This window comes from Anomaloglossus baeobatrachus, chromosome 2 (assembly GCF_048569485.1).
Source record: "Anomaloglossus baeobatrachus isolate aAnoBae1 chromosome 2, aAnoBae1.hap1, whole genome shotgun sequence".
NCBI lineage: Eukaryota > Metazoa > Chordata > Amphibia > Anura > Aromobatidae > Anomaloglossus > Anomaloglossus baeobatrachus.
The window spans coordinates 231761032-231833120 of NC_134354.1; the positions used below are offsets into that span (position 1 = coordinate 231761032).

Sequence of the window (72089 nt, forward strand, 5' to 3'; positions counted from 1 at the left end):
TCGCAGCTGCGATATGTGGTGATAGCTGGCGTAGCGAAAATTATCGTTACGCCAGCTTCACATGCACTCACCGTGCCCTGCGACGTCGCTCTGGCCGGTGACACGCCTCCTTATTTAGGGGGCGGGCCATGCGGCGTCATAGCGACATCACACGGCAGGCGGCCAATAGAAGTGGAGGGGCGAAGATGAGCGGGCCGTAAACATCCCACCCACCTCCTTCTTTCCGCATAGCCGACAGGAGCCGCGGTGAAGGAGGTAGGAGATGTTCCTCGCTCCTGCGACTTCACACACAGCGATGTGTGCTTCCGCAGGAACGAGGAACAACATCGGACCGTCGCAGCAAGGTAATTATGGTTTTCGCCGACGCTGCACCGATGATATGATTACGACGCTTTTGCGCTCGTTAATCGTATCATCTAGGCTTTACACACTACGATGTCGAGAGCGACGCCGGAAGTGCTTTCGACATGACCCCCACCGACATCGCACCTGCGATGTCGTAGTGTGCAAAGTACCCCTTGGTACTTTGCACACTACGACATCGCAGGTGCGATGTCGGTGGGGCCATGTCGAAAGTGACGCACTTCCGGCGTCGCTCTCGACATCGTGGGCTTTGCACGTTGCGACATCGCAAGCAGATGCTGCGATGTCGCACGCGATAGTCCCCGCCCCAGCAGCGATATCTTGTGATTCCTGGCATAGCGAACATTATCGCTACGCCAGCTTCACATGCACTCCCCTGTCCTGCAACGTCGCTCTGGCCGGCGACCCGCCGCCTTCCTAAGGGGGCGGGTCGTACAACGTCAGAGCGACGTTACACAGTAGGCGGCCAATCAAAGCGGAGGGGCGGAGATGAGCAGGATGTAAACATCCCGCCCACCTTCTTCCTTCCGTATAGCCGGCGGCGGCAGGTAAGATGATGTTCCTCGCTCCTGCAGCTTCATACACAGCGATGTGTGCTGCCGCAGGAACAAGGAACAACATCGTACCTGTCACGGCAGCGTAATTTTGAAAAAGTCGGAGCCTACTTCGATGATACGATAACGACGCTTTTGCACTCGTTAATCATATCATCTAGGATTTACACACTACGATGTCGAAAGTGACGCCGGATGTGCGTCACTTTAGATTTGACCCCACCGACTTCGCACGTGCGATGTTGCAACGTGCAAAGCCGCCCTTATTCTGATTAGCCGGTCTGGCATTACATCATTGTTGCAGCGAGACACATGTGACATCATGCCAGGCCGGCTAATCAAACATAAGAAGAGTTATGGATGCCACCAGGTAAGAGGTGGTACTCCCTCTCCAGTTCAGCAGCCACAAACCACTGCCAAGGCCACTGGAATGGGATGTGCAAATATTTTTGAACCAACTCTACTCTTAAAATCTCACAAATAAGAAGTAGGCAAGAAATTCTATTATTTTTGCCATAAAGGCTCAAATTTACTCGGCTACCTCTACAGGTCTACTAGTCCAAAGATATCATAGACATATACCACGCATGAAGGCAGTAGTCAATTACTGTCCACAGAGATGATGCAGTCCAACTGACAGATCAGAAATATATAATAATAATAATAATAATAATAATAATAATCTTTATTTCTATAGCGCCAACATATTCCTTAGCGCTTTACAATTCAGGAGGATCATATACAAACAAGTAACAGTTATAGAAATACAATATTTAGAGGGGAAAAAAAAAATACAACCCTGCTCGTGAGAGCTTACAATCTACAATGAGATGGGGGGAGAGGCAAGGTTCAAGTGCTACTTATAAAGGAATCTGTCTCCAGGATTTTACACATCTGTCTGAGAACAGCATGATGTACAGGTAGAGATCCTGATTCCAGCATTGTATAACTTACTGGGCAGCTTGCTGCACTTTTGATAAAACCACCGTTTTATCTGCTGCAGAGCTATCAGTTGTCTGAATGCTGAGCTGTGTTTAACCTCACCTATGCCACTGATTGCCCGTTTGATCAATGTGTATAGGCAGTAAGCTGCAAATCACTGACGAGGGTAGGGTTATACAGAGCCCATGAATATGAAGTACAGCAGTTTTGCTAGTGCTCAGTCACAGAATTTTACACAAAACTTGCCCACTATCATAGCGGCATGAGACGCTGTTCACATTGCAGATTCTGACACTCCACCCAATGGTGTTACGGGTGTTTCTGATCTACACAGGCAGACTAGGGCATCAACCAGCTGAGTGCTCATTCATAGACAAGCCAGCAAGAGTTAACCTCTGCTAGCCTGCTTTTTAGGCTTCTGAGATCACATGTAAGGAAGCATATCACATCTGCTCCTCTCATACTTTGGTTGGAGGAGATCTTCCACCCATGCCAACTATAGTTTCTGCTGTGTTGGTCTGTGTGCTGTGGTGTACCACATTTGCTGGAGAGAAAGTAGTCTGTGCTTGGTGTTGTTGTGGAGTTTAACTATCATCTTGTTGTTTCCACCCTGTTCTTGTTTTCCTCCTGGTCTCCTATTTTCTTACACCTCTGTTTGTGTGTGCTGTGTGTTACAGAGCTTTGGTTTCCTCTGTTTGTCTTTTTCTGTGGGTTATCCCTAGAATGCATACCTGGGGCCTTGCAGACCTGCTAGGTTACTTGTTTTCTTTTTTCTGCAAGATTACTTGATAACTTAATGTTTTGAAATATTCATATCTCAAATAAACTTTGAAAAGTATTTCTATTTGAGTTACTCCATGTTATTTGCACAGAGGCCTAAAAGGCCCCAGGTATGTGGAAGTGTAGATTTCTATGGTTGCGCATTCTATGGTTAAATCACACTACTGTCCCAGCCCCCCCGAGGGAGGGGGTATAAGATCAGGGCTGCTCAGGAGCAGGGCCAGGAAGGAGGCTCAGACATCCCTACCATTAGGGTTATCTCTGAGAATAGGGATAGCACAGGACCCTCTAGTGTGAGGGTCAGCTTAGGGGCCCCAGTTTCCCACTACCCCCATAGTCCCTTATGACATGCTCTAATCTTCTGCTGATAGATAAAACAGTAATTTTATCAAAGCTATAACAAGAAACCCAGTAAGGCTGGGGCCACACGGGGCACAAGTGCGATCCTCGCATGACACTCGGCTCACGCTGGCAGCACAGCAGAGTCGAGTGTCATGCTAGTATCCCTGTGACTGAGGTCCGACTGTGTGAGCGGACTTCAGCTGCGGAGGGGCGGGCCAGTGCTGCGGATGGGAGGAATTTCTCTCCCTTCCCTCTGTAGCCAGCTATTGCGATTCTCGCTCTGCACTCGCGGAACACCGGTGTACCGTGAGTGCAGTGCGATTTTTCTCTCGCCCCATACACTTGAATGGGTGTGAGAGAAAGAGTCTCGCATTACAATCGCAGCATGCTGCGATTGTTTTCTCAGTACGATTAGGGCTCAGCAAATAATCAGTCATGTGCGCTGACACACAGGCTAAAATTGGTCCGAGTGGAATGCGATGTTTTATCACACTCCACTCGCATCGTTTTTCACGCCGTGTGTCTTAGGCCTAAGTGACACATCACTGGAACTGGGTCTCTGCAGTAGGATTATGCTGCTGTCCAGTCAGAAACTTGGTAATGGATTCCTTTTAAAGCAGAGTGTAAAGAATTGGAAAGCACAAATGAGTCGAGGGGACATACACCAAAGTCAAGTAAAGCCTATAAACATTCCCAGCCAATAAAGAAGTGACTCTGAAATGGCGTAATTGGTGAAACAAATTGACATTACAAAATACAGTGGTTTATTTTATCAAATAAATAATTTACCTGTTATAAAACATTACAATTGCGTGACCCTACAGAGGGGTCATCTTCACCATATCACTTTTATCAAAGACAACTTTGTTGGAGAAATATATAGCTACCAAACCAAAAGCCGCAGAGAATGCTACATAGGCTGTGACGGTTTGTGTCATCTGCACAATGAAGCCCATCACAAGGGAGGGGACTACCTGAGACAACAGACAGGCACTGTCCAGTATGGCCATGTCCAAACATATGCCATTGTTTGGGTTAGTAGTTTCTCCAATCAGGACTGAGTTGTCACATGAAGAACGATCATTGCACATAGATTGGGAGTGTGAGGAGAACACTGGAACCCCGTTATTATTTGATGCCTCTTTGATAAATCCAGTCTTCCGCTCTTTTTCAGGTATCTCGTGCTCAGCCATGTCCTTATACTTTGGGAGAAAAACCTGTTAAAGAAATAAATCAATTCAGTTTCTAGAAAGATTATATTAAAATAATTTTTCGTGGTCAGGAACAGTATGAAATTGGAAATGAGCTTATTGAGTTAATATTCTCTTACAATCTCTCCCTTCAGTCTGTCAATTACGATGGGACAGGTTGAAGAGATGGGAGAACTCTAAACATGTGTACACTTGACTCGTAAACTATGGCGCCCATGAGGGGACGTGTTGCTCCAGATTCATTAAGGGGCTTATGCCTCTTAATGAATCTTGATACTCTGACGAGTGTTATGCACCTTCTTTCTTACTCTAGTCCCTGAGTGCGATTTTTGGCATACAGAACATCACAGCTCACCATGAATCAGATGAGATGTAACATCAAGTACCCGCTGTGCCTCAGCTTTGCCCATTTTGGTGGAGATGGGAGAAACTGGCATAAAACCACTAAAAGACGCAAAATGTTTGTCCAACCCCGAAACATGCCAAAATTTTGCAACTTTATAAAGCAATTTACGGCAAATTTGGTCAAAATTGCTTTGATGACAGCATTGGTGTCTGGTGTAGTGAAATGGGATAAATATACAATCTATGTAACATGACTGAGCTTTGTGTGCAAGAGGTGAAAAACTTACAGAAAAGAAACCATCTCTGTAGTCCATGAGCAGATGGTCATCCAAGGTAAGCAGGACAGGAGAAAAGAAGAACAACCATTCAGAAGGCAGGAAAATAGACTCAGACATAAGAGAATAAAGAAATACAGCCAACAAGAGAGTGAGTGGAAACAACATTGTTAGAAGGAGAGGATTTCTACAACAGTCGCCATTTATAATTCTAGCTGAATAGATTTACAATACTCAAAAAATACTTCCAGAATGTAATTTCATGAATATCTAATAACTAACTAAATAAAGTACCCCATCCCTCAATGTAAGGCTAGGTGCAGATGACCGTATTTTCAGTGGTCAGAGTCGGAGCCATTGACTTGGTGCAGTTTCCCTCGATGAATGGGAAACCACAGGACACCACCAGGGTTGTGGGCCCTATGTCCTGAAATAGTGGGGCTTCTAGATATCATAATATTATGGCTTATCCTAGGAATATACCATCAATTTATGTGTTGGGAAAACACTTTTACATTAGAGGGGAGACCCCATTTCTCAATGTAAGGCTAGGTGCAGATGATCGTATTTTCAGTGAAGTCGACGCCATTGACTTGCTGCAGTTTCCCTCTGTGGATGGGACACCATAGGGCACCACCAGCATTGTGGGCCCTTCGGTCACTGAATTGGTGGGGCTTCCAGATATCATAATGTGATGGCTTATCCTAGCAATATACCATCAATTTTGGTGATGGGAATATACTTTTACATTAGAGGGGAGACAACAGGGATCCTCTTATTCAAGAAGGACACACTCACTGGAGATTGAGCTTGGAAAGATTTTTCTGCTCATTTAACTCAGTAAATGTGTCCATATGTCGAAACTCTCAGTTATGAACCATTCATTTTATTGTGTGTGCATGACGCCACTCTAAACGGAAAAGGTCCAAAGGTTTAAATCGTCAGGAGCTGGAATTCTCCATAGATAAAAATGTCTTGCTTTTCACCCTCTCTTTATCACAGACACTTAGAGACATTCCTACCAGTTGCTGTTGATAGAAATGAATCTGATTGCACTGAAAATACTTATACTTATAGACCAGTTTTTTATGTAACTGATAAATAGCAAAACTGATATCTACTCACTTGAACTATTGTAATAAAATAGCTTTGTTGGGTTCCCTGATTTTCTTTGCTTCCTAACAAAATAGCAAATGTTTCTTACAACTTGTAGACAAATTAAAGAAGTTAGTCCCTAATTTAACATTGATGGCCTATCCTTAGCATAGGTCATCAATGTCTTATCGGCCTTGGTCCGACATGCGCACCTCTGCCGGTCAGCTGTTCTCGGTGCTGACAGCAGCAGGCGGCTGGAAATGCTCAGTTCTGGAACTGCCCCGTCTTCTGATAGTAGGGTACTGCTCTTCCACTTCCTATTGATTTGAATGGGAGGTGGATGTGCAGTACCCATCCATGGCCACTATCAGAAGATCTAGCAGTTCCAAGACTGAGCACTGAAACCAGTCGATCAGCAGGGGTGCCAGGTGTTGGACCCTGGCTGATCAGACATTGATGACCTATCCTAGGTATACTCCATCAAGTAGTGGCCAACTTCTTTAAATCTAATTAAAAAAACTGCATTCTAGCTTGCTATGTCATTTATGGCCTAACCTTGTATGCAAAGGTACAATGTGTTTATATGGATTCCAAAAAAGCAATTGTTGATATAAGAAACCTGGCCCAATCATACTACAGCAATAGGTTGATGTAACACAAGTGTATAATCAGTCCATGTGCTGGTCCTATGCAAAAAGGGTATTATACGGACAGCACACAGACTATTGCAAATCAACACATGAACATTTTTACACGCAGACCAATGGGCCACGTGTAGAAAAATGCAGCATGTACTACTTTGATCTGTATTCTGGATCAGTCTCATCCATTATAAGTACATGGGCGCACTAAAAACGGATCACATACGAATGCCATCCATAATGCATACAGTACACTGATTAGGCCCCTTTCACACTGCGCTTTGCCTTATGTTCACACGTCCCGTCGGGGCATCCATCCAAACCGCCCCTCCCACACCCTGCAAAACGTGTTTCGGACGCATACGCCAACAGGGCCATTGACTGTAATGGAGCAGACTCTGTTAACGTGTGCTCTGTTTTGTACTATTTTTGCACATATATGTTTTCTGCAGTCAGACACCTGAACGTAGTCGACTACGTTGGGGTGTCTGCCTGCAGAAAACGTATATGCACGAAAATGGTTGAAAACAGAGCACACGCTAACGTAGTGTGCTCCATTACACTCAAGGGCCCTGTCGGTGCATGCGTCCGAAACATGTTTTGCAGTGTGGGGGAGGGGTGGTTCGAACGGATGCCCCGACGGGACCACTGAACGTAAGGAAAAACGCAGTGTGAAAGTAGCCTTATGGATCCATTGCAATTACTAACACATAAAACTGTATTTGGCCTATTACTAATACTTATTAAATTGGTGATGTAAAAACCAGGTGCCCTGTAGATGCTATAGGGATGTAAACAACAGACATATGGATGGCATATGATTGCTTACTGATGAAAAATTGTCTATATTTCCAGGATGAAAAATAGACCGTTTTGCATACACTCGAATCTAGTCATTATGAGTATAAAATACTACAGTGACTTCACCGGTGTAATAACTTACCTGTCGGCTCTGATGATAAAGTGAGGTAAGAGTGTATGGCAAGATTTGCAGTACAGAAAATGGGATGCCGGTCATAGCAGCGGATGCTGTCACCATTGCTATATTATGGGAAAAGCAAGTAATTAGTGCAGCGATTGGGAGACAAGTAACTGCAACCATGTAAACAAATCGCGTTCCAAACTTCTTCACCAGGTAATCCATGGAGAAAGAAAACACTATTGATGTCACAGACTGGAGGAACAGGCCCAAACTGCCCATCCTGACTCCTAGGAAAGAAGGTAAAATGAAAAATTAAGCATTTTATGGAAAACAGATACTATCAAAGTCTAAACACACATATACACTGTCACTGACCTTCATCATATCGAAGTCTAGCCTCAGTCCCTGGCTCTGCTATTGGCACGCCATGATAAAGTCCTTCCCCAACGAAGTCCGTATAAAAGAGAGTGAAAGTCATGAGACCCATCCACGAGCATAGCTGGGCTACGAACAAGCGCCACAAAGTAATAGGAACTCTGCAACAAAACGTCCTGAATCGTGATACCAATGCACATGTGGTTCGCAGTGCTAAGGCCATACGCCAGACCCTGTGTGGTAGAGACCACAGTTGACATGTCCTCGCACAGGTCCATCTCTTGCCGGCTGGTTCTAAACATACATCTGACTGTGCAGTATTGATCCTGACCTCTTCTGATACAAAGAATGTGGCACAGATACATCCAGCTAAAATAATAAATAGGAGTGTGAAAAGGCATTGTTCTTGGCCTCCTAACTGTTGTGCCAGCCAGCTGCCACTCCAGTCCACAGAAGGCAATAAGTATCCAACGCATGCTCCGATTCCAACCGTTAAGGCAAACACAGAAAAAGCTTTTCTGCAAGCTTCTCCTTCAGGGAACAGATCAGAGAGCAACGCTTCTAGAGGAGTGAAACAAACCTGTCCGCAGGAGTCTAGCAGCCCAATACCTAATATAAGGAAGAACACCTCCAAGCCGGCTTGGTGATGACCTGCCAAACTGGCTAAATGTTTGGCATAAGGAATTATAAAGAGGCTCAGCATTACTCCAAAACTTAAAAGCCAGATGAAGGGCCGCCGACGGCCAAACCTACTGCTCCAACGGTCACTGGCAGAACCTATTAGGTGTACAACGAGGAGACCAAGAATTGGACCAATACCTATAAATAGAGGAAAAATGTTGTTAATGCAGACGTTAAGAAAACATGCCTGAATCTAAAAGACATAACTACTTCAAAACTAGAAACATCTTATTATTAGAAAATATATTATTTAAGGCAGACGTGTCACTGTTTCCGTAATTGCTCTGAAGGCAGTCCCCAAAGATTACAAGCTCCACAACACTTTTCCTCTGCTCCCAAGAGATGACCGTAGCATAGGAGAACCAATGATGGTGTGTGCAAACTGCCTAGGAATCACTGAAGCCTTACCTGGTTCACTACCGAAAAATCGTTTTATGTTCTATTTACTAATGACATAACAAATGTTTGGGTTTTTTTTAACCCAAGAAATTGCTTCTTTAGCATGGTTCCGGAATAAACATTAAGAAAAATATCACTTGAGGTATAACTTGTGACTGCTGGAGTGCTGTTTTACAAACCAATGTGTGTTGTTGAGCAGTGGCCCAAATTATCGTCGACTTTACGCCAATTTTCTGGCATGGAAAATGTAAGCCGCATTTAGGCAAAGAATTTGCAACTTTTTACCCTTTTGCCACAGCTCTATCAAGAGAGGCCTTAGTAGGGGGAGAAGTGGTTAACAAAGAACCACCTGATTTACTCAAATTTATGGCAGAAATTAGAGTTCAGATTGTATCATATGGACACGACAAAAATATGCATCTTAATAAATTTGGTGCATCTTAAAGGGAACCATTAAGGTTTTGTTGGACACGCAATCCAACATGGTAAAGAAAAGGAGAAGCTGAGCAGAATAATATATAGTTTTTTTGGAAAAGATTCAGTATAACTTTTATTGATTGAAATCCTTGGTATTTGTATGTATATGAGTCCAGTGGGTAGTGCTACAATTACATAGTGACATAGGTTGAAAAAAGACCTAGGCCCAACAAGTTCAACCTACCTCCACCAATTATACTTTTCGTCACTAAATCATTTATAACCGACAATGTTTTGTGTACTGAGGAAATCATCCAGCCCTTTTTTAAAAGCTGTTATAGTATCAGCCATTACTACCTCCTATGGTAGGGCATTCCACAGTCTGACTGCTCTAACTGGAAAGAACCCTTTGCTATTTAACTGTCGGAATCGCTTTTCTTCCACTTGCTATCCACAGCTATGTGAGCAAGCACTGTGATAAAATGTAAAACTTTTATTTTTGTCCAGTTAAACACATGTGACAAGAAGTGGTAAAATCATCAGCAAAACAGTCCCAAAAAAAAGTGCAATCAAGGTTGATGAGTTGACATTTTTTTTTATAACTTGGCGAAAATAAACATTTTACATGTTATTGAAGTGCTGGATCAACTACTATTCTTCGGATTGCTTCTGTGGTAGAATTTGGATCCTTTGTCCTCCCTAGATAGGTAAGCTGATCATACCTATTGCCTTTGTTATCTCTGCAAGCACCGTCATAAATAGCAAACTGTCAATCACGGAGTAGGACTGCCCACTGGACTCCTGCAGATACTAACAGCAGTAATTTTAGTGAAAAATATCCAAGTATTACTGACATTTTCCCAACGAACCTACTGTATATATCAATCTGATCGGTTCCTCCTTCTCTATAACATCCTTCGTGCAGATCAGATACCATTATCAACATGACAGGTTCCCTATAAAGAAGAACATGGTGTTTAGGGACCATCGGGACCATCCATATTGAAGGTACATCTTCGATTTGTGCTCTGAACAAAGAGATTCTCTACGAGTATGTCACTTATTTTTTTAATTAAAATCAGACTAGAAAATGTGGGCTTGATAAATACCCCCCAATATGTTATTATAGTACTATGGCTGGGCATAATTCACTATTAGCAAATGATGCAGATTTCTCTCTTTGCTTCAGATGCCTGCACTACCATGGCCTGAAAAATAGAGTTTTCGGTTATAAATATCCAGGTATGATTTCATTTACTTTCACCAGTTTGCATAGTTACCTACCTAGCACCATCGTCATGAACTTTTCCTCCACTCCAGCCTCAAGAAGAAGTGGTGGTACAAAGGTAACCCCCGCTGCCAGACATATTTCAAGGCCACATGTTAAAGAATTGACCAGTAGGAGTTGGCCACGAGGAGTGTAGAGGTACTCAGTGATCCTTGCCTTCTGCATCATGAAAGGTGTAGGTTTGTAACACTTGATTATTCTACGACCCACTGATAAACATGAGGTGTAATCTAAGATTGCCACTCCGCTTAGGCTGACACAAGCCCATTTGTACTACAAGAGTCTGAGTAATAACGGCTGGTCCGAACTATGCAGCTTCCACAGTCTACAGACGTTAGCGGTAGTGAGGTAAAGCACTGGAGTTGTGATCGAACATTGAGAGTCCGTGAGGTTGGATCCATCATGGTGATATCATCCCCTGCGGAGATAGAGAGATAAAATAGGTAAGTCAAGTACAAACCACACAAAACAGTGCATCACTAATGTAAAAAATAGTTCAGTCTTTACAAAAGTTGCTTAGCATGACATAGTGCTAAAATATTCTTTGCATATAGTATGACAGCATAATTAAAATGACAAGGTACACTGCACTGTGCGAGGCCATGCACCAAAGCCCCCTCATTGGTATGCAAATTGAAAGTTTTTTTTTTCATGAACTGTACCACTAACAACTCCAGTGCTAGTATAATTTTTATAGGAGCTAATTTCCCTATATGACTGTATAGATTGTGTAATATTGATTTTGGAGGTAACAGACTCCTTTAAAGGGAATCTGTCAGCAGGTTTTAGCTATCTCATCTAAGAGCAGCATGATGTAGGTGTAGAGATTCTGAATCCAACAATGTATCACTTAGATTACTGGCTGCAGCTGTTCTGACACAATCTGCATTGTTAGATTTAGTCATGTAGCTATGCCTAGGGAACTGTGCCTTCCCATACCAGGCTCCTGTGCTGTAATGTCTGTATACTCTCTCTTGCGTCCTCCCCTGCCTGGAAGCTGTGGTATGATCAGACCATGTTCCAGTACAGAACTAAAATAATAACTAATAACAATTAAACCTTAATAAGGGTTTGTGCACACAAGCACAAAGCAAGCAGTTTTTTCATAAGGAAGACACTGCAGGAAACGGTGGTGTTCTTCTTCAGCGCTTATTGTCACTTTCCCAAGCGCTTTTTTAACATTATGAATGCCGGTGGTTTTTACAAGCTTTTTTTCCAGCATTTTTTACTTCAATTTTCTGGATCTTTATTAAATAATATAGAATTTTCAAAAGTGCTCGCCAATCGCTCTGTTACCTGGACGTATTTCAGGCGTCCTTGAGCCTTCCCATTGTATTGTAAGTATGCAGTATGTTTCATGCAGAAAATACCTGAATAATGGTCGTCTCACTTCTTTTAAGGCCCCTTTCAAACATCAGCTTTTTGCCATCAGTCACAATCCGTCGAATTTTGAGAAAAATGGATCCAGCGACTGATGCCACTGGATCCGTTTTTTTCTCATTGACTTTTATTAGCTACGGATGGCCTCATGTTTCATCGTTTGATGGATCCGTCGAAAAATGTTTGTCCGTCAGACGGAGACGACGTCCACAGTAACGCTTTATGTGTACGACGAAAAAACGGACAGCAACGGATCCATCGCCGTCCATCGCTTGGTAGAATGGAAGCCTATGGGCGCAGGATCCGTCGTCATCCGTCAAATGCTCCAATTATTATTTAGCCCCCAACCTAGTCAGATCCGTCGCATCAGTTTAGCTCAATCTGCGAAGGATCCGTCGAGAAAACGTATTGTGACTGATGGCAAAAAAAACCTGATGTGTGAAAGGGGCCTAACCACTTTGGCAAAAAAGTTGCCCAAAAGACTGAGTTAATCAACAGAAAGTCATTTTTCTATTGAAATGCTTAGGATCCTTCATTTGAGCATTTAGTTACGACCTTTTCAGGCTGGTATCGTAGTGGACTTGCCTATAAAAATGTTGTGTGCGCATACCCTAAGGAGGAAGATACTGAAGGCGTTTTTTTAAGTGTCAGTAAACATATGAGAATTAGTTATATGGCAAATTAGTTGAATCACTGTCTTCTACATGTAATAGCAATCACGTATCAGTAAGGGATCTTCATCCTTTGCCAAAGACGATGACTAATATAGTCATGAAAATTCCTACATCATAAAGGCGCATCTACTTTCTATTATAGGAGATTGGGAGCAGCGTTGCCATCAAGGAAGTAAAATCTAGATAAACCGGATGGACCAGAAACTCCTGCCTGGGCAATGGAACTTCGTAATATATAGTAGATACTTCTTAAGAAACAGCTTTGCAGAAAGATATTTTTGTTACAATTTCTCATAACCAAAATACATTATTGATCCTGCCGATTTCCCCTAGATTTTCTGTTCCGTCTACTTTATAAAGAACTTACCAAAACTTTTACATTGAAGTGAATCTGTCAGAAACATCTACTCCCCCAAACCATGTATATGAATGACCTTTTGGCGCTTTAAAAGGTAAGTCAGACATTGCTCTTATGACCCCAAAATGATTCTCAGGGAGGGAGAAATTGTGTTTTGAAGTTTAGTATACAAATATCTAGAAAAGCATTGGGGTGCCTCGTCCTTATGCTGAATCACCTTTCTGATGTCACCAACCTTCGGGCAATTACGGTAACAGGTTGTTTGCTCTGGAACGCGATCAACGACCTGTCAATCAACTAGTAGCGGGTGGTGCTAGGCAGGGAATAAAGCGTGATGCTGAGTAAACTTTAGATTTTTCTAATAACAAATGTTATTTTGGCATATTTCCAATGCCACCAGTGGGCGCAGAATAGTGCCACATTCTTTGCATTTATACCCACACACACACAAAAAAAAAAACAGGAATAGTATAGATCTGCATGTACCATTTCACCCTAATTCACACTATTGACAAGATCATTGACACATAGGTATCTTGATGAATTTTACAATGATTCATAAAGGAGTCTCCATTGACCTAATGGCCTGGAAAAATGTGTGAAAAATGTGTGAGAAAATACCATTGCCAAATTGCCAATGAGTGACTCATTTTAATGTGTCAACAGCACAGTGTAAAAGATTTAGTTTACACTTATGTGATAGTCTAAGTTTTAAAGGGAACTAACCATCAGGATTTTCATATATAAAGTAAAGCCAGTGCCATACTGGTGCTAGGATGCTGAATCTAAGCATACCTTTTGTTCAAAGATTGGATGTTTTATTTCAGAAATATGTGCAAGTAAAGTTCCAGGAACGAGCTGCTATTTGATTGACAGGTGCAACAGGAAGGGAATATGTGGGTTGGTTCTTGCTATCTATTCCCGTTTCTGTCTGCCTGCCTGGCCTTTATCTCCCTGTCGCCATCATAGACGTTAATGCTAGCATAGGCAGGCAGACAGACAGGGGTGGGAATAGATAGCAAGACCAGACACCACATATTCTTTTCCTGTTGAACCTGTCAATCAAATAGCAGTGCATTGCTGGAACTTTACTTGCACATATTTCTGACATAAAATACAGTCTGGTGGGTACACACTAAGCAAAAAAAAATAAATCTGAAATATTTATGGCCATGAATAAAAGTTTTACAGAAGTTAATTGATTATTGGAAACCACAACATCTTACTTTCACACTACGTTTTTTTAACATGCTTTTGACGGACGTAAAAAAAATAGAAACCGAATATGACTGGATCCTGTTGAACGCATGCAAACGCAAGTGTTATTTTACTTTCACTTGCAGTTTATGGGCGGGCATTGGAGTCATGTGATTGGGAGTCATTGGAACTGGACCTGACAGCCTGCAAATGCACACGTCGCTGTTGAAGGGTGAGGGGAGAGGGAGCGGAGAGTGAGAGAGGAGAGTGAGAGAGGGGAGGGAGGAGACAGAGAGGAGAGGGAGAGAGGAGATAGAGAGGAGAGGGAGAGAGAAGAGAGGGAGAGAGGGGAGAGAGGAGACAGAGAGGAGAGGGAGAGAGGAGATAGAGAGAGGAGAGGGAGAGAGAAGAGAGGGAGAGAGGGGAGGGGGAAGAGAGGGAGGGAGAAGAGAGTGTAGAGAGAAGAGAGGGAGAGAGAGAGAGACTCTCTATGATCACGCCAGGCTGGTTTCTGGGCATGCTCAGTAGAGCAAACAGGATCCTTTCTATCAGCATACCACCATTTACATGCGGTTGCGTGCGGTATAGTCAGGATCCAGTGACATGCAGTATTTGGACGCAGGTCAAAAACGCTACAAGTAGCATTTTTGAAAAAAGTTAAAATACTGCAAGTCACTGGATCCTGACTATACCGCACGCAACCACATATGAACATACGTTGACGCGAGCCCATTGCAAATGCATTGAAATGAAAACTCATTTGTATTGGATCCGTTTTTGCGTTAAAAATCAGGACGCATGTTAAAAAAAAGTAACTTATTGAAGAGTCAAAAAATATTCAGCTATAAAGACGAGGTACACAGTGACTTGTGACCGTGCATTAATAAGGTGGTAAATGTCGCCCTGCCAGTCACAATTAAATGTAACCACATCAAAACTTTGCAGGGTTGAATTTTTGCCAAGAGTCAGGTCCAGTAACTTGCAGTTCACAACACACTCACATTCAGCACCCCTGGTTCTAACGAAGCATTGTGACCTTACACTGTAAGTCCCCTTATAGTTCTCACATTGTCGTTAACATCAGCTGACTGTTGGTTTTCCATTTCTACATAGTCTCAAAGATAACAGAGATACTGATCAGTGGTTGTTGCCACACATTTACTCTATCAATCAGGAAATATGCGCACACATCTGCTGATTGCTGATATCTGTGCATTCATAGCTTGTAACCGTATAGAAGTAGAACAAGCCCCAATATGGGTACATTTCCTATGTATCAAAACAATAAGAGATGATATAAATAAATTCTAATAATAAACCCAAATCCAATATCCTAACTATCAGGACATATTTTTAGGGTATGCCTCTGTATGAAAACCTATCCTAATATATGAAGGAGAAGTATCATAACCAGTATGAAAAAAGAGTAGAACGGCTGCCCTTTTGATTTCCCAAGGCCCTTTTTCTGAGTTGAAAGCTTCGAAAATGACACTTTTCAATAAATATCCCCAATGTCTTCATACTTTTGACAGAATTATGATCAATTTTAGACTAATTGACCAGAGGCAAGAGAGGAAATCCTAAACATCTTGGAGAAAGAGAAGACTCATTCAACAGATTCGGAATTGCTTAATTTTTGCCTTGGATAAAACATACCTTCTTCAAGTAAGAAGATATTGGTATGTACCATAACTAGGTGGCGTAAAGGAAATCTATCACCAGGTTTTGCTATCTAATCTGAGAGCAGCATGATGGAGGGGGGAAAGAAAGTGATGTATCACTTGTTGGGCCGCTTGCTGTAGTTTAGATAAAATCACTGTTTTAGCAGCAGGAGATTATCACTATAGGGCCAGTAAACCTACTACCACATTCATGAGCTCTATATAACCCTATGTCCACCACTGATTGGCAGCTTTATGTCTATGCACCGTAAACACAGAAAAATCAGTGTCGTGGGCGGGGTTATACAAAGCTCAGCATTCAGAGAACTGCTAGTTCTACAACAGATCAAAGTGATTTAATCAAAACTGCAGTAAGCAGTCCAATAAGTGATAGATTGCTGGGATCAGGAACTCTACCCATATATCATGCTGCTCTCAGATGAGGTAGGTAAAACTTGCTGACAGATTCCTTTTAAATGGTAGGTGAGCCACAAAAGAGCAGGATCTTCGTAAGGCATGTAGAAGATAAGATGGAGGAACCTAGGTTAGAGGCATGAGGAGCTCAAAGAAAATATATGGCAGCAGTTAATCGGCTATTAAAGTACAGAGCTAAGGAAGCAGTAAGCAATAGATTTGTAGGAACACGGTAAACTGGGAAATGTGTAATGAGAATATATACTGGATAAGGCCTGTTTCACATGTCAGTGAAAAACACAGACGTTTTTCACTGACGTGTAAAAAATGCGTATGTCCCTCCATGTGCCGTGATTCACGGTACACGTGGGTTATCCATGTGCTATCCGTAGTACAAGTCCGTCATCCGTGTTAGCACATGGACGTATACTCACCTGTCCATAGCGTTGCTCTCCGTGGTGCTGAATCCCTAATTCTGCTGTGTATCCGACCGCTGCTGACCCCCGCTGCAGAAAATTCCGGGTCGGCTGCTCCGTGCATAAGTGAATATGCATGAGAATAAGCAGCTGGCTTGGAAACAGCAGAGAGCAGCGACTGAACACAGCAGCTCTGGAGATGGTAAGTATAAAAAGCTTTTTATTTTCAATCTACGTGTTTTTCTGGTACATGTTTCACACATCACACCATAGTGTGGTCCGTGGGACATCAGTGATGCCAGAAAAAAATGGACATGTATACATGCGGGCCACACTAACATGCGTGTACGTGGCAGGTAGCAAAAAAAGACTTGCTATAGAAAAACAAGAGCAGCAAAGGAACACAATAGAGAGAATCTGCTAAATGCCATCAGAAGATTGCTGTCAGCGGTCACCTTCACTTAAAGGGACTCTGTCAGTACAGAATAGCTATTCAAACCAAGTACAGGCGCTTGGTGCTCTAAGGCGAGGCCAAACATTTAAGCGCACCTTCCTACCTGCTTGTTTTCCCTTAATTGTCACCGCCCCTCTTCTTTGATTGACAGTTCTGGTTTCATAGAACCAGAGAAGGGCGGATATAGAGGAAAAACAAGCAGGTGGGAAGGTGCACTTAAATTTTTGGCCACCTCATGTTATGTACTTGTACTTCATAGGTTGTGTTCCCTGCTTTGATGCAGGCTCACGCACTGAGCCTGTATCTATCCTTGCACATGTTGGCTACTCTGCTCAGCTGACATGTGCCTCTAACACGCGAGTGTAGATCAGAGGTCCGTCTGCAATTATTATCTAGTTGAATCCCGCTGTCAGTCTCTGCCAATGGGACTGAACACACGCCAGCAAGGAGCGTGTCATTCCCCACTCCCATCGACGACCCTGTGACGTGAGGCGCTAATGTGTTTTTAACAGCCGAGGATCAGCTGATGACCTCTGTGTCTGTCATGGCAAGTTTCCTGTGAACGCCAGATGAGCGCCAGTGTTCATAAGAAGTCAGCAATGGTGCTGTACAGAGCAATGCTACCGCTCTGAACACAAGTGATCAGTAGATCGCAGCTTCAAGTCCCTTGTGGGAATTAGTAAAAACAATAAAAAGTGAAAAAAGTTTTTAAAAATAAGAAAAAATTTAAAAACCACAAAAGTTCAAATTATATGATAGTTTTTATACATGTTGGCTCTCAAGCCAGCTTGGAGTAGGACAATTACCTATTAAGTAAATCAGGTGATGTGCATCTCTGTAATGAGGAGGGGTGAACAAGAAACATAAGATAAAACGTCAAGACTGGAGCAAGAAATATCTGAAGACTGATTTTTCAAAGGTTTTATGGACTGATGAATTAGAGTGACTCTTGATGGGCCAGATGGAGGGGTCAGAGGCTCGATCAGTAAAGGGCAGAGAGCTCCACTCCGACTCAGATGCCAGCAAGGTAGAGGTGGTGTACTGGTATGGGCTGGTATCATCAATGATGAACTTGTGGGACCTTTTCGGGTTGAGGATGGAGTGAAGCTCAACTCCCAGACCTACTGCCAGTTTCTGGAAGTAAACTTCTTCAAGCAGTGGTACAGGAAGAAGTCGGTATCAATCAAGAAAAACATGATTTTCATGCATGGCAATGCTCCATCACATGCAGCCAACTACTCCACAGCGTGGCTGGCCAGTAAAGGTCTAAAAGATGAAAAAATAATGACATGGCCCCATTGTTCACCTGATCTGAACCCAATAGAGAACCTGTGGTCCCTCATAAAATGTGAGACCTACAGAAGAGGGAAAGCAGTACACCTCCCGGAACAGTGTCTGGGAGGCTGTGGTGGCTGCTGCACGCAATGTTGATCCTAAACAGATCAAGCAACTGACAGAATCTATGGATGGTAGGCTGTTGAGTGTCATCATAAAGAAAGGTGGCTATATTGGTCACTAATTTTTGGGGGTTTTGTTTTTGCATGTCAGAAATGTTTATTTCAAAATTTTGTGCAGTTATAGTGGTTTACCTGGTAAAAATAAACAAGTGAGATGGGCATATATTTGGTTTTTATTAAGTTGCCTAATAATTCTGAACAGTAATAGTTACCTGCACAAACAGATCTCCTCCTAAGATAGCCAAATCTAAAAAAAAACCCACTCCAACTTCCAAAAATATTAAGCTTTGATATTTATGAGTCTTTTGGGTTGATTGAGAACATAGTTGTTCATCAATAATAAAAAAAATCCTTTAAAATACAACTTGCCTAATAATTTTGCACATGTGACGCCCTGACAAAAACAAGGTTGTCACAGGAGACTGCATCCATCCTACAGATGCAGGACTCTCTCCTCCTTGCCGTACCAACACATCCCCACACAGGTACAAACACCAGCCACAAAGCCTAGTAACCCCCCCCAGGACAATAGTGACACACCAGTGGGCGAGGCCAGGCAGATGGTGACGCCCACCTAGGGGTTCTGAGGTGTAAGGGGAGGGAACACAGGGACACAACAGTTAGTCGAGTTTGGACAGTGGAAGTGAGAGGAGTGAAGTGGTAGTCGGGGGTTGTAGCTCCAGGACTACCGGACTACCTGAGCTGACTAGGTGGCAGACGGCAGAGCAGGGCCACAGGCGACGAAGATCCGGTCGCGGGAGACCCTAAGTGGACCAGGGCAGGGTTGTAGCCCGTCGGTGCCGACAGCAGGAATCCGGTCCGGAGGCCGTGCACAGTCGGGGTGCCTAAACCCTAGGGCGAGGACAGCTTCAAGCCCCTTGTCAATTAACCAGCAGGGGACAAGATTCCACGTCTTGTCCCACCAGTAAGCCCAGATAGAGCGAGACGGAAGCCCAACGCGGGGGATAGGGCGTCTGCAAGTGCCTGAAAAAATCCCAAGGGTCAGTTCTCGTGGACATCAGCTCCCACAGCAAAGACACCAGGAGCGGACTTTTCTCGTTTCATGCAGACTAGTCAACACACAAGACAAAATACTGAAGTGCAGGAGGAAGGGCCCCTGTCCTGTCAACCAGTGTGTGGGACCCGAGCACACCCCTCCGGAGGCTACTGGTATCCGGCACTTGGTTTACTACTTGGACTTTGTGTGGTTTATTCAACAACAGTGAGTACACCGGTGTCATCCGGTCTGCAGACGGCGCCCAAGCACTCTACTCCACCTACACTTGGGCCCCGGGACAACACCTCCCCTACCCGTGGAGGAGATACCATCTTGCTGCCCCGCTCCATCAGCCCTGGGCGTCCCATACAAAGGCAGCGGCGGTGTCACCAACAAATCATCACAACCCACGGGTGGCGTCACTGACAAACTCTCCCCTGTAAATACCTCCCTTTATTACGTTGTGGGCGACAGGCTGCTGCACAAGCCCTGGATCCGGCTGCCACTCGAGCCACAGCCACGAACCCGGATCCGAGCGTCTCGAGTAGGTCCCCCACTGGCCGTGGCCTGCGCCACACATGGTGTAGTACAATATGCGGCAGAATGAATGGTGTCATTCAAAAGTGCAACTTGTCCAGCAAAAACAAGAGCTCGTATGAATATATTGAAGGAAAAATAAAAAAATTATGGCTTCTGGAATAAAGGGAGGAAAAAAAAGGAAAATCGCCGGGTGGAGAAGTCAGTTGGAACTTGGGTGGTTGTTTTGAGTAATGTCAGATGTCATATCCTCATCATTATGTATCTTTCATGCAGTACACCTAGTGCAAACATTTGGTTGTGCCTTCGTTGGTGGATTTAGTCAATACAACAACTGCACATAACTAAGCGCACTAGTATCTAGGTAGAAAATCAACCATATTCAGAAGACCATCATCAGAGGACTAGAAGCAAATTAGATACCCTAGAGTGAAATGCTGTTGTCTGCCCGTTTCATGGTTTTATTGGGAATTTTCCGCTTGATTACTTGATTGAGGCTATTTTTACTGCGCACAGTCTTACTGATCTCTATGTGTGTGCTTGTTCCCTGTAAACAGATCTATAATCCACTATTTTCAAAGGTACAAAGGACATTTCCGTGTATATTACAGCATACGTAGTTCAGAGGCCATGTAAAATCATTCCACGCTTTGCAAATCTGCTTTCTTCCATTTTTTAGCATAAAGAAACCTACAAAGAAGTGACAAAATTGAATTTCTTAGATAAAATGCAGATAGGCGCCATATTCACATTCATTAGGTGAAATTTAGCAATAAGAGATCATTTTAGCCGATGACAAACTGTCATCTCGAAAGCAGAGAGCCCTGTTTAAAATGATCATAGCTGAAAACCCGCAAAAGATTTTCCCTGAAAGAATATATAAAGTATGTTCTTGTCCCTTCTTACGACCTCTATAAGGCTATGTTCACACACTGCGTTTTTTACCCGTGTTTTTGGTGCGTTTTTTAACTCGGGTGCGCTAATCCTTCACTCTCACGAAATTTCTTAAGAAAAATCATTTTTCTAGTGTGAACATAGCCTAAGGGGTACTTTGCACACTAAGACATCGCAAGCTGATGCTTGCGATGCTGAGCACGATAGTCCCCACCCCTGTCGCAGCAGATATATCTTGTGTTCGCTGCCGTAGCGAACATTATTGCTACGGCAGCTTCACATGCACTCACCTGCCCTGCGACGTCGCTCTGGCCGGCGAACCGCCTTCTTCCTAAGGGGGCGGGTCGTGCGGTGTCACAGCGACGTCACACGGCAGGCGGCCAATAGAAGCGGAGGGGCGGAGATGAGCGGGACATAACCATCCCGCCCACCTCCGTCCTTCCGCATAGCCGGTGTGAGCCGCGGTGACGCAGGTAGGAGATGTTCCTCGCTCCTGCGGCTTCTGACACAGCGATGTGTGCTGCCGCAGGAACGAGGAACAACATCGTACTGCAGCGAAATTATAGAAATGTCGTACACTACACCGATGATACAATTACGACATTTTTGCGCTCGTTAATCGTATCATAAAGGATTTACACACTACGATATCGACAGCGACGCCGGATGTGCGTCACTTTCGATTTGACCCCACCGACATCGCACCTGCGATATCGTAGTGTGCAAAGTGCGCCTAACTGTTAGACTAATATTGTCCGAGCCTCCCGATATCAGCATGATCAGCCAACAATCTTAAGTATATGGGGCCCTCCAGCCTGTCCACGTAACAGATGATGTTAAAGATAAAAGTATCCGGCATGCCTGAATTTGGAGTGCTAGAAAAAGCCACCACCAGAGAAGATTGGCAGTGGCTCCGTCAAAGAGAAAGCAGGGGTCGAGCGCTCCCACGTGCGAGATAGTTATTGGGTGAACCATCCACCGAATCATTCTGCAGCCAACTGCTGTCTATTGTTTATGGGGCTTTAGACATGGCCAGCTTTAACTCCATTAGTAGCCAAAATGGACTTACATGTTCATGGCTGTGTGTGTAAAACAAATATTACCAAATGACTGATTGTTTAGCCATAGCTCTACATAAAAACTCTTTTATCTATTGTTTATGGCCACCGTTAGTTCAGAGAAGACTAGTGCAACTTGAGACCCTATTACATTAGAAATTAAAGGGTATCTGACACCGAGATTTTTGCTACCCCATCTGAGAGCAGCATGATGTGTGGGGCACAGACCCTGATTCCAGAGATGTGTCACTTACTCAGCTGCTTGCTGTCACTTTGATAAAATCACTGTTTTATCTGCTACAGATCTAGCAGTTTTAATGCCGGCATACCCACATTGTCCCTCTTCGCCTCCCAGCGGGGATGTTTGTGCACTCACCTTACCGGCCGCTCATTGGCGGCTTCTGTCTCTGTTTCTGCTGCCGGCTCCCGGGGCCTGTAAACGCTGCATAGGTTTCAAGGGAGGGCGCTCAGGCATACACGCTCCTCCCTGGTCTTAAAGGGCCAGCGTGCACTAACCTGGAAGTGCCTCTCAGCCCATAGCTGAGAGGCACTAGATATATAGCACATCCTCCCCCTATCGGAGGTGCCTGAGCAATGTGGTCTTACTACTACAACCACGCTTGCTAGTTGGTTCCATTCCCTGTATCCTCTGTCCGTTATCTGTGCCTGTGTTCTAGTATGTGTTGTACCTGCCAGTACCTGCTGTACCTGCCAGATCCTGCCGTATCTACCAGTACCTGCTGCACCCGCCTGAACCTGTCGGTACCAGTCTATCTATCCTGTTCTAGCCACTGTGACTGGACCTGTGTCCGTGCCTGCATTTCCGACCCCTGGGGTCAGCTGCTACAGTACTGAGAGATCCCCTGGAGTGGTACCTGGTGGTTACCTTTCAGCACAAGCCTAACCTCACCATCAGAGCCTCTAATGAAGACAAGGTAGTTGCTTACTTACACCCATCCAGGGTGAGACGCTTCTGTGGAACAGTGGGTCCACCCCCACTAGAGTGACAACAGTTATCTGAATGTTGAACTTTATATAACTCCACCCACATCACTGATTGGAAGTTTTCTGCATATGCACAGTGTACACAGAAAGCTGCCAATCAACGGTAGGGTGGGGTTATACAGAGCTCATGAATATGTAGGACTACCAGGCAGCAAGATTACTAGTCATCAATTGATAATAATCTGCTGATAAAACAGTGAGTTTATCTAAACTACAGCAGGCAACCCAGTAAACACATTGCTGGAATTAGGATCTCTGCCGCTCCGCAAAACTACTCTCAGATTAGGAGGCTAAATCTTAGTGGCAGATTCCATTTAAAGAAGAGTTGTGCTCCAAAAAGCAGCTCTTGCTGGCACAGGAAGATATAGGTACAATAAGTACAGCTCTTTAATGTCGCCCAGACAGCCAATTAGACCGCCAATCAGTGCATGCTCTTCAGCGATACAATGCCCACTGGCCAGATATATGTGCCCCTAGTGCTGAATCACAGGTGATACAATTATGAATCAGGATTACTACAAACCAGGAAAGGCCATTGTAGGTGCATTCAGCATTAGTGGTCATGTATGGACACCAGTCCTAAATGCCTTTTATATTCTCCCATAGTTTGGACCCATGATGCAATGTGTTGGCTATTTGGACAAAAAAAGTGACAACTGCACAAATTTATTCAGAAGAAGAGAGCTGGAAACATTCTTCTGTATTTATTTTTAGGTTAATTTATTCTTTAAGCTCAGCACTTTCACTATGTACACATTAATGTATTAAATGTAATATCAGTTTGTTTATTATCTGGCAAATGTTGTTCCTCCCTGTGGTAATGTTCTCAAAGTATGTGTACATTAGCTCTAATGTACAAATAACACAAGGTGGCTCAGTGGGTAGCATTGTTGCCTTGAAGCGCTGGTTCCTTGGTTTAAAATCCCACCAAGGACAATATCTTCAAGGAGTTTGTATGTTCTCTCCACGTTTATGTAGGTTTCCTCTCACACTCCAAATGATAATTATTAAACGAGAGAAAATATAGGAGCATTAAAGGGCCATACATCATATCAAAAATAAATATGGAGACTCCTTGTAATAAGAGTAATTTAAATTTATTATTACTCTTATTACAAGGAGTCTCCATATTTATTTTTGATATGATGTATGGCCCTTTAATGCTCCTATATTTTCTCTCGTTTAATATGTACTTTTGGAGTGGCCTAAAAAAAATCTATATCTACCCCATCTGTTACCCTGAAATTGTGTTTTATAATTTCCAAATGATAATTAGTAGTGATGGGCGGATCCGCACATATCCATGAGCAGCAGGTTCTACTGGGTTAAAAAAAACCCGGGTCAGGCCCAAGTTGATCCCGGATATCTGGCAGGATGCCGGTCCCCATATAACTCTATGAGGACACAAAGTACATGCTTAAAAATGGTGGTGGAAGGGATAGGGGGTTTGGAGCAAGTGTGTTATACTTACCAGTATCTGCGCAGCTGTAACGCTTCTTCCGAGGCTGCTCATTATCCCTCCTACATATGCTCTTCTTTCCCCTTTCTCTCTGATTGGTTGCAGTCAGATAGCACCCCCACCCTGAGTGACAGTATGTCTGACTGCTTTCAATCAGAGACGCTGTCTGTGTGGCTATATTGGTGTAAAACTAAATTAATAAATAAAAAAATTGGTATAGTGTCACCCATTTTATGATACCCAGTACAGATAAATAATACGGCTGTAGGCTGCAGCGCCCAGCTATGTGCTTATCTTGGCTATGTATCAATATAAGAGGAACCACATGCGTTTTTTAAAAAATTATTTAAATAAATAATTTTAAAAAATGCGGCATGCAGTCCCCCCAAATTTTGGTACCCAGCCATGATAAAGCCTGACAGCTGTGGGCTGGAATTCTCAGGCTGGGCAGACCCATGCTTATTGGGCCCCCCTAGCCTAAAAATAGCAGCCTGGAGCTGCCCAGGATTGTCGCATCCATTAAATGTGACAATCCCAGAAGTTTATCTGGCTCATCCTGCCTTTTTCTTTATTTTTCCTTTTCTTTTTTTAATTACCTGAGTTACCAGACCCAGATGGGTACCCGGAGTTCCCCAAGAACTCCAGGCCCAGAGTCATTGCTCAGGTACTTTTGAACTTTTACAGACCGGGTCCACCCATCACTAATAGTGATGAGCAAGCATGCTCGTTAATTGATCGACCATCGGAGTTTAAAAATGCTCGAGTTTCCCATTGACTTACTTTTTATTCGGAACTCGATCCACGACCGAGAACCCTGATGCTCTATCAAGTAACGAGCAGTGACGAGCACACTCTCTCATCATTAATGGTAATGTATGTAAAATGCTGCGGAATATGATGGTATTATATAATCAAGAATAATAAAAAAACTGGTACAAATAAGCTAAAAGTAAGGGCTTCTTATCTACGCAGGCAACAAAGGAACTGTCTAAACATAAGACTTTCAGTGGTTTGTGTTAAAAATGTTCAGGCTCAAACAAATCAACATGCTGTATGGTCAAAATTTAGCCCGTGTGACTCGATTTTCTGATTCACACAAGTAAAATTAATGTCTGCTATGACCCAGGAGTTGTTGCTCCTTTGCACACAATGAATAGAATATCTCAATTTAATCAAATGTGCTCTAACTTACTTCAGGCAGTCATCTGCCAGGGCCACCGGGTATAGATGACAAAGCACCTGACACTATGGAGGGAGGGAGAAGTATCCTATTCTTTCTGAGAGTAGCAGGTATTTCTGCATTCCTCTGCCTTGCACACTTGTCATAGTCAGCCATGTAACCAAGCTACACACAGAAAATCAGCATCTGTATTACACAGACAGACATGGAGTGTTTTCCAATTGCTATGTCCCTGACAATAATTTCACCACTGCGCCTTGTATACCTGCACCCCATTCACCTGACACACTGCTCCTCAACAAGTCACACCAACACCATATTGTCAGGGCCAGGCGGTCGGGCAGACCCAGGAGGTGGATCCACTGGTCCGAACTCTAAGATGGTGGTAAGGAGTCCGGTAGCTGAAGCACTATGGGCAGTAGAACAGTCCGTGCCAGTGAGTGTAACGAAGAAGTCCCTGGGACCACGGAGTCACAGATGGTAGTCCGGGTGACGTAGCTCAGGTTCGGAAGCCGAGGTGATGTCAGGCGGGGTCCGGAACCTTTGGAGCGAGATGACGGGTCACCGCAGGGATCCGAGATGGTACGGACTGTCAGATGGCAGACGGACAGCGTGCGGGGTTCGGGATTCAGCAGGACCGGATGGCGAGGCAGGATCAGCTCTAGAAGAGAGATACGTGAGTATGGCACGAAGACACAAGGAGACCTGACTCCTAGCTTGGAAAACACGAAGATCAGGCCCCGCCCTCTTGGACAATACACCCCTTTATACCCTGTACCTGTTTAGCCTCATTTCCTGTTAATGGACGCTGGCCCTTTAAGAAAGGGTCAGTGACCGCGCGCGCGCCCTAATGCGCATGCGCGCAGCCCGGGTGCCAGAAGCCAGGGAAGGAGGCTGAGAAGAGGACGCAGGGGAGCCGGCCAGGGCCTGGGAAGCCGTCGGGCGGCGCGATCGGAGACCAGGGGGCCTGGGAAGGACGGGCACCGGAGCCAAGGACCCGGGGAGCGTGGCAGGTGAGCCGGGGAGCGGGGCTGAGGACCCGGGGAGCGGAGGAGAGGACCCGGGGAGGGGAGACAAGGACCCGGGGAGCGTGACAGTACCCCCCCCCCCCCCACGCCCCCCTCCCCGCAACCGGGACATGAAGGCACGGATCAGAGGAGTGCCCACGTTCTCCCTGGGCTCCCAGGACCTATCCTCAGGACCATACCCCTCCCAGTCCACCAGGAAGAACTGTCGACCTCGTACGGTCTTCATGGCCACGACATCCCTTACCGCATAGATGTCGTCATCGGCAATAGGTGGAGGAGCCGGACTGGCAGCAGCGGAGAAGGGACCAAGGACAACCGGCTTGAGCAGGGAGACGTGGAATGAGTTGGGTATCCTCATCGTGGCCGGGAGCTGTAGCTTGTAGGAGACCTCATTGATCTTGCAGAGGACCTTAAACGGCCCGATGTAGCGAGGGCCCAGCTTGTAGGAAGGTATCTTCAATCGGATGTACTGGGAAGCAAGCCAGACCAGGTCACCAGGAGAGAAACACGGAGGGTCCAGACGCCTCTTGTCAGCGTGTTTCTTCATCCGCTGGGAAGCGCGTCCAAGGGACGCCTTGACAGAGTCCCAAATGGTAGCGAAGTCACGGGCTACAGTATCAGCCGCAGGGACATCCGAAGAAGGGGATATAGGCAATGGAACGGAGGGCTGAAGTCCGTAAACGACATGGAAGGGAGATTTGGAGGACGACTCACTGATGTGGTGGTTATGTGAGAATTCAGCCCAAGGCAGAAGCGTGGACCAGTCGTCGTGATGGGCGTTGACATAGTGACGTAAGAAGGATGTCAAGATTTGATTGACCCTCTCCACTTGGCCATTAGACTGAGGATGGTATGCGGAAGAAAAGTCCAGAGTTACTCCCAGATGTTTGCAGAGCGCCCTCCAGAAGCGGGAGGTGAACTGAGTTCCTCTGTCGGACACGATGTGGGATGGAAAGCCATGCAAGCGGAAGATGTGATGTATATAGGCTTCCGCGAGTTCCTGAGCAGAGGGCAGTCCAGCCATGGGGATGAAGTGAGCCATTTTGGAGAACCGGTCCACCACGACCCATATGACTGTGTGTCCAGAGGATAATGGCAAGTCCGTAATAAAATCCATCGCTATGTGTTGCCACGGAACTGAGGGTATAGGCAGAGGCAGAAGACGGCCATAGGGCAGGTGTTTGGGCGTCTTGTTTCTGGCACAAGAGGAGCAGGCAGAGACAAAAGCAGCGACGTCCGTGCGAAGGGATGGCCACCAGTAATGGCGTACAATCGCACCCCATGTTCTCTTCTGGCCTGCATGACCGGCTGTTTTTGAGGCATGACCCCAGTGTAACACTTTTTGCCTGTCAGTCTCAGAGACATAGGTCTTTCCGGGCGGTATCTGGGCCAGGGTGACAGGGGCCACCGAAATGATCTTGCTAGGAGAGATGATGGGTTGGGTAGTCTCTTCCTCCTGCTCCATGGGCATGAAAGACCTAGACAAGGCATCAGCGCGTACATTCTTGTCCGCGGGTCGGAAATGGAGCTGGAAGTCAAACCTGGCAAAGAATAGGGACCACCTGGCTTGCCGTGGGTTCAGTCGCTGAGCGGACCGCAGGTATTCCAGGTTCTTGTGGTCCGTGTAGATAATCACGGGGTACACTGCTCCTTCCAGGAGGTAGCGCCACTCCTCCAGAGCCAGTTTGACCGCCAATAGTTCTCGGTCACCGATGGTGTAATTACGTTCAGGCGCTGAGAAGCTCTTGGAGAAGAAACCGCACGTCACCATCTTGCCGGAGGAGGACTTCTGCATGAGCACTGCTCCGGCTCCCGAGGAGGAGGCATCCACCTCCAAGGTGAACTGGCGGTTTAACTCCGGACGGTGGAGTACAGGAGCGGAGGCAAATGCTCGCTTCAGTGAGCAAAACGCGGCGTCGGCCGCAGGTGACCAGTCCTTTGGATTAGCCTCCTTTTTGGTCAAAGCTGAGAGAGGAGCAGTCAGGGCAGAGAAGTGAGGGATAAACTGGCGGTAGTAGTTGGCGAATCCCAGGAACCGTTGGATTGCCTTCAGTCCAGAAGGGGGAGGCCAGTTGAGTATGGAGGAGACCTTCTTTGGATCCATCTGCAGTCCAGTGCCCGAGATGATGTATCCCAGGAAAGGGAGAGAGGACTGCTCAAAGACACACTTCTCATATTTGGCGTAGAGACGATTCTCTCTCAGTCTTTGTAGAACCAGCTGTACGTTCTCTCTGTGGGTCTGGAGGTCCGGAGAGAAGATAAGGATGTCATCCAGATAAACTACTACACAGATGTAGAGGAGGTCCCGGAATATGTCGTTCACCAATTCTTGGAAGACTGCTGGTGCGTTACACAGGCCGAAGGGCATCACGCAGTATTCATAATGCCCATCGCGAGTATTAAACGCGGTCTTCCATTCGTCCCCAGAGCGGATACGAACTAGGTTGTAGGCACCCCGAAGATCCAGCTTGGTGAACACACGGGCTCCTCTGAGCCGGTCGAACAATTCGGGGATGAGCGGCAGAGGGTACTTGTTTTTTACGGTGATCTGATTCAGACCCCGGTAGTCGATGCATGGGCGTAGGTCACCCTCTTTCTTCTTAACGAAGAAGAAGCCTGCTCCCGCAGGCGAGGAGGATCTCCGGATGAATCCCTTTGCCAGGCTTTCTGTGATGTAGGTAGACATGGCCCTGGTTTCGGCTGGAGACAACGGATATATCCGTCCTCGAGGCGGTGTTGTTCCTGGGAGCAGGTCGATGGCACAATCGTAGGGACGGTGTGGCGGAAGTACCTCAGACTCCTTCTTGTCAAAAACGTCTGCGAAGGACCAATAGGCCGAAGGCAGTTCCGGTAGGTTCTCTGGAACCGGAGGTCGTCGGATGGGTTGTATGGACTTCAGACACTTCTCATGACAAGCAGGACCCCATCGGGTGATTTCGCCAGTACCCCAGCTGACTGATGGTTCGTGTGTCCGCAACCAGGGAAGTCCCAGCAGGATTTGATGAGACATGTGTGGAAGGACGTAGAGAGCGATGTTCTCGGTGTGCAGGGCACCGATACGCAGTTCGACCGGACTGGTGACCCAGGAGATGGTATCAGAGAGGGGTCTCCCATCCACAGAGGCAATCACTAGGGGCTTCTCGAGTGGAGTAACAGGCAGCTGGTACTTGTCCACCGTGGCCTGCTGGATGAAATTGCCTGCTGCTCCAGAGTCGAGGTATGCCTCAGCCGTGAAGCGCGTCTCTCCCGTTGACACTTGCACAGTCCACATAACCGGGTCTGAGAGAGTCCCAGCACCTAGGGTGGCCTCTCCTACCAACCCTAGGCTTTGGAGTTTCCCGGCCTTTCCGGACAGGAGCGTAGGAGGTGTGTGTCCTCTCCGCAGTAAAAGCAGAGACCCTTGGCGAGCCGCTCTGCTCGACGTTGTTCAGACTGTCGTACTCGGTCGATCTGCATGGGCTCGTGGACGGGAATCCCAGCTGTTGATGACTGAGATACGGAGGGCTTCTGTGGAGGAGAGGAATGCCGTACCGGACGTCTCTCACGAGACAGCTCTTTGGAGCGCTCCTGAAAACGAATGTCCACTCGAGTTGCTAGGGCAATCAGGGCATCTAGGGTGGAGGGCACGTCACGACCCGCCAACTCATCTTTGATGCGACTCGAGAGTCCTTCCCAGAAGGCGGCTGTTAGGGCCTCATTATTCCACCCGAGTTCTGAAGCCAAAGTGCGGAAACGGATGGCGTATTGGCCCACCGTCAGTGTTCCTTGACGTAAGCGGAGGAGGGATGAAGCAGACGCAGAGGCGCGTCCCGGCTCGTCAAAGGTGCTGCGAAAGGCCTGCAGGAACTCTTGAAGATCCTTGGTCATAGGGTCCTCCTACTCCCACAACGGGTTCATCCACGCCAGTGCCTCGCCCTCCAGGTGAGACATGATGAAGGCGACCTTGGCTTGGTCGGAGGCAAACAGATGTGGCAGCTGCGTGAAATGGAGGGAGCATTGGTTTATAAACCCCCTGCAGGACTTGGGATCTCCGGCGTACCGGGGTGGTGAGGCCAAACGCAGTCTGGAAGCATCCGAAGAAGCAGCCACGGGAGCGGGGGACGTGGCTTGACTAGTGGCGGCTTGGGATGTCGAAGACGTGACTGCCGCTTGTAGCGTGGTCAGGCGGGTGTCCACGGAAGTCATAAAGTTCAGCATGCGGGTCTGGACTTCACGCTGGCGTTGGAGTTCCTCTTGCAAGGCTGCTAGTGCTGCAGCGGGATCCATGGCCTGATCTTACTGTCAGGGCCAGGCGGTCGGGCAGACCCAGGAGGTGGATCCACTGGGCCGAACTCTAAGATGGTGGTAAGGAGTCCGGTAGCTGAAGCACTATGGGCAGTAGAACAGTCCGTGCCAGTGAGTGTAACGAAGAAGTCCCTGGGACCACGGAGTCACAGATGGTAGTCCGGGTGACGTAGCTCAGGTTCGGAAGCCGAGGTGATGTCAGGCGGGGTCCGGAACCTTTGGAGCGAGATGACGGGTCACCGCAGGGATCCGAGATGGTACGGACTGTCAGATGGCAGACGGACAGCGTGCGGGGTTCGGGATTCAGCAGGACCGGATGGCGAGGCAGGATCAGCTCTAGAAGAGAGATACGTGAGTATGGCACGAAGACACAAGGAGACCTGACTCCTAGCTTGGAAAACACGAAGATCAGGCCCCGCCCTCTTGGACAATACACCCCTTTATACCCTGTACCTGTTTAGCCTCATTTCCTGTTAATGGACGCTGGCCCTTTAAGAAAGGGTCAGTGACCGCGCGCGCGCCCTAATGCGCATGCGCGCAGCCCGGGTGCCAGAAGCCAGGGAAGGAGGCTGAGAAGAGGACGCAGGGGAGCCGGCCAGGGCCTGGGAAGCCGTCGGGCGGCGCGATCGGAGACCAGGGGGCCTGGGAAGGACGGGCACCGGAGCCAAGGACCCGGGGAGCGTGGCAGGTGAGCCGGGGAGCGGGGCTGAGGACCCGGGGAGCGGAGGAGAGGACCCGGGGAGGGGAGCCAAGGACCCGGGGAGCGTGACACATATTACAACTGGAGTAAGAGAACGTATCAGTAAAGACAAGATCACATGAACACAATACATGTAATAAATTACATGTGTGAACGTGGCCCACAAACATCATGGCGGAACTAATCAGGTACAATGAATGTGACTTTTGCTGCTGCTATCATGCATATGATTTTATGAAACGCCATAATTGTAGAAAAAAACAGTATAGATCACACATCCAAGATTTTTAAAACAAAAAAAAATGTACTAAACATGAGGTTAAAGGAGTTGTCCACTACTAGGATAACCCCTTCTCATTCCCTATGATTGGCCCTGTTAAAATTAAAAAGCTTATACTCACCTCCCGTTACGGCGTGGTTCCAGCAGAGTTAGCGCTCGCGTTCCCGAGTCTCATGTGAAGTTGTGACGTCACGAGAGCTCTGCGCCCATTTACTGCCCACTTCTCTCTCCCCAAAATTAGGGAATGAGAACGATTGTCCTAGTAATGGACAACCCCTTTAACAGTGTGATCAAAATATATGAAGCCCAATGGTAAACCTCTCAAATAATCTTTAAAGGACCACTACCGAAGTGATATCGCACCAGCAGGGGAGTGACCTAAGTGCCCTGCAGCACCCATGATTGAAAACAAAATCCCCTCAGACATAGCACAACAGCAACAATGACTGATATACAGCATTAATGCCAAATGGATAGATAAAAAACCCTAATCTGCCATATAACGTCACTCCTTCTATAAAAACTATACAATGTAATGAGAACTGCATACAGATTTATGTGTTAAAAATCCGAGAGCTTATAACACACCCACAAAGGAGCACCACAATGTACTGAGAGTCACAGACGGGGGTATGTACAAACCAGAGCACCACAATGTACTGAGAGTCACAGATGGGGGTATGTACAAACCGGAGCACCACAATGTACTGAGAGTCACAGATGGGGGTATGTACAAACCAGAGCACCACAATGTACTGAGAGTCACAGATGGGGGTATGTACAAACCAGAAAACCACAATGTACTGAGAGTCACAGACGGGGGTATGTACAAACCAGAGCAACACAATGTACTGAGAGTCACAGACGGTATGTACAAACCAGAGCACCACAATGTACTGAGAGTCACAGATGGGGGTATGTACAAACCAGAGCACCACAATGTACTGTGAGTCACAGACGGGGGTATGTACAAACCAGAGCAACACAATGTACTGAGAGTCACAGACGGTATGTACAAACCAGAGCACCACAATGTACTGAGAGTCACAGATGGGGGTATGTACAAACCAGAGCACCACAATGTACTGAGAGTCACAGATGGGGGTATGTACAAACCAGAGCACCACAATGTACTGAGAGTCACAGATGCGGGTATGTACTAACCAGAGCACCACAATGTACTGAGAGTCAGAGAGGGGAGTATGTACGAATCAGAACACCACAATGTACTGAGAATGAGAGACGGGGTATGTATGGCCTGGAGCACTACAATGTAACGAAAGTGAAAGAGAGGAGTATGTACGACCCGGAGCACCACAATGTACTGAGAGTCAGAGTGGGGGGTATGTATGGCCTGGAGCACCTCAATGTACTACTGAGAGTGAGAGAGGAGAGTATGTACGAACCAGAGCACCACAATGTACTGAGTATGAGAGAGGGGGTATGTACGGCATGGAGCACCACAATGTACTGTGAATGAGAGAGGGGGGTATGTATGGCCTGGAGCACCTCAATGTACTGAGAGCCAGAGTAGGGGGTATGTACGGCCTGGAGCACCTCAATGTACTGAGGGTGAGAGAGGGGGGTATGTACGGGCTGGAGCACCTCAATGTACTGAGAGTCAGAGTAGGGGGTATGTACGGCCTGGAGCACCTCAAGGTACTGAGGGTGAGAGAGGGTGGTATGTACGGCCTGGAGCACTACAATGTACTGAGAGTCAGAGTAGGGGGTATGTATGGCCTGGAGCACCTCAATGTACTGAGGGTGAGAGAGGGGGGTATGTACGGCCTGGAGCACCACAATGTACTGAGAGTCAGAGTAGGGGATATGGGGTATGTATGGCCTGGAGCACCTCAATGTACTGAGGGTGAGAGAGGGGGGTATGTACGGCCTGGAGCACCTCAATGTACTGAGAGTCAGAGTAGGGGGTATGTATGGCCTGGAGCACCTCAATGTACTGAGGGTGAGAGAGGGGGGTATGTACGGCCTGGGGCACCTCAATGTACTGAGAGTCAGAGTAGGGGATATGGGGTATGTATGGCCTGGAGCACCTCAATGTACTGAGGGTGAGAGAGGGGGTATGTACGGCCTGGAGCACCTCAATGTACTGAGGGTGAGAGAGGGGGGTATGTACGGCCTGGAGCACCTCAATGTACTGAGAGTCAGAGTAGGGGGTATGTATGGCCTGGAGCACCACAATGTACTGAGGGTGAGAGAGGGGGGTATGTACGGCCTGGAGCACCTCAATGTACTGAGGGTGAGAGAGGGGGGTATGTACGGCCTGGGGCACCTCAATGTACTGAGAGTCAGAGTAGGGGATATGGGGTATGTATGGCCTGGAGCACCTCAATGTACTGAGGGTGAGAGAGGGGGTATGTACGGCCTGGAGCACCTCAATGTACTGAGGGTGAGAGAGGGGGGTATGTACGGCCTGGAGCACCTCAATGTACTGAGAGTCAGAGTAGGGGGTATGTATGGCCTGGAGCACCACAATGTACTGAGGGTGAGAGAGGGGGGTATGTACGGCCTGGAGCACCTCAATGTACTGAGGGTGAGAGAGGGGGGTATGTACGGGCTGGAGCACCTCAATGTACTGAGAGTCAGAGTAGGGGGTATGTACGGCCTGGAGCACCTCAAGGTATTGAGGGTGAGAGAGGGTGGTATGTACGGCCTGGAGCACTACAATGTACTGAGAGTCAGAGTAGGGGGTATGTATGGCCTGGAGCACCTCAATGTACTGAGGGTGAGAGAGGGGGGTATGTACGGCCTGGAGCACCACAATGTACTGAGAGTCAGAGTAGGGGATATGGGGTATGTATGGCCTGGAGCACCTCAATGTACTGAGGGTGAGAGAGGGGGGTATGTACGGCCTGGAGCACCTCAATGTACTGAGAGTCAGAGTAGGGGGTATGTATGGCCTGGAGCACCTCAATGTACTGAGGGTGAGAGAGGGGGGTATGTACGGCCTGGGGCACCTCAATGTACTGAGAGTCAGAGTAGGGGATATGGGGTATGTATGGCCTGGAGCACCTCAATGTACTGAGGGTGAGAGAGGGGGGTATGTACGGCCTGGAGCACCTCAATGTACTGAGAGTCAGAGTAGGGGATATGGGGTATGTATGGCCTGGAGCACCTCAATGTACTGAGGGTGGGAGAGGGGGGTATGTACGGCCTGGAGCACCTCAATGTACTGAGAGTCAGAGTAGGGGGTATGTATGGCCTGGAGCACCACAATGTACTGAGGGTGAGAGAGGGGGGTATGTACGGCCTGGAGCACCTCAATGTACTGAGAGTCAGAGTAGGGGGTATGTATGGCCTGGAGCACCTCAATGTACTGAGAGTCAGAGAGGTGGGTATGTATGGCCCAGAGCACTACAATGTACTGAGAGTGAAAGAGCACTACAATGTATTGAGTGTGAGAGAGTGGGGTATGCATGGCTTGGAGCACTACAATGTACTGAGTGTCAGAGAGAGGGTATGCACGGCCTGAAGCACCAGAGTAAAGTTGACATGGTTAAGTTTGAACTTACTTTTTTCATCCTGAAATGTAGAAAAAAAAAAGATTCCATTGTAATTTATATTCAAGTTTCATATCCACGATATTCAAGTACATATTTGAAAATCAGCACATTTTTATGAATAGTCACTTCTACAATCAGCAGATTTCTCCACCCGTTACTATTTTGCTTATTCCTTATCACTACTTGTTTACTGAAGCAAAGTTCATAACTACTGGATGCAAAAGATTCAGAGAGGACAGCCGTGTGAAGAGAGAAAATAATAGGACGTCGTCAATAAAGCTAGCCATGCACATTACATCAATGTTAGCCAGACCCACATTTTGGTGGCACTTACTAACCAACTAATATGTATTGGGGCTCCCTACTCTACACTGATGGGAGATGTCGGGGGCAGTCGGATATCAACATGAACAATTCTTTTGTCAAGGGAGATAACCTGGTGTCTGATGTGTCTGGCAGTGGCTTACTACAAACTCCCCATTAGGAAACGCATGTTTGGCTCGGTATATGTCACCGACTGACCAAACGTTTATGGTTATCTCTAGGTTGAACTCACACATAGCAGACATAGTGCAGTTAGTATCCATTGTGTGGTTTAAAAGCAAGCCAACGTGATTATTAAAGGGGTTGTCCTATGAACACATTTCATTTTAATCAATAGATCTTGTAATAATATTGATTTCCACAACTGGAAGTTATATAAAATGTTCCTGTGCTGAGATAATCTTATATGCAGTGTGTCCAAACATATCCCGTCCACCACCATTAACTTGAGAATGGTGGCAGCTATAGGCAAAGAAGTGGTGTCTAGGTATAGTAAAGTAGCCATGCGCTACGCAATGAAACCACCTATAGCGCCACCTGGTGGAAAACAACGGCGCTAGCATTTTTATCTCGAAAACGGAACAAGATTGAGAAAAAAAGTGAACTACAAAGTTGTAGGGCATCATCAATGCAATACGAATCGACACCTTGCATACAGTAGGGGAGGAAAGTAGGGGAGGAAAAAATAACAACGAAAAATGGAAAATAGCCCGGGAGTAAATGGATTAAAAATAGGCAGGGAAATGCTTTACCCCACAGAAAGAATTAGCTATGATCCTTGACATGTAATAGACTAGGTACTAATAATGCAATAATAATGATTAACATAATAAAGACACAATTTTTCTAGAAGCCTGCATAAAAGGTGTTATAAGTAATTATAACCTCCTCTGGATCTTGAAAATTAGAGCAAATCGACAAATGTCGACATCATATTACTCTTCAGCACCACAAAATTAGTTATGTTCAACTATTTTCGTCTCTGAACTAATTTGACTGTAGAACAGTGAAATACGTTGGTGCAGTTTTTGACCATGTTGTCACTACCATTCCTGGACCTACCCTTTGGGTGTGTGCCCACGATCAGGGTTCACAGCGTTTTGGATGTCCAAAATGTTGCGTTGTACAGTGAAGCACAGTGGATGGGATATCTAGAAACCCCGTGCCCACTCTGTGTGTACGGCCTGCAGCGTCAACTGACCTCTATGAGCCGCAGAATGTCAATTCTTTGCTGCGCATGCGTTCTCCTCAGGGAGAACACAGCGAGAAATCACAGCGCCCCGAACCCTGATCATGGGCACAGGAAGCTGCACTCCTGCGGAGGAGACTCAGCGGGTCCTAATCATAGCCACGTGCCCTTAGCCCTCGACAGAAAGGTAACATGCTGCACACTTTACACAGGTCTCCCAGCATCTTCATTTACAGTGGCTGAAGAAGGTCCAAAAAAATAATAGAAAAGTTGCTCATCCTGTTACTTAAAAAGTGGTAAAAACAGTTGATGAAAACAGTATTAAAATTTTACATGACGCTCGACCATTGTTCCTGAAAAGGTGTCGGTAATGAGGGCCTTTCCTTCCATTGGGTGGCCTTAGTATTCTAATCATTTTCCGGAGGATAAAATATACTCATTACAGCCGTGTGCTCTCTCCTAGTCCCACTCCATGTACACAGGATACACACAATGCACAATTTAGTGGAGATTTATGATAAGATAAAGTAATAACACATAATACCAGATTATACACTTAGAATAAATGAGTACAGTTAGAGAAGTAATCTGTGTCCAAAGAAACAATAAGAAAGGAAATGACATCCGGGAAGGTCTATGTATTGACATAGAGGGTGTGTTACACAATAAAGACTGAGCTTTCACCTGTTCATTCTCTCGAATTCAAGTAATATTGCTCAACAGAAGGACTGCTGGAAAGAGAACTCAAGAGTTATTAAAGCTTATATTCTTATGAATCTGACATTTATTCTCCTTTGTATATTAGAATGTGTGGCACCCCAGAGGCTTCAATCGCCACAGAGTATTGCACCCAAATTTGGGTGTAATACTAAACCCTCCTGAGGAGGTCAGTCCCGGTTATCACAGCTTACTCACTGAAATACACACCAGGTTGCATTGTTCCCACTGGGGACTGGGCTAGGGTCGGGTAATAAAGGGGTCGCCGACAGAGTGGCATTTACATGATGCCCTCAAACAGGGGCACCAGTCCCACTACCTTAGGACCTGGGAGGGAGGAGGAGTGGCCAGCAGGGGGAGTCAGGAGCCAACGCAACAGCTAGAGAGTTCCCCATCAGGAGAGCAGCGGAGCAGACAAGCCTCACAGATGCTCCTGTGGGAAGGAGGAAGAGTTCACACGGTTGCCGTGGGGAGAGTGAACCTGCTCCCCTCGGAACCGACGACACACAGGGCAGCAGGACGCTAGGGAAGTTCATACTTCACGTTGGTTTTCCAGAATCTGCCTGGACGGGGAAAGTTTCAAGCTTCCCTGACCACACAGTGCCCAACAGCATAGTGCCAGAGAGGATCCGGGGCCTCACATCAAGCCGGATCCCACATCGGAATCGCAGCACCTGCATATAGGGACAAGAGTACTACTCATGTAGCTTCAAGCCAGGGGATCCACTGACAGGCGCTATAAGGAGGGAACCCACAGAACACCACACCGGACTGATCTCTAAAGGCATTCGGGTTCGATGGAGCCCATCATAGCAAGTGACCGGTATTACCTGGGTGAGCACAACACTAAAAGTGAGTAAACAACCTGGAACCGCAGCCATAGACTCTGACTCTTTATTATCGGTACTGCTGCTCCGCGCCGCTATTACTGCTCCCCTCATCATCCTCCCTGGGGCCCGCTCCACCTGTGGGGAGCGATACCATCCATAGCTTCTACTACCATTCGCCCCGGAGGACAGCGACAGCCGATTCCCTGGCCGCATACCACAGGTGGTGTCACGACATTTATCTCACTACTACTCCCAGCATCTCTCCCCTGCCATCTCCTGTACGCCTCGGGGCAACGGAGCCGGGCTAGGCCGCCCGTGACCACGACAGTCGATGGCCCGGCGATGAGTAGGTTAATGCACCTGCCCCGGGGGGCGCTACAAATGTAATCCATTTCTTAAAGCACCACTCCTGCATTTTTTTAATTGCACCACTGGAGTGATGTTTTTAATGTATGTCTCTTGCCCCCTGTCTTATACTAGCCTTCTGGTGGCTTTATCTTTTATCTCTGCCACTCCAGTCGGTATCTGGCGATTTGTAACCTACCGGCAGCTCCAGTGTTTCATGGAGAGCATCAGAAGCCACAACTCAATAAAAGTCTATGAGAACCTCATTCTTGCTCTCACAGAGATGTATTGAGAGCTTGTGTGACATAATTTCTGACTTCCGGCCAGTAAGAAGTTACAGGCACAAGATGGCTCCTCAGGACTGGAGCAGAGTCATAAAAAGATGGAGCCACCGGAGGGTGAGTATATGACTGGGGGCTTAAATTTAATGCGCCACTCAAAAGAATTGGTGCTTCACTATTAAAAGGAGTATTTCCATATGTTTATAGAAAATAGAATATCTATCCATATATTGCAAAATCAAACAATATATATTTGTAAGATTTTAGGCTTTCAAGCATGCATCTTATTATTAGCCACTTGGGCCCAAAATCTGAGTTTTGCCTAGACTACTGATGCCCCCTCTCCTTTACGGGCCATTCAGACAACCATATAAATTGGATCAAAATCGGACTGCAATGCTCAGACCTGACCAGAGCACAACAAGTGTATAGAAATAAAGGAAGCTGCCACATTTGGGTCAGGAGAGCCGCGGCCATCCGAGCATTTTGACTCAGATTTATATAGTCGTCTGAATCCACTCAGTGTAATGCTATGAGAGCCAGAATGAGGCCCTCATAGAGTTGCATTGATTTGTGACCTGAAACAGATGAAGATAACGACAGCTGATTATAAAACAGAAATAGGGGACTTACATTTAAAGCACCAGTCAAACTGAAATAAAAGAAAACAAAACAAAATGCTGGAGTAGTGCTTTACAACTGAAATGAAAGCTATAACTAAAAAAGTATAAACACCAAGCAAATTTCTCAGAATTATGTATCTATTCCAAACATCTAAATGCAATTGTCATAGAATCAGGTCAACAGATTTCAGCAGACATCTTGTTCTAGTAAGTGGGTCATTTTCAGAAATGTCTGAAACAAATTTGCCACTTGTGAATTTACCCTTAAGCGAATCTGCAAATGATACTGTCCTCAATAGGGTTAGCCATCTTATAAATAGTTTTTAAAAAAAAAAACAAGTGAGGGTGATATTAAAAAAAAAAAGAAAATGTAGTCACCAATTCTCTGCTCTGTAGATCTGGTGCTGACCCTCACCACAGATGACTGAGCGGTGATCCCAGTAGTGGCTTCAGCATTCGAGTGGTGGTTGCATTTGAAAAAAATACAGGGATTTTTTTTAAAATTGGAAACCTCTATAAATTTATTGTTAAAGATGTGAAAACCCTTATCAAAAACATGGGAAAGTTTAGTTGCAATGATCATTGTTTAAAGGGGATGTCTCAAGTTCTCATTCAGGAGAGTTCTTTTCATCAGCCTCCCGACTTTCTGCTTGCTGGAGGGTGGTGCTCTATCGATTGATTGACAGTTCTGACCTGTGGCATGATGGCAACCGGCGTCTGTGAATAGCTGTACTTTACTGCTAATCATAGTCACTGGAGTTGGGGTCCTAGATCATGGATTACATCGGAGCTTTTTTGGAACATTTTTTAATAAATTGGTGAAAGAGAGAAATTGTTGGAGAGTCTTTATTCAAATAAACTATTTTTTCCTTTGTGTTTTTTTTTTTTTTTTTAACTTTACACTTACAGGGTTAGTAATCGGGATGGCTGATAGATGCCTCTACAGTACTAACCCTTTGGGTTTGATACCAACTGACATTACACAACTGATATAACCTATTACCCCAACTACTAACACAACGGAGCAATCTGGAAGAGCCGGAGCGAATCACCAGAATTGGAGCATCTAATGTGATGCACCACTTCTGGGGTGGCTGCGGGCTATTAATTTTAGGCTGGGAAGGCCCAAATAACCCACCCTGATAATACAAGCCAGCAGCTGTCTGCTTTACCTCGGCTGGATATCAAAAATGGGGGGAACCACACTCTTATTTTTAAGTTATTTAATTTTTAAATTCCCAGCAGCAACCTGGGAGTCAGGGATGTGCTCAGGCATCTTCCTCATTGCTGTTCCTATTCCTTTTGAGCGCTTTTTCCATCCATTTAAGCTATTTTCCGCTGTCCCCTGCTCTTCTAGGGAGGTCTCCCCTAAAATGCTAAAGATCTCCATAAACATCCAATATCCTCTATTTCGATTCGAACTCATCCGAGCATCCAACATGCTTAATTCGAGTAACGAGCCCTCAAGCACTTTAGTGCTCATCCATGCCTATTGATAACTTTTCTTAAGAATACCCTGAAGAACACCATTCATTCATATAGGACAGAGCAAATATTAAATTGCTACATGTATCTTCTTCATATAATCAATAAATGTAAACTGTAAAATTTGCAGCCACTAAAAATGTATTCAACAATTGCTTACATTAGACTACCCTAAAAACAGCGAACAGACCACAGGTCTATCATAGCAATCTGTATTCTGTCACTGTATTGTGGATTATTGTCGTCAGATTACTTTGCATGTGTGAATACTATTTATTAAATTATCAACTTAGGGATTTGTTCATTTAAAGGGGTTGTCCACTACTCAGGCAACAGGAAATGAGAGCTACGGATGGCCACTGACTTCCGGTCTGAAAATGGGGAGAGAGAAGTCGGTAGTAATTGGACGTGGAATTGCGTGACGTAACAACCTTACGTGAGCCTTGAACTTGAGTGCCGGCACAGGAGGTGAGTATGAACTTTTTATTTTAATGGTGAAAAACTTGTGGTGGGATGAGAAGGAATTGTCCAAGTAGTGGACAACCCTTTAAAGACGTTTACTTGTTCCACACTAGAATGAGACCACAACTATTAGTAATTTGGATATTTAAATACTGCCACAGACACCTGTTTTCTTTGTATTCAAGACGTGTGTTGATAGTGCTTAGGGAGCTTGTCTTAAGAAAGAACACATGAAGATGGGGTGGACAGGAATGCTGTTCTTCATGTAACACTTGATCTGCCGTCATGTGGAGGTGTGCTAAAAGGCTTCTTTGTCCATATGGAAGCATTTCCGTACCATTCAATGAAGCCTTTTGTACCAGAGTAAGAAGATTCTCTCTTAAGACTTTAAGATAGAATCTTGTTACCTATGTATGATAACGTTTCATTTCACTTTAATTTGTAACTGCTATTTCCTTAGAGTCATTCTAGTTTTGCTTGAAATTTGTTGACAGAAGTAACCCCACAATTTGGTAGATTTTAGATACATTTCAACCTGTACATACATCACTGTTTTTCTTATTGCTTCCTTTTACCATTATTTGGCTTTGTGCACCTCTGCCATTCCCTGTCCCTTTTTTCCCGCCTACAGACCATCCCGGTCTAAGAACCTATGTGAATTACTTTGCAAACTACAATCTATTGTCACACAGAGTTTTGTGTAAACTACGCACTCTGTCATGGCGGCGTCAGGCTCTGTTCACATTGCAGATTTTGATACTCCATGCAATGGTTTCTCTGGTTTCTCTGATCTACACAGGCGTCGACCTGCTATGTGCTCAGTCATTGTCAGGCTGGCAAGAGTTAACATCTGCTAGCCTGCTTGCTAAGGTCATATGATCACATGTTGTGAGCAAGCCAATCATATCTGCTTCTCTCATATTTAAGCTGGATGAAATCGTCTACCTATGCCAGCTATAGGTTATACAGTGTTGGTCTGTGTGTTTTGTGTCTCAAACGTTCTGCAAAGTGTTGCTTTTTGCCTGCAGTGGTTGTGGAGTTTACCCGTTGTCTTGTTGTTGCCTCCCTGCTCTTGTTTTCCTCCTTATCATTTACTGTCTTATACCTCTGTAGGTGCATGCTGTGTGACAGAGTTTTGGACTCCCCTGCATGTCTATTTTTGTGGGTGTAATCTCACTCCTGTCCCGGTCCCCCATTGGGGAGAGGGTATCAGATCAAGGATGCTCAGGAACAGGACAAGGAAAAAAACTCAGGCATCCCCACCTTTTAGAGGTATTCTTGAGACTAGGGATAGCATAGGGTCCCCCAACCTTAGGGTCAATTTAGGAGCCCTGGTTTCTTGCCTCCCCCATAGTCATAGTGACATCTATTGCATCTACTATTAGATATACCCCTATGAGCTTATAATAATAATAATAATAATAGTTATTCAATTATATTAATTCCACAGCGCTTTACATACATTGGCAACACTGTCCCTATTGGGGCTCACAATCTAAATTCGCTATTAGTATGTTTTTGGAGTGTGGGAGGAAACCGGAGAACCCAGAGGAAACCCACGCAAACACGGGGAGAACATACAAACACCATGCAGATGTTGTCTATGATTCACTTTTTTTGAGGGGAGGGTTGCCATTTTCTTATTACAGAATACTGCACCTGGATATAGGTGATACATTGGCGCATACCTTTAGAAAAGAGTAATATATATATATATATATATATATATATATATATATATACACACTGTTGGAAAAAGGTCAGCCTTTGACCGAAATGTCCAGTGGTATGGGCCATTAAAGAAGATTTTATTTGAAAGAAAAAGGAGTGCTGCCAAAAGTTTGGACACACCTTCTCATCTCTAGAACAACTATTAAGAGGAGACTTTGTACAGCAGGCCTTCATGGTAAAATAGCTGCTAGTCAACCACTGCTAAGGACAGGCAACAAGCAGAAAAGACTTGTTTAGGCTAAAGAACACAAGGAATGGACATTAGACCAGTGGAATCTGTGCTTTGGTCTGATGAGTCCAAATTTGAGATCTTTGGATCCAACCATCGTGTCTTTGTAGAAAAGGTGAACGGATGGACTCTACATGGCTGGTTCCCACCGTGAAGCATGGAGGAGGAGGTGTGATGGTGTGGGGGTGCTTTGCTGGTGACACTGTTGGGGATTTATTCAAAATTGAAGGCATACAGAACCAACATGGCTACCACAGCATCTTGCAGCCGCGTGCTATTCCATCCGGATTGCGTTTAGTTGGACCATCATTTATTTTTCAACAGGACATTGACCCCAAACACACCTCCAGGCTGTGTAAGGGCTATTTGACTAAGAAGGAGAGTAATGGGGTGCTACGCCAGATGACCTGGCCTCCACAGTCACCAGACCTGAACCCAATCGAGATGGTTGGGGGCGAGCTTGACCGCAGAGTGAAGGCAAAAAAGCCAACAAGTGTTAAGCATCTCTGGGAACGCCTTCAAGACTGTTGGAAGACCATTTCCGGTGACTACCTCTTGAAGCTCATCAAGAGAATGCCAAGAGTGTGCAAAGTAGTAATGAAAGCAAAAGGTGGCTACTTTGAAGAACCTAGAATATAAGACATATTTTCAGTTGTTTCACACTTTTTTGTTAAGTATTTCATTCCACATGTGTTAATTCATAGTTTTGATGCCTTCAATGTGAATCTACAATTTTTAGAGTCATGAAAATAAAGAAAACTCTTTGAATGAGGAGGTGTGTCCAAACGTTTGGTCTGTACTGTACATAACAAAGCAGGGGCGGAAACACCATTGGTGCAAACTGTGCATTCACACAGGGGCCCCAAGAGGTCCCAAATCAAGTGGAATTGTGCATTATGAGGCAATACTGCACTGCAAAAGGCCTATATACTGGTCTTGCCTAGGGTCTCTTTTCTATCCGTGTCTGCCCATGCTACAAATGCAGCCCTAATGACTGTTATAGGTCCCAGGCTTAAGTAGCCACCTTCATGACAGCTACTCACGTGCACCTGTACAGGGTTAAAAGCACCAACTGTCATCTTCTTTCTTAGTAATAGTAAAATCTCTCTGCACTCAGTACAGATTTTACCCATGATTTGCAAGAGATCAATCTAGGAGGAGAAAGAATCATATTTCTAAGATAATAAATATTTTATAAACATATCTACTGTAAGATTCTGACTCACTTGGGTGCATGTTAGAGGTACACACAGGAACTATTTACACTTATGTGTCCAGCTGGTTTACTCAGTCTTCATAAGGCTGCTTTCACACCTCCGTTTTTTGCTATGCGGCACAATCCGGCACTTTGCAGGAAAAACTGAACCGTTTTTTTTTGCTGCCGGTTGCGTTTTTCCTGCATAGACTTTAATTAGTGCTGCATTGTGCCGCATGGGTTCACGTTCCGTCCGGTTTTTGCCGCATGCGGCAGATTTAGCCGATGCGGCGGCCGGATGGAACGTTGCCTGGCACGTTTTTTTGTGCGGCAAAAAAAACCCGCATTGCGCCGCATCCGGTCGATGCAGTGCATTTTCCAATGCATCCCTATGGATGCCGGATGTGGCGTGATGAGGCAAAAACCGCATCCGGCCGCCGCATGCGGTTTTTGCCACTGCGCATGCTCAGTAGCGTGCCGCAAGCGGCAAAAACCGGACGAGCCGCATTTAAAAACTTATGCAAAGGATGCAGTGGTTTCACCGCATCCGTTGCATAGGTTGCACAGCCAGATTGAGCCGCACCGCTCAAACCGGATGTGTGAAAGCAGCCTAAGTCCCATTGTAAAAACAAACCCAAAACCGCCTCCTTCCGAAACAATGATAGAAACTGAAAATGACAAGTCCATATATAGCTGTGGAGCCCCGCCTGATAAAGATAATGGCCAGGCCTTTTACAAGAGCCACACCGTTTGAGGTCTGCACACCTCCAGACCAATGGTCTCCATGTTACATCTTGTATCATGCCCTAGGGTGGGGATATGTTAGCATTCCCACCCATCTCTCTGACTGCTAGTTAACCTGACCCCTAACACGCCCTATTATCTCTTTGAGCATTAACCATGCTGGAGCCAACTGACAAGCTTAAATCACCGAGGCTATCAACCTCGATGATACATATCTTCCCTTAATGACTTTTCCTTGGACTTTCTCACTACACGGATTTTGCCGCGGATTTCTCGAGGAAAAGCCGCGGATTTTCCAGAAATCTGCAGCACAGCTACTCCCCAGCCATTTCTATGGCATTTGGGAAATGCTGTGCCCACGCTGCGGATTTTTCCACAGCAGAAATCGTGCGGATTTTCGTGCGGAAAAATCTGCAGCATGTCAATTATGGTTGCGGATTTTCGTGCAGATTTTGCCTATTCAATTGAATTAAAAAAAAAACGCAAAATCCGCAACAAAATCCACGTCAAATCCGCGTCAAATCTGCACAAAATTCTGCACCTATGAAAAGGTGCGGATTCCGGGGGAAAGCTGCGGATTTTGATGCAGAAAAATCCGCAGATACAGAGTCCTGTGGGCACATAGCCTAAGACACACCAAACCATCAGTTATCAGGTTATAGAGGAGGAAAATAGGTAAATATTTTTTGAAGGAGCCATGACGCACTGTTATGGAGGTGATGTCATCCAAATTCTAGACTAATGTTCCCCATCCTGTGCCACTTCCTGGTATATATGTCCTCCATTATGGACCCATCCTGGTGTATATACACCTCTCGTTGTGTTGCTTTTTTTTAACACATAAAAAAATAAATGATTCTACTCCCCTCCACTCCCTAGGCAAGTGGCATCCTCTTCTGATGCCAGCAACTGACTTTAGCATGTAAGCAACGGGCAGCGCAGGACGACATAGCCATGCGCCCCAGACACAAGCTGACGTGAGATGCTTAATATTCACTTCTCCCTACACCCATAATACCACCCACCTTTCGTTGCACCGGTGTCAGTGATAGTAAAAATTTTCACAGTCATTTACTATCACTGACCGCAGTGCTTAGAGGTGGTCTGTATCATGGGCTTGGGAAACAGTGAATATTAATTATATTAATTTTATTTAACGGCGGATACCCATGATCAACACACTGCAGGAACCTGCTGTCAACGGTGACCATGATCCTGTCTCCTGTGACCCCGCTTCACCGCCACCCCCCCACATTTCGTACATTTCGGACTATAAGACGCAACCTAGTTTCCCTCCCAAAATTTGGGAGGGGTGAAAAGTACGTCTTATAGTCTGAAAAGTACGGTGTGTCTGTGTGTGTGTGTGTGTGTATATATATATACAGTAAATAAATAGTATATATACATATATATATATATATATATATATATATATAATAAATATATATACAGTAAATAAAAATTAAAATGAAGGTTACTCTTTAAATTTATACTACAAAGTGGTATGAAAGTGCCTGAGGTACACATACTTATGCAAGAAATTACTGTAGGCTTTTCTTCTCAAAAAATATTTGTTGCCTCGTGTTTCTTTTTAACAGATTGCTTTTATACAATGCAAAATGTCAACTGTGTTTGATGTCGTTAACACTTTCATTTGAAGTAAGGGTGTGAAGACGTGACATCCATTATGGCATTGTTAAAGGTTGTCATTATTAGTTTGTTTTTTTTAATGTCACACTATTTCAGTTACTGTCACATCAATTGTCAAATTTTCTGTGAGAATGTATTGTCATGGCTTGCACCTGCTAGGTATTGTACTCACAGCTTGCTGTTTGGTTGCTTTTTAGATCCACATCTATAGGATGGAGCTGTGTCAGCGGAGTGACAATAGGGCGACTGATGTAGTCTGAGACACACCTCCTGTCGTGTGATTGGCTCACTCCCTCCCACTTCTGTCTGAATGACCTATTGCTGAAAAAGACTGTATGGAGAGCTGATTTATATAATAGCAAGGTTGTAAAGTGCAGTTGAATACAGCTGCATTTAGACTGCATGATTACAGAGAACAAGCATTCCCGGGAACACGTAGTCCTCAAAAATTGGGCAGTATTAATAGGCTGCCAATCATCCATCGAGCAAGCAAATCCCTCATACGTCGGGTCAAATAATCTTTTGGTTTAAGATCATTGTTCTGTTCGGTAGCATATTGTCCTATGCTGGACTGCAGCCATAGCGGAGAGACTGGACCCCGCGACGTGCCCCACATGGATCACTTGTATACATATCCCGGGCATGCTATATTTACGGAGGAAGGCTTAGACAGGTGGCCTCTACCTGGGACTATAGTAGTCCCTATCCCCTGATGAGCCCCCAAAAGAAGGGGGGAAACGCGTCGGGATGCATTAATGGAATGAATTTCTCTTGGCCTGGTAGACCAGATTCTGGACATCTATGGAGTTTCCAATGAATGGCTAAGTATCCACTAATAGGGGCCATTTTTTTCCTACCTACTGTCGCTATTGGGCTAGGTTTTGTCCTAGTCTTGTAGTTTGGTGGGAAGTATATTTTTTCATGTATACACATTGATTTTTGGTGGGTGGATTGGTATATATAATTTCATAGGAGAGAAGGAAGTAGGGACTCAGCACCGATGCCAGGGAAGGAAAATATATCCAAGGAGGTATAAAACGTAGAAATTTTTATTCAATCATTTTAAAAATTCAATGATTCCATAAAAACGTCATGGCTTGAAATGTTTCGGATAGTAAAAGGTATGAATAAAGTCCTTAATCATAACATTTATGATATCCTCCATATAATAATTATTATACACTTCCCATAGCCCTCCATATATTATAATGCACCTCAATAGTCTTCCATATATAATGCACCCCCTTAGTTCTCCATATATTATAATGCACCTCAATAGTCTTCCATATATAATGCACCCCCTTAGTTCTCCATATATTATAATGCACCTCCATATATAATAAAATAACAAAATAGAATGTGGAACGCTCACCATTACAAGGTTTGTCCAGACAGACCTCCTCATGTGCATCCAAGATCCAAGCAGGGACTCACGTCAGCCGACCGCACAGAAATGTCCAAGTAAAAATGAAAAATAGTCCAGCTGGGAATCCTCAGGATACGATAAAAAGTAACTTTTATTCCAACATTAAAAATTAAGATTTTGCACAGGCAATTCCATACTGACTACATGGGTGGCAGGTTACAAAGAGAACACGTTTTGGCGCTCTGTCGCCTTCCACAGGTCTCTGAGAAATTGCCGATAAAATTGAAAGTGCAATCCTCGGCGGGGGGCCCGCGGGTGTGGGGGGCCAAGGACCACCAGTGGCACTGGGCCCCCCCTGATTCACGGGCCTCATAGCGGTTGCGTCGCCTGCAGCCATTGGCCGTATGCCACTAGTTGAGGTCTTCGGGCCTCCTGAACCCCCGGGCCCGGTCGCGATGGCAATCCCTGCATCCGTGATTGTTCTGCCCCTGAAAGTAGCCATACTATTTTTAATTTTGGCCAACACTATCCATGAGCTCCAACAACTTCAGTATAGGGTTACTAACTGTCCATAAATTGCTGAAAGTCTGTAAAAATACGGCAGATTTTCCAATGTCCCAAGCACCAAAGAGAGGTTTAAATGACCTCTTCTGTGACTTCGCTTGTGATTAAACGTCAGACATTATGTTTCTATTCTCGTGGCACTGTTTTTAGGTGCCTTGGTAGGTTTTAATGACTTGTTTCACCTCAATAAAACAATCACCAATGCCACTGTTATCTCAATACAGTACATGTACCATATACAAGGCACATGGCACTTGCCTGTAAGAATCTCCGTTCTCTGACATATATATCTAGCACAGAGGTCTCAAATACGCTGCCCGCGGGCCACATGAAGCCCCTGAGGCTGCTTTTTGCGGTCCGCAGACCCCATGATGATCACTTTCCTATGCTGGGGGGCGGCGCCGGCAGGGCTTTATTACATTTTAATCATTTGTGGTGCCACGCAGAGGAGCTGTCTGCACTATACCATTGGCTGACTCCCGCCAATCAGATGCAAGGATGTGACGTCACTGTATTATGTCACCTCCTTGCATCTGATTGGCCGGCGTCAACCATTGGTATAGTGCAGAAAGCTCCTCCGCGCGGCACCGCAAATGATTCAACTATAGTAAAGTCCTGCCGGCGCAATACTACAGGGCACAAGGATGAGCAAAATACTACAGGGCACAAGAATGGACACAATACTACAGAATGGGTACAATACGACAGGGCACAAGGATGGGCAAAATACTACAGGGAACAAGGATGACCCAATACTACAGGGCACAAGGATGAGCCCAAAACTAGAGGGCACAAGGATGGGCATAATACTACAGGGCACAAGGATGAGCCCAATACTACAGAGCACAAGGATGGATACAATACTGCAGGGCACAAAGATGGGTACAATACTACAGGGCACATGGATGGGCACAATACCACAAGTATGAGTACATTACTACAAGGTTGAGCACCTTACTACAGGAAACAAGGATGGGCACAATACCACAAGGATGAGCACAATACTACAGGGCACAAGGATGGGCACAATACTACAAGGATGAGCACAATACTACACGGCACAAGAATGGACACAATACCACAAGGATAACACAATACTACAAGGATGAGCACAATACTACAGGGCACAAGGATGGGCACAATACCACAAGCATAACACAATACTACAAGGATGAGCACAAAACTACAGGGCACAAGGATGGGCACTATACCACAAGGATGAGCACAATACTACAGGGCACAAGGATGGGCACAATACCACAAGCATAACACAATACTACAAGGATGAGCACAAAACTACAGGGCACAAGGATAGGCACTATACCACAAGGATGAGCACAATACTACAGGGCACAAGGATGGGCACAATACCACAAGCATAACACAATACTACAAGGATGAGCACAATAATACAGGGCACAAGGATGGGCACAATACAACAAGGATGAGCACAATACTACAGGGCACAAGGATGGGCACAATACAACAAGGATGAGCACAATACTACACGGCACAAGAATGGACACAATACCACAAGGATAACACAATACTACAAGGATGAGCACAATACTACAGGGCACAAGGATGGGCACAATACAACAAGGATGAGCACAATACTACATGGCACAAGAATGGACACAATACCACAAGGATAACACAATACTATAAGGATGAGCACAATACTACAGGGCACAAGGATGGGCACAATACCACAAGGATAACACAATACTACAAGGATGAGCACAAAACTACAGGGCACAATGATGGGCACTATACCACAAGGATGAGCACCTTACTACAGGGCACAAGGATGGGGGACATTACTGCAATATGTTGGCTAAGATTACTATATGCTGCTAATATTAAAACAATACAAGAAGATGATAAAATGTAAAAACAAATTCAAAATAAAGCATGACTTTTTTTGCCATTAAAAATGCTTTTTTATATATAAACTTAACTAAACAAATAGGAGCAGGTTTGTTATAATAAACAAACAAAAAATGTTCAAAAAAGTGATTCAAAGGTGTGTAGAAAAACCCATGGAATCACTAAAAATGTCACTTTGTCCTGCAAAGAATGTGGCGCCCCTCATTTTTTTTTCTATGTGCGGCCCATACACCTAGCTGAGTTTGAGACCCCTGGTCTCGCAGATAGGGGGCGCGCAGTCGTCCACCAATAACATTACATTCTCCATTTCCAGCTCTGTCACACATTGTAATCTACGTAGATAAGAAGCAGAATTTCACATGCCACATTTTATTGCTTTCATGAACAGGAGTTTCTTCCGTCTTTCACATGACAATATTTCCTTCTTGTCTGTATATGACAGCATCGGATGGAGTATGCGCGTAATTCTTCCTGCGTCACAACTCACACAACAAGGAGTTTATTCCCTAGTTTCACATAACAGGTATTATCTAGTGCAAACAGGTGAGTGCAATATGGCCGTGACCCAGGGGCACATTGTAGCCTTGCCATAATATAATATTCTAGGAGTGAAAGATGAAAATTCAACAAAAAATTCACATTGTAGTTTATAGATATCAACATCGAGCCACTGACCTAAAGGGTATGTTCCCAATATGTAAGGTATCATCTACCTTATCGAACTATCCCACTCACTGTCTATGGGACTGTAGGAAACGGCCGGGTACATCATATGATTATCACCAGTTTTATAGACAAAGAATGAAGTGGTGGTGTCAGGTTAGGACTGGCCCACAGGAGAACCGGAGAATCCTCTGGTAGGCCCCTTTGCAGTAGTGTCTCACCCCCAAACATGATCAGTAGTTGGTACAATGCACTTGTTTCACTATGTAAAGACAAAGAAAGCATCTCATCATTTGTTTTACAAACTACCCGATATAATATTATGAACAAAAAACAAAAAAGCCAGCACTAAATGTGCACCTAAGCACTAAAAATTCAAAACTGTATTTATAATAAAAATTTGAGATTTTTGGCAAAAAATTGCAATTTCTTGAGCTACCCCGCCACGTCACGGCAAATCTCTTTGGGGCAGCCCTACACTAAAATATTTTTATAAAATGTGTAATACAGCCTCACATATGAAATAGTAGAACTCTTTATAGCAGCACTTACTTGGTGCTTTTCAATCCTGTACCCATGACTGAGTAGAGACAGGCCCAAGCAAATGCTGCATGAAGTAAATAGCCTGTGGACAGGGCTTGTTGACTGAATGTGAACAGTCACCAATTGCCAAAATCAAGACAGGTGGAATACATCCCAAATTGGGGTGCATAGCAAGGTTGGGGTCAGCCACCGACCAATTCAATGAAGAAAAAACAAAAAAGCCAGCACTAAATGTGCACTTCAGCACTAAAAATTCCAAACTGTATTTATAATAAAAATTTGAGATTTTAGGCAAAAAATTGCAATTTCTTGAGCTACCCCGCCACATCACGGCAAATCTCTTTGGGGCAGTCCTACTCTAAAATATACTAATTTACTTCATGCAGCATTTGCTTGGACCTGTCCCGCCCTCAGCCATGACTCAGTCATGGGTACGGGATTGAAAAGCTCCAAGTAAGTGCTGCTAAGAGCAGTTCTACTATTTCATAAGTGAGGCCGTATGGCACATTTTATAAAAATATTTTAGTGTAGGACTGCCCCAAAGACATTTGCCGTGACGTGCTGGGGTAGCTCAAGAAATTGCAATTTTTTGCCAAAAATCTCAAATTTTTATATGTACAGTTTGGAATTTTTAGTATTATAGTGCACATTTAGTGCTGGCTTTTTTGTTTTTTTTCCGATATAATATTATATAGAGGCATAGGTCAATTTGTATATGTAATATTTGCATGAAGTTGGTCAGTGGGCCTGATGAGTCAATGTTCCTGGTGGGCCCTTGACATTAGGTGGTGTACATGCATGAAGAGTAGACTCAACAGTGCCCGGTGTTTAGTATCAATGGTGGGACCAGCAGTCAGATCCGCACTGATAAAGAATTTATACCTTTCATACAAACCCTATGGACTGACTGCAGTATCTCGGGCAGGGTACCGTCTAACATTGTGATTGGGCTAAGTTAGCATGGGCAGCGAGTGGTCCTACTGTGTAGTAATACGGAATGCCATATAAGAAGATAAAAATTCAACATCCCGCACATGTCACCGTTATCCCCGCCATACAGTCATATATACATATGTATATGTATATATATATATATATATATATATATATAGAGTCATATTAAGGCCTTGTCTTACTGCTCCCCATGTGCTCGACCATGCCAGAAGAATGACCCAATGTGGGGAGGAATTCTTGACTTCCCACAAATCTATGGTTAGGAAAGCTGGAACATACCCACAAATCATCAACCTATATGTCACTGCTCAGACCGCCTGCCAAAAAAAGTATGAAAATGTTGTTGATTTTTTTTCAATTTCTATAATTTTGCTCAAACTCATAAACTGTGAGCGACTGAGAGCCAGGAAGTGAAACCCCTGATGAAGGCAGTTTTCTCATATTTGCATCATTGTGCTAAATATAAAATGCATATGTCTGAAGGAACAGCTGGGAGGAGATAATGGGTGACAGTAATGTCATAGACAATTCAGGAGGACTACGGAATGAAGAAATGGCAGAGGAACAGCTATAGCGGAGCTGAACATGGACCTATTCATTACCCCAACACTGATCAGTAAAGCTAATGGGTAGCGGCACTCATTGGCGCTATGTGGGCTATACCCACTTTAGTAATATGAAGGGTGTACATTGAAATACTTGGACCCCATAACAGACATTCCAATCAGCCCCCCCTCAAAGACCCTAATAGTCATGACAGCAACCCATTTGATTTCCATGTTAGTTTTGAGTAGGTCCCATTGGAGTGACAGAGGGGGCCGCTCCTATCCGTCTATCCACTTCAATACTGTGATCGCTATTTCACCACTAGATCCAATTGCAGCAGTGTAAAATAGCTGGCACTCACTAGGTATTGAGTGGGCTCAGCACATGAGCCCGAACCATACCATTCCTTGACTATCTGCCTATCTATCTATTATCTATCTACCTATCCTTCTATATATCTATCTATTATCTATCTATCCCTCTATCTATCTATTGTCTATCTATTATCTATCTATCTATCTATCTATTATCTATCTATCTATTGTCTATCTACCCCTCTATCTATCTATCTATTATCTATCTATCTATCTATTTATCTATTATCTATCTATTATCTATCCATCTATCTATTATCTATCTATCCCTCTATCTATCTATCTATTATCTATCTATCTATTATCTATCTATTATCTATCCATCTATCTATTATCTATCTATCCCTCTATCTATCTATGTATTATCTATCTATTATCTATCTATCTATCTATTATCTATCTATTATCTATCTATCTATCTATTATCTATCTATCTATTATCTATCTATTATCTATCCATCTATCTATTATCTATCTATCCCTCTATCTATCTATGTATTATCTATCTATTGTCTATCTATCTATCTATTATCTATTTATCAATTGTCTATCTATCTACCTGTTTATCTATCTATCTATTATCTATCTATCTATATATCTATCTATTCATCTATCTATCTATCCATTATCTATCTATCCTTCTATCTATCTATTATCTATCCCTCTATCTATCTATCTATTATCTATTTATCTATTGTCTATCTATCTACCTGTTTATCTATCTATCTATTATCTATCTATCCCTCTATCTATCTATATATCTATTATCTATCTATCCTTCTATCTATCCCTCTATCTATCTATCTATCCCTCTATCTATCTATCCATTATCTATCTATCTATCTATCTATCCATTATCTATCTATCCCTCTATCTATCTATTGTCTATCTATCTATCCTTTTTTATCTATCTATCTATCTATCCATTGTCTATCTATCTATGTATCTATCTATCCATTATCTATCCATTGTCTATCTATCTATGTATCTATCTATCCATTATCTATCCATTGTCTATCTATCTATGTATCTATCTATCCATTATCTATCCATTGTCTATCTATCTATTTATCTATTATCCATCTCTCTGTCCGCCTATGTCAGGAGACAGTGCGGTTCAGCATCACTGACCCTTCAACTCATCGGCCTCATAACACTTTCCTATTGGCGCTCCCCCCTTGACTAACATCTATGCATGTATAGCAGTGCCTGGTACTGCAGCTCAGCCTTTTTGAACAGACTCTACAGTACTATCAGATCCAACAATCTGCTGATAAATGTAGAATCATGAAAAAAATACCTGTACACATAAAGAATACAAAGATTTATAAAAACTAACACAACAGAAATATGTTTCGTCTATAGAAGTCACACAGCTGAAAACTGCATAACAAAACTGCGGTGATTCATGGTAAATCCTGATATTTGCTGCACGGCTGCACTACTGCTACATGTTCTGCCATGCTCCATGTACGACACATAGAACGGATACACTGCAAATTATCCGTCCAACATCTAGGAGCAGAATATCCCATACTGTATGATAATAGTAGACTTGTGGATTAAATTTCACCAAATTGACATCCAAGTATGAATTTCAAGGGAACATGTCAGCAAGTTTCTGTTATGTAATCTGAGAGCAGCATAATGTAGGGGCAGAGACCTTAATTCCAGTGATGGGCTTTAATAAAATCACAAAATGGAAAAACCAGGAAGGCAAAATCCAATGAAACAGCTCAATATTTCAGACTAAAAAAAAATGTAAAAAAAACAATTTTATTTATTAAAAATCTTTTCAAAATTCCATTCCAATAAATCTTTTGGCAGAGCAAGGCGTTAATTCTATGCTATGGCACGACTATGCGTTTCGGCATTATCCTTGCTGTGCCAAAAAATTTATTGGAATGGAATTTTTAAAAGCTTTATAATAAATATAAAAAAGAATAAAAAAAATATTTTTTTTGCGTCCCAAATATTGAGCTGTTTTTGCTGGGTTTTGCCTTGCTGGTTTCTTCATTTTGTGAATACAGAACTATCACCCCCATCTCAGTGTGGTTCTAAAGATAAACTACATCCATTCCTTTCTGGACTTAAAAAGATACAATTACCGGTAAGCTGACAATTTCTTTTTAGTTTTTCTGTTGTATTTTAATAAAATCAGTGTTTTATCAGCAGAAGATTATCACTACAGACTAGTTGTCTCGAGCCATAAAGTCCTCCTGCTCTATGCAACCTAGTCTCCGCTACTTACTTGAAACTTTCTGGCTATGCACAGTGTACACAGAAAGCTGCCAATCAGTGGTGTGGATGGGCTTATGCAGAGCTCAGCATTTAGAGATCTGGTAGCTCTGCAGGAGATAAAACAGGGATTTTATCAAAACTGCGCCAAGCCCAATAAGTGACACCTCACTGGAGTCAGGGTCTATGTCAAAGTAGGTCAAAGCTTAGTACTGAAAGCAAGTACTCTGTGAAGTGTGGATGTGGCCCTGGACTATAATATGAGCAGTGAGATAAGCAGTGGAATGCGTGTGAGCTTGGCCAAATAGGTCAGTGCATTTTCATCTGATAATTCTTGATTAGCAATACAAATCATTGTCACTTTACAGCACATATCCGTATCTGGGAACCCGTCTGGTACGTGGAGAATGTGGTTCCAGGGCACGTTAACAAGTTTCACTAAATACCAGTAAACTGTTTATAGCTGCATTGTGACGAGACATATACCGACCGACCTATCCTGTGTGTAGATGGCCCTGAGTATATTTGTTTCCATACTTCACATAGGTAAACCGCCCAGATACAAATAGAAGCATGTGCTGTTTATAGGATTGTGATTTCCTTACAGATAAGAAGTGAAAGGACTATACAGCTTGTGCAGTATTCATTAGCCCCCGGTATATAGTTAGAATTACAGGATATCTGATCTACAACTTACCATGCCAGGCCCTGCGGCTCTATGCTCCGGGTAACGTGATGGACGACCACACAACAAAGCACCTTGTTTTCTAATCCGCCAGGTAACACTTTTTTTATTTTTTTATCTTTTTTTTTTTTTTACCAAAGGCTCAGAATGGGTTAAAAACATAAAAGAGGCCTTTGTTATTATGTATAATACCAAAATAAAGCCCTTAAGAAATAAATAAAGAGGTCAACAACCCCCTGCTGCTCTTGTTCTGACACTGACATGCTGCAGCGATAATGAAGGGGAATATGACCGCTGCAGCCAATCACTGGCTGAAGTGGTTCACTGCTGCGTGCTATCATTTGCAGTAAACAAGAAGAGACCAGTGGGAGAGCAGGGAAGTGTTGGAATGGGAGCAATAGGCGATGTGTTGGGTTTTTTGGGTTTTTTTTCTTATAAAAGCCAATATCAGCCTTTAACCCTTTTAATATTTATTGTAATTGATTTCCTTCCATAGATGTGGGATCAGAATTTTGGAAAATAATAGAATATTCCCCATCACTTACTGATCCCACTAAAACTATTGGCAGGTCAACGTACGAGGTTTCTTACTGCCTTGGCAGGTCTGCAGCTGCAGGATGCCCCATAGGCCAGAGTCACACTTGCGAGAGACTCGCACAAGTCTTGCATCGCATCACCTGGCACGGCCACACAGTCTCCTGAAAGGAGCGGGTCGACTGCATGTATTTCTATGCAGCTGAGATGCTCCTGTCCGGAGGGCAGCAAGCCGTGCCGGGTGATGTGATGCAAGACTCGCACCAGTCTCACGCAAGTGTGACTCAGGCCATAGAGTAGACACGGACCAGTCATCACTTTCTACACCTTTCTGATCACTTATGGAGCACTATATACCCAGGAAGCCACCATGACACTTCCTCTTCTTGTGATCGAAGGAAGGAGCAGTCAGGAGGCTGCAATTACCCTCTCTCCCCCAGCTATAGGAGAAATCAGCAAGAAAAATGTTCAAAAATCTGCAAAAATGGCCCAAAAAGTAAGTTGTGCATAATAAAAAAAAAAAAAGTAAAATAAATGCATACATGAATGAAAGAAGGTAAAAATTGGAGTCCTCAAGCCCCATGTATATATATATATATATATATATATATATATATATATATATATATATAATGGAAGGGATCCTGTAAAGAATCGGGAAGTCCAGGCAACATAAAACTTGTGAATTTATTCGTAGAAAAAAAAACAGACAGAGCTGAGCACATTGAATAAATGCAGGACAAATGCATCACTGACTACGCGTTTCGGCGGTGAAAGCCAAAACTTGGCTTGGACCGTGAAGAAGGCTACTTTCACCGCCGAAACATGTTGTCAGTGATGCATTTGTCCTGCATTTATTCTATGTCCTCAGCTCTGTCATATTTTTATTTTTTTTTTCTACGAATAAATTTAAAAGTTTTATGCCACCTGCATTTCCCGATTCTTTGCTCAATCTCTTCCATTTTCTGCATACCTATTGCTTGCTCCTGGTCTGGATCCAGGAACAGGAATATTTATTACCTTTATTACATCTTGAGCTTGGATGGGTGAGCTTGTCAATATATATAGAGATAGATAGAGAGATGGATATATATGTGTATATATATAATTATATATATATATACACACACATACATATATATATATATATGTATGTGTGTATATATATATATATATATATATATATATATACATATATATATACATATATATACATATATAGATATATATTATACACACACATATGTAGAAATATAGAAATATATATATATATATATATATATATATATATACACACACGTTATATATATATGCATATATGGACAATGGACATAAGATATATATATATATATATATATATATATATATATATATATATATATATACACACATATATATATGGAGATATAGAAATATATAGATACAGTAAGGTAGACAGATAGATTGTCTCCATTTATATATGGAATGTGTACTATTAAAATTAGGTTAAAAAATAAAAGTGTGAAGCAAAAAATCATCTACAGTTTCTGATACAAAGCTAACATATAAAACACATGTATAAAAAGACAACAAATATTTGCCACCTGAGCCCGTTTATAGCATTTAAACCCCAAACATTCTACAGAATGGGCAGTGATGGATCAGTCCTAAAATGAGTTTAGAAAGAGGCCACAGACAAGGAAGAGTTAATTTGGGAACAGGGAAACTCAGCATTCAGGAGGTGGAAAGAAATGACAAAATAGCATCCTAAGTATTCATTTGATGTGAGTCACAACTTACTCCGGAAGATCAGAGGGAAAAGCGGAAAATAGGAATGGTGGGAATAGAAGGGAGAGGGTTGGTATTAGGGGGGCTGGCATTGGGGGGTTAATATTAGGGGGCTGGTATTGGGGAGGATGGAATTGGTGTGGTTGGTATTGATGGGGTTGGTTTTGGGGGGATTATTATTGGGGGGCTGGAATTGGTGTGGGTGGTATTGAGGGGGGTTGGTATTATGGGGGCTGGTATTAGGGGGGGCTAGTATTGGGGGTGTGGAATTTCGTATGACTTGTATTGAGGGACTGGAATTAGGGGGGCTGGAATTTGGTATGGCTGGTATTGAGGGGGCTGGTAGTAGGGGGGTTGCCAGATGAAAAAAATGACCTGATCACCCCGCTGGGTTCCCGGGCTGACACTACAAGCAATGAAGGGTTAAGTTGGGTGCATAGTCGCACACAGAGCAGTGACTGACAGGGAAGGATGGGGATGACTCGGGCACCTGCGGATCGGGGGTCTCCGGACCGTCAGCAGCTATCCCGGATGACCGGTCTCACCTCGCACACGGCCGCCCCTCGGATGTGCCGGCGCCCCCTGGACCTGGCGACAGCTCTGCACCTTCTCTGCCCAACTCTGCGGCACTTTTAAATCCCAGAGTGCGGCGCATGCGTAGTGCCCAGCAGGGAGGGCACACCAGAGACCTGTGTGGGAGGAGGTGTGACCAGGAGAGTGACAGTTCAGGGCTGTCACTTGTCACCAGTCCCGGGCACGCTGGGGACCGCCTGCATTAATACCTGCCACATAGGAGATGTGAGAAATCCAGTGCTCGCCTGTGCCCGGGGAGCAGATCACAGTGCCTTCTCCTGGAACAACCTGTAGTGATCGGTGGAATCACAGGAAAGTGTCTTAGCGCCTTCAGGAACCGATTACTTTGCCTTTCTGTTCTCTCCATGCATCATCTTCACTTTTTTTTCTCCGTATGATGGGCAGCAGCGGTCACACGCGCGTATATCACGGTCCAGAGCGATCCGATGTGTTATCGATCCCTGGGTGTCTGTTCAGTTTTTAACCCTTTTGATCTCTGCGCCTTAGTTTACTTGCGCTTTTCTTCATACTCAGTATAAAAAAGAGGCCCAGTGGGCATGGGATTTCTATTAACCCCGTGGTGACCGAGCCAGTTTTAACCTTAAAGTGTTACTCCTATCGCCAAGATCCTATCCCAATATGTAGTAGGTGTAATAATAATAATAATAATAATAATATGAAATGCCTCCAATTAGAAATGTAGTATAGTTCCCCTGATTAGCCATGTCTCTTATCTCTTGTGCAGGGCATTGCAGCCTAGGTATCCATGGTTACAACCACCAATATAGTGACAGTTAAGGCCGCTTTACACGCTGCGACATAGCTCAAGCGATCTCGTTGGGGTCACGGAATTTGTGACACACATCTGGCCGCATTAGCGATGCCGTTGCGTGTGACACCTATGAGCGATTTTGAATCAACGCAAAAATGGTCAAAATCGCTCATCAGTGACATCCCTCCTATTCTCGAATATCGCTGCTGCTCGGTGTACGAAGTAGTTTGTCGCTCCTGCGGCAGCACACATCGCTATGTGTGACACCGCAGGAACGAAGAACCTCACCTTACCTGCGGCCGCCGGCAATGCGGAAGGAAGGAGGTGGGCGGGATGTTACGTCCCTCTCATCTCCGCCCCTCCGCTTCTATTGGGCTGCAGTTTGGTGACGCTGCTGTGACGTCGCTGTGACACTGAACGAACCACCCCTTAGAAAGGAGGCGGTTCGCCGGTCACAGCAACGTCGCTAGGCAGGTAAGTAGTGTGACGGGTCCACGCGACGTTGTGTGCCACGGGCAGCGATTTGCCCGTGTCGCACAACCGATGGGGGCGGGTACCCACACTAGCGATATCGGTCACGACATTGCAGCGTGTAAAGCGGCCTTTAGTTGCTCATGGTCATAACCGTAAGCTGCAATGCGCTGCACACGAGGTAAGAGACATGGACATATCAGGAGAACTATACTACATTTCTAATTGGAGGCATTCTCTAATATTATTATTACACCTACTACATATTGGGATAGGATGTTGGAGATGGGAATAACCCTTTAATGACAAGGCCAAATTTTAGAAATCAGACCAGTGTGACTTTATTGGAAATAACTTTGGAACGCTTCAACGGGTCCCGGCCATTCTGTCATTGGTTTTTTTGTGACATTGATCTTTTTATTAGTGGTAAATCTGTGACAACATTTTTTGCGTTTAGTTGTGAAAATATTGGAATTTTGGTGAAAAGTTTGAAAATTTAGCAATTTCAAACTTTCAATTTTTATATTCTTAACCCCTTAACGACTGCTGATACGCCTTTTACAGAGGTAGTTCAGGTGCCTTATTCTCAGCTCTGCTTTTTATCGGTGCTGAGGAATAAGTGTATAGCGCTGTGTCAAACATGAAAATCCCGCGGGTGTCGACTGTACGTGACAGACCGGTTTTGCGATCGATCGTGGCCAATTAACCCCGGAAATACCGGTCAATTGCGACAGCAGTATCTAAGAGGTTAATAGGGAGTTAAAAGACCCCCTATGGCAGAATCAGCCCCCGCTGCTCGTTGTCATGGTACTCTGTGGTCATCTGATGACCCCACGGTACAGTGGCCTGTAAGATCCAGCTATTGATAACAAATGTTTGGTCAAAAACTAATGTTTGAGCACATGCAAAACTCAGGAAAGAACGCTATATAATTTTTGGATTGTCAATTTGGATACCGTGTTGCATTTGCAGAGCCCCTCCGGTGCGAAAAAAGCAGAAAACCCCCAAAAGTGGCTGCACTGTGCAAATAGCACCTCTAAAGCCCGCTACACACGCTTCAATATATCTCACAATCCGTCGTTGGGGTCAAGTTGTAAGTGACGCACATCCGGCATCGTTTGTGAGGTATCTGCTTGTGACAGCTACATGCGATCAGGATTGAACGCAAAACCGTTGATCGCAAACACATCGTATCATTCTCTAGAATTGAGCGTTTTGTTGCAAGAACCTAGTCAATTGTAACGTGTGACATCCTTCATACGATTTCGGTGTCTGATGCTATGTGCGCAGGTGTGCGCTCTGCACCGCAGCTTAAAAAAGGTCTGCTTCAGAGCGCAGCTGAAAAGCTGCGTTCTGAAGCGCCTCACAATGTCTGTCATTCACTAATCTCTGTCAGTCCGTCACTATCTCTGTCCCTCACTCTCTGTCCATGTCAGTCTATCCCCCTCTCTCATATACTCACCGATCCCCGATCCCCGGCGCTGCACGGCGTTCACACTGCTGCGGCGGCTTTTACTGTTTTGAAAAAGCCGGCCGCCCATTAAACAATTTCGTATTCCCTGCTTTCCCCGCCCACCAGCGCCTATGATTGGTTACAGTGAGACACGCCCCCACTCTGAGTGACAGGTGTCACACTGCACCCAATCACAGCAGCCGGTGGGCGTGTCTATACTGTGTAGTGAAATAAATAATTAAATAATTAAAAAAAACGGCGTGCGGTTCCCCCCATTTTTAAAACCAGCCAGATAAAGCCATACGGCTGAAGGCTGGTATTCTCAGGATGGGGAGCTCCACGTTATGGGGAGCCCCCCACCCTAACAATATCAGCCAACAGCCGCCCAGAATTGCCGCATACATTATATGCGACAGTTCTGGGACTGTACCCGGCTCTTCCCGATTTACCATGGTGCGTTGGCAAATCGGGGTAATAAGGAGTTATTGGCAGCCCAAAGCTGCCAATAAGTCCTAGATTAATCATGTCAGGCGTCTATGAGACACCCTCCATGATTAATCTGTAAGTTACAGTAAATAAACACACACACCAGAAAAAATCCTTTATTAGAAATAAAAACACACACATATACCCTGGTTCACCACTTTAATCAGCCCCAAAAAGCCCTCCTTGTCCGGCGTAATCCAGGATGATCCAGCGTCACTTCCACCGCAGCTGCATGGAGGTGACCGGAGCCGCAGCACACACAGCCGCTCCGGTCACCTCCACACAGCAACTGAAGACAGCCGCGCGATCAGCTGCTGTCACTGAGGTTACCCGCGGCCACCGGTGGATGCAGCGGTGGCCGCGGGTAACCTCAGTGACAGCAGCTGATCGCGCGGCTGTGTTCATTTGCTGTGTGGAGGTGACCGGAGCGGCTGTGTCTGCTGCGGCTCCGGTCACCTCCATGCAGCAGAGCTGGAAGCGACGCTGCATCATCCTGGATTACGCCGGACAAGGAGGGCTTTTTGGGGCTGATTAAAGTGGTGAACCAGGGTATATGTGTGTGTTTTTATTTCTAATAAAGGATTTTTTCTGGTGTGTGTGTTTATTTACTGTAACTTACAGATTAATCATGGAGGGTGTCTCATAGATGCCTGACATGATTAATCTAGGACTTATTGGCAGCTATGGGCTGCCAATAACTCCTTATTACCCCGATTTGCCAACGCACCAGGGCAAATCGGGAAGAGCCGGGTACAGTCCCAGAACTGTCGCATATAATGTATGCGGCAATTCTGGGCGGCTGCTGGCTGATATTGTTAGGGTGGGGGGCTCCCCATAACGTGGAGCTCCCCATCCTGAGAATACCAGCCTTCAGCCGTATGGCTTTATCTGGCTGGTTTTAAAAATGGGGGGAACCGCACGCCGTTTTTTTTAATTATTTCATTATTTATTTCACTACACAGTATAGACACGCCCACCGGCTGCTGTGATTGGGTGCAGTGTGACACCTGTCACTCAGAGTGGGGGCGTGTCACACTGTAACCAATCATAGGCGCTGGTGGGCGGGGAAAGCAGGGAATACGAAATTGTTTAATGGGCGGCCGGCTTTTTCAAAACAGTAAAAGCCGCCGGAGCAGTGTGAATGCCGTGCAGCGTCGGGGATCGGGGATTGGTGAGTATGAGAGAGGGCTGCTAACTTCAGTTACTCAGGAGATTAGCGGTCACCGGTGAGTCTTCACTGGTGACCGCTAATCAGGGCGCGACACAGACAGAGCCGCAGCATGACAATGAAGTCGGGTGAAGTTCACCCGAGTTCATTCTGACAGTGCGGCTCTGTCTGTGGCTGCTGTCATCTGCCATTCAGCTCTGCTACATGGCTGTCTGTGACTGCTGTCAGCGGCCATGTAGCAGAGCTGAATGGCAGATGACATAGTAAAAACGCATCCCTACACATTACACACGCTTGGCAAGTCAATAAATAAAAAAAAAAAAAGGTGCTCAATGCATACGTCACAGAACACATGATCTAAAGGATCGCACACAAAATTGACCAATTTAACATAGGCTACTAACGCACGTGTGACAGCAAATGAACGACCTACGTGAAATCTCATAAGATCCCGTATGCAACCTGGGCGTGTCACATCGCAAATGCGATTGTACAACTAATTGCAACGTGTAAAGTGGGCTTTAGTGAATTCATCTACAGCTGCAGTGACTATTTGGTAACATTCATGCCTTTTTTCCTGGGCAATTGCAAATATGCCAGCCTTCTGCCCATTTGTTGTGCTCTGCTTGTGCTTTTGGCAACATGCACCCTGTAAATTAAGTGCGCTCTCCCCCTACAATAATGCTACATACATGGCCGCTTCTGGTGAATTAAGCACAGTGGGGTTCATCTTTTTAACTTGTATATGCTATATGTATTTTTCACTTAATAAAATGTATACATCTTTTTTCAACTACTAAGCCTTTGTACAGATTTCTTTCTTTAATTGTTATAATCATTTTCTGTATATGACTTTCTCCATATGCTGATTATGGCACGAGAATTCTCGTGTGTTATGGTATTGGTTGTTTATTTTCTGGTGAATTAAGCACAGTGGGGTTCAGAAGGAGGTGGCCATTTGGATTTTGGAGCTCAGATTTGACTGGATTTTACAAGTGCATCTGAATAAATTAGAATTTATTTCAGTAATTCAATACAAAAAGTGAAATGCATATATTACATAGAGTCATTACACACAGTGGGATCTATTTCTAGTGTTTATTTCTGTTAATGTTGATGATTATGGCTTATAGTCAATGAAAACCCGAAAAGTCATTATATGAGAAAATTAGAGTATTATATAAGACCAACTGAAAAAATTATTTTAAACTCAGAAATGTTGGCGCCTACTGAGAAGTCTGTACAGTAAATGCCTCAATACTTGTCCGGGGTTCCTTTTGCATGAATTAGTGCATCAATGTGGCATGGCATGCAGGTGATCAGCCTGTGGCACTGCTGAGGTGTTATGGAAGCCAGGATTGCTTTGATAGCAGCCTTCAGCTCATCTGTATTGTTGGGTCTGGTGTCTCTCATCTTCCTCTTGACAATTCCCCATAGATTCTCTATGGGGTTTGGGTCAGGCGAGTTTGCTGGCCAATAAAGCACAGTGATACTGTGGTTATTAAACCAAGTATTGGTACTTGTGGCAGTGTGGACAGGTGTCAAGTCCTGTTGGAAAATGAAATTTCCATCTCCAAAAAGCTTGTCGGCAGAGGGAAGCATGAAGTGCTCTAAAATTTCCTGGCAGATGGCTGCACTGACTTTGGTCTTGATAAAGCACAGTGGACCTACACCAGCAGATGACATGGCTCCCCAAACCATTACTGATTGTTGAGACATCACACTAGACCTCAAGCAGCTTGGATTGTGGCCTCTCCACTCTTCCTCCAGACTCTGGGACCGCGATTTCCAAATGAAATTTACTTTCATTTGAAAACAACACCTTGGACCACTGAGCAACAGTCCAGTTCTTTTTCTCCTTGGCCCAGGTAAGATGCTTCTGGCATTTTCTATTGGTCATGAGTGGCTTGACACAAGGAATGCGACAGTTGTAGTACATGTCCTGTATACATCTGTATGTGGTGACTCTTGAAGCACTGACTCCAGCAGCAGTCTACTCCTTGTGAATCTCCTCCAAATTTTTTAATGGCCTTTACTTAATGATCCTATCAAAGCTGCAATTATCCTGGTCGCTTGTGCACCTTTTTCTACCACACTTTTTCCTTCCACTCAAGCTTCCATTAATATGCTTGGATACAGCACTCTGTGAAGAGCCAGCTTCTTTAGCAATGACCTTTTGTTTCTTACCATCCTTGTGGAGTGTGTAAATGACTGTCTTCTGGACATCTGTCAAGTCAGCAGTCTTCCTCATGATTGTGTAGCCTACTGAACCAGACTAAGGGACAATTTTAAATGCTTAGGAAGCCTTTGCAGCTGTTTTGGGGTAATTATTCTAATTTTCTGAGATAATGACTTTTGGGTTTTCATTTACTGTAAGCCATAATCATCAACATTAACAGAAATAAACACTTGAAATAGATCACTCTGTGTGTAATGACTCTATATAATATACAGTGTTCACCCATATCCTGTCCACCACCATTAACTTGAGAACGGTGGCAGCTATAGGCATAGAAGTGGTGTCTAGGTATAGTAAAATAGCCATGCGCTACGCAATGAAACCACCTATAGCGCCACCTGGTAGAAAACGACGGAGTTAGAATTTTTATCTCGAAAACGGAACGAGATAGAGGAAAAAAGTGAATTACAAATTTGTAGGGCATCATCAATTCAATACGAATCAACACCTTGCATACAGCAATGCTATGATATGAAACTCATGACCCCCCCAAAGAATTGAATGCTGGTTACGCATATGGCGCTCATTTAACTTTCATGCTCAAAGCTGGAATGCACATGTGGACTCTGGACAGCATACTGTATCTTGCTGCACATTGTGCAATATGGTAGGTGACACGTTTGCACAAGCATCTGTGAAACGTCGTCGTAGGTCCTGCAATGTTGGTGGAGGAGGTGCATACACCTGCTGTTTGATGTGACCTCACAGAAAGAAGTCCAATGGGGTCAGGTCAGGTGAGCGTGGAGGCCACTCGACGCTGCCACCATACCCAATGACTTGTAGGAAGGTCTCCATGAGGTATCACTTCACGTCCGCAGCCTTGTGAGTTGTACACATTCTACTCATAGCATTTCTGTATGCAAGGTGTCGATTCGTATTGAATTGATGATGCTCTACAACTTTGTAATTCACTTTTTTTCTCTATCTTGTTCCGTTTTCGAGATAAAAATGCTAACTCCGTTGTTATCCACAAGGTGGCGCTATAGGTGGTTTCATTGCGTAACGCATGGCTTCTTGCTATACCTAGACACCACTTCTCTGCCTATAGCTGCTGCCGTTCTCAAGTTAATGGCGGAGGACAGGATATGGGTGGACATAATGTATGTGATGCTACAGATAAAAGCACAGATAGGGTCTTACCAGGCAAAAGAAGTGAAGAAGTCAAGGCGCATACACTCACCTATTAGGGTTGTGCTAGTCACAACCCCTGAGAACGCTTCAGAAATGGTGGCTGCTGCAGCCTCGGGTATGTTGCATCCAGTACTAGAATAGAGAAGCCGGGTATATGCCGCGGTGTCACTAGAATGTCCAGATCTAAAGTTCTAAACTTTAAAATAATCAACATCTGGACATTCTGGTGACAGCGCGGAATACACCCGGTTTCTCTATTCTAGCACTGAATTCTATATAATATATGTGTTTCCCTCTTTGTATTGAATTACTGAAATAAATTGACTTTTTGATGATATTCTAATTTATTGAGATCCACTTGTACATCGGGGTTTCTGTGTAAATCCCCAAAACGTGCCGAAACCCCAAACGAGACCACTCACTATAAGAGGCAAATGGAGACACTTTGGACTCCGTTTCGAGTCTGTTCCGGTAGTATCCATCTTTTTTAGGCATACACACCTCTGTTGTTGTCCATACTTGTGCACTAAAAGGATGCCTAAAATGAATCTTTGCCTCAGGCTCCCTTCACACGTCCGTGAAAAACACGCACATGTGTTACGTTACGTTTTTCGGGTCCGTGTTCCGTTTTTATGTCCGTTTTGTTATGGTACGTGTGGCATCCGTGTGAATGGAGTATGCTAGCCGTGTGTGCGTGTGGAATGTCCGTGTGTGCGTGAGATACGTAAGTGACATGTCCGTATGTTGCCCATGTGAAATGTTCCGTGTGTGATGCACAATGTCGTTGATACATACCCGCTGACAGCAGACAGAGTCACGCAATGAGATTGAACTCGTGTAAACTTCACCCGACTTTATTGTCATACCGCGGCTCTGTCTATGTGGCGTTCTGATTAGCGGTCACCCGTGAAGGACTCACCAGTGACTGCTAATCCCCTGAGTGACTGAAGTGAGCAGCGCGATTAGCGCTGCTGTCACTCAGGTTACCCGCGGCCAGCTGGATCCTCCACCCGAGACCGCAACTCACCTGTGACTTCATCGCTGTCACTCGGGCGACTTGCTGTCACAGTTGGAGGATCCAGCGGTGGCCGCAGGTAACCTGAGTGACATCATCGCTGATCGCGCGACTCTCTTCAGTTGCTGCGTGGAACTGACAGGAGCGGGGGTGTTCTACTGCAGCTCCTGTAACCTTCATGTAGCAGAGCTGAGAGCGTCGTGGGACCTCCGTGGATTACACCGGACATGGATGGGTTTTTGGGGCTTAAAAGTGGTGAACGAGGGTATTTGTTAGTGTTTATTATTGCAAATAAAGGATTTTTATGTGTTTATTAACTTAAAATTACAGGTTAATCATTGGGGGTGTCTCATAGACGCCTGCAATGATTAATCTATGACTTAGCGGCAGCTATGGGCTGCTGCCATTAACTCCTTATTACCCCGATTGCCAACGCACCAGGGCAAATCGGGAAGAGCCGGGTAGAGTCCCAGAACTGTCGCATCTAATGGATGTGGCAATTCTGGGCGGCTGCTGGCTGATATTGTTAGGCTGGGGGGCTCCCCATAACGTGGGGCTCCCCATGCTGAGAATACCAGCCTTCAGCCGTATGGCTTTATCTTGGCTGGTATAAAAATTGTGGGGGACCGTACGCCGGCTTTTTTAATTATTTAATTATTTATTTTACTGCACAGTATAGACCCGCCCACCAGCTGCTGTGATTAGTTGCAGTGAGACAGCTGTCACTCAGCGTGGGGGCGTGTCTCACTGCAACCAATCATAGGCGCTGGTGGGCGGGGAAAGCAGGGAATACTAGATTGATTAATGAGCGGCCGGCTTTTTCAAAATAGTAAAAGCCGCCGGAGTTTTTTTAACAGCTGTGCAGCGCCGTGCCGGTGATCGGGGAACGGTGAGTATGACAGAGGGGGGAGACTGACCGACAGACTGAGAGAGGGACAGACAAGACAGAGACCGACAGACAGAGCAAGAGAGACCGACCGACGGACTGAGGGAGATTGACTGACATACACAGAAAAAAAAATGACCGACATCGCTAGAAAAGAGCACAAAACGTATGCGGAGCATACGGAGATGCATCCGTGTCACGTACGTGTGCTCACGGACCCATAGACTCATGGGTGCGTGTGTGCGTGTTCCGTGCAGAAAACGGACATGCATCTGTGCTATACGGATACACATACATATCACGCACACGGACACACGGACCTAATGAAAAAACGCACGTGTAACTCCAAACATTGAAAAATATTGGAGTACGTGTGTCCGTGTCTCCGGTACATACGGAAACGGACCAAACACGCACGTGTTTCACGGACGTGTGAAGGGGGCCTCATAGTGACTGGTTCAGTTTGTGGTTTCATTTCCCTGGTTTTGGGGATTTACACGGAAACCTTGTAGTAAGTGCTCAGTGGAAAGCGCAGGATAAATGTGAACTCAGGCTTATTTTGAGTTTTAGGAGGTAAAATCAAATAAACAGCAATAGAGGAATAGTTCTTTTTTTTATTGTTGCACTGTTCACCGTATGGTATAAGCATTAACACAACTTTATTCTTCGAGTCAGTCTGATTACAGCAATACCAGAATTTTATCTCTTTTTTATGTTTTGCTGCTATCAAACAGTAAAAATTATTTTATTTAATAGTTTTTTTTTGTCACCGTATTCTGAGAGCTGTAACTTTTTTGGGGGGAGTCAAACATAGTTATATAGGGCTTATTTTTTGTGCGACGAGTTCAAGATTTTTTTAATACCATCTTGGGGTGTCCAACATTTTTTGATCGCTTTTTCAGATTTTTCAGACGTAGAATAAAAAAATAGCAGTAATTCAGTAATTGTTTTTTTTTTTGCGCCCAGCTCACCGTGCAGTAAAAGAGATAATACAAATGTATTATTCGGGTCAGTACAGTTGCAGTGATATCATATTTCCATTGGTTGTTTTTTTATTGGCTACTTTTACACATTAAAAACAATATTTTATTTAAATTAATTTGTTTTTGTACTATATTCTGAAAGCTGTAGCTTTTTTTATATTTTTCTCTGAATGAGCTATGCTGTATTAGGGCTTGTTTTTTATATGATAGTTAAGCATTTTAATTTTTATCATTTATTTTTACATTTAATTTTTTGATCAATTTCTATTACATTTTTTTGTGTTAGTATGATGAAAAAGCGTATCTGGTGGGTGTTTTTGTTATTATTAGTTTTTACGTTGTTGGCCTTATGAAATAACATGACAGTTTTATAACTTGGGTCATTTCGGATGTGGCGATACCAGTTATGTGTATTTTTTTTTTTTTTACACAAAACCTGCATTTTAAGTGGGGAAGCAAGTTTTTTACTTTTTAACATATTTTATTTAATTTTTTTTTACTTTTTCACTTAGTCCCACTGTGAGACATAAATAATTTTCTCTTAGTTCACTGGCCTCATGTGTTGCAGTCTTATTGTATTGCAGTACTATTGTACTGCAGTACATGAGACCTGTCAGTGTCTCACTGACAGAGCCTGTTAGACCCTGCTCGTAATAGGATCTAACAGGCCACCATACTCTGCTTTCATCAGATAATTTTAGGGTAGCATGGCAACAATTGACACTACAATAGTGAAAAATAATCCACAATAATCCTCCATTTCTTTGAGGGGATTCCTTTTCACAGAGTTGTGACTGAGGATGCAGTGCTTGTCGTGGTTGCATCACTATGTGTTTGTGTGAGAATCAGCAACATAACCTCCTCATCTTCCTCCTTTTCCTCCACCTCCTCTGCTGAGCTACTCAGCAGAATGCATCTGCGTGCACACCAAGTGGGTCTCCAACCTCATCGTCATCCTCTCTATCGTCCCACTAATCACCCTGACAGTCACCCTCCTCTTCCTGTCCTAAGGCTACCGTCTCACTAAACGACGTACCAGCGATTCCGACCATGATACGACCTGGTCAGGATCGCTGGTGCGTCGCTACATGGTCGCTGGTGAGCTGTCAATCAGGCAGATCTCATCAGTGACCAGCGACCAGCCACCAGCCACTCGTAACAATGCTGCGCTTGGTAACCAGGGTAAATATCGGGTAACTAAGCAAAGCGCTTTGCTTGGTTACCCGCTCTTTACCCTGGTTACAAGCGTGCACCGCTTAGCGTTGGCTCCCCACACACGTAGCCAGGGTACACATCGGGTTACTAAGCAAAGCGCGTTGCTTAGTTACCCAATATTTACCCTTGCTACGTGTGCAGGGAGCCAGCACTAAACGGTTTATGCTGGTAACCAGGGTAAATA

The 72089-nt window shown here is 44.6% G+C and overlaps 1 protein-coding gene across 2 annotated transcripts; it reads right to left on the reverse strand.

The window, feature by feature from the left end:
• Positions 1–591: 591 nt before the first annotated feature.
• On the reverse strand, positions 592–60138 carry SLC45A3 (solute carrier family 45 member 3). Of its 2 annotated transcripts, none has more exons than XM_075335695.1 (5): positions 60059–60138; positions 10627–11048; positions 7846–8664; positions 7492–7757; positions 592–4198 (listed from the first exon to the last, which is right to left on the reverse strand). In XM_075335695.1, exons 2-5 carry the CDS (start codon positions 10796–10798, stop codon positions 3800–3802), a joined length of 1656 nt encoding a protein of 551 aa, XP_075191810.1. In that variant the 5' UTR covers positions 10799–11048; positions 60059–60138; the 3' UTR covers positions 592–3799. The 2 variants fall into 2 exon arrangements, with proteins under 2 accessions (XP_075191810.1, XP_075191811.1); XM_075335696.1 differs by lacking the exon at positions 60059–60138 and adding an exon at positions 26052–26094.
• Positions 60139–72089: the final 11951 nt, after the last annotated feature.

Coding starts and splice junctions, on each gene's coding strand:
- SLC45A3 (XM_075335695.1), bottom strand. CDS start 10,798: ATGATGCAGAAGGCAAGGATCACTGAGTACCTCTACACTCCTCGTGGC. Junction 8,665..10,626: donor GTTCATGACGATGGTGCTAG/GTAGGTAACTAT, acceptor CTCTATTTATAG/GTATTGGTCCAATTCTTGGT. Junction 7,758..7,845: donor TAGACTTCGATATGATGAAG/GTCAGTGACAGT, acceptor CTTCTTTCCTAG/GAGTCAGGATGGGCAGTTTG.